The sequence below is a fragment of the Nomascus leucogenys genome, chromosome 6, assembly GCF_006542625.1.
Source record: "Nomascus leucogenys isolate Asia chromosome 6, Asia_NLE_v1, whole genome shotgun sequence".
NCBI classification, from domain to species: Eukaryota; Metazoa; Chordata; class Mammalia; order Primates; family Hylobatidae; genus Nomascus; species Nomascus leucogenys.
The window spans coordinates 55,680,500-55,752,588 of NC_044386.1; the positions used below are offsets into that span (position 1 = coordinate 55,680,500).

A 72,089-nucleotide genomic window follows, 5' to 3' on the forward strand; every position below is an offset into this window, starting at 1 on the left:
AGTGAGTGAATGCCCAAAGTTTCTAACATCATCGAGAGAACTCTAGGAAAACAGACTTGGCAATCTAGTAACACATAAAAGGGTTTGAACTCTAAACTTATAAAAATCTAAGGCATTGTGGTGGGGCGCGGTGGCTCAGGCCTGTAATCCCAGCACTTTGGGAGGCTAAGGCAGGTGGATCATGAAGTCAGGAGATCGAAACCATCCTGGGTAACACGGTGAAACCTCGTCCCTACTAAAAATACAAAAAATTAGCCGGGCATGGTGGTGGGCGCCTGTAGTCCCAGCTACTCGGGAGGCTGAGGCAGGAGAATGGCGTGAACCGGGGAGGCGGAGCTTGCAGTGAGCTGAGATCGCGCCACTGCACTCCAGCGTGGGGGACAGAGCGAGACTCCGTCTCAAAAAAAAAAATCTAAAGCATTGTATAAACTGCTATGCCTTTCCCTTCGGGGGAGTTTATAAATATGAAATGTTCACAGCTTTAAAATGCCAGATTGAACTGAAGCTGTGAACTTCTACAATAAACTAATAGAAAACAAATTATTTTTAAGCCACTGCTGAACTTCAAATAAACTGTAACTATTTCCTGCAATATCTCTAGTACAAACTCATTCAAAACCTTGTTGGCAAAATTGGGACTGAATCTAGCAAATGCTTGCTATACACATCAGGATTCCTCTAACCCCACTCTCACTGTGTGTAGGTTCCCTGAGAAACAGGTGCCTGGAGAGAACTAGGTTTGCAGGAGATTTAGTGGGGGAAATGGCTAGGAAGGATAAAGGAGACGGAACAGGAGAAGGCAAGGCGGGCCTTCACACCACCGTGCAAGATGGACACGTATGAAAACAGAGGGGGAAGGAAGGAGGACTGGATAGAAGAACCTCAGACGCAGCACAGTTCTAAGGAAGTTTTAGCCAGGTTGATGGGGGGTCCTGGAGCTAAAGTTGTCCAGTTAGAGAAGTCCCACATTCCAAGGAATGGGCCAGCACTGACGCTCCACCATGTTCAGTCTCTGGCTGGAAGAAAGTATGGCCTTAGCATAAACAGGGTGGTGGAACAAGAGGGGTGGCAGCTGGGCTCTTACTCCACTGTGCTCCCGCGGCAGGAGTTCTAAGCAGCACATGTTCAGGGCTACTGCACACTATGTTTGAAACAATATTGTCCCTGGAATGACCCTTTTCAGTGAATCCAAATAGGCTCTGTGAAATTATGCCAGCTGTCAGCTGAATACTCACAGTAGATAACACATAAGCTAGCCTACCATCACCATATTTTTTCTCCCAAGTGCTGGAACTTTTCATCCCTACCAGCCAAGATAAAATTTTCTCATAGAACACAATCAGTGACAAACTTTTATTCAGAAAATAAAAGTATTATTTCATTGTATTATTCCCAAAGAATCAAGCCTATCATGAGTAGCCCACATGGTTGCTGTTCAAAGGTACTGAAAAGGGAGGCATTTGGTCACCATTATCCATCAAGAAATTCTTTACAAGGATAGGTTCCAAGTCCTTCGTGCTGCTCTTGGTCATTCAGTGATTGCAGTTTTGGCCCAAAAGCCATCCAAGATGAGCAAGTGCTGAGCCATCCTTAACTCATACCTAGATGAAACAACTTGCGCAGAAACGCTGGTCCTCCCCAGTAACCCCTGTAAGAAATAACACAAAAAAATGTACCTGCAGCAACAGAGATGGGGCGACTTCAGTCAGGAGGATGCTGAAAGGGAAGCCAGGCTGCTCACAGAGCATGTTTATCAGCACATAAAGCAGGATTGTCTAGTGAGTTGGAAAGATCCCACGACTAGGAGGGGACAACCTACTTCCAGTCCTAAGCTTTGACACAGACTTGCTGTATGAGCCTGGATGTGCTGACTCAATTTGGCAAATGTGTCTAAAGCCTCTACTACATGCAAACTGCTACTCTTTCTGCTTTCATTAGCTCATAATTAACTGTAGGTCAGGATTTTGCAATCTTGGCCCTATTGATATTTTGGACCAGATAATTCTTTGCTGTTGGGGGCTGCCCTGGCATGATAGGATGTTTAGCAGTATCCCTGGCCTCTGCTCACTAAATGCAAGTAGCACCCCTCCAGTTGTAACAACCAAAAAGTGTCTCCAGAAATCATCAAATGTCCCTGGGGCAGCAAGGGGTACGAAGATCACTCTTGGTTCTGGACCACTGATGTAGACACCCTGATTTCTCTCTCATATGGGTTTGCAAAAGTCAAATGAAGTCATCAGCTTTTAGAATGAAGAAGAGTGGCTGGGTGCAGTGGCTCACACCTGTAATCCCAGCACTTTGGGAAGCTGAGGCAGGTGGATCATTTGAGGCCAGGAGTTTGAGACCAGCCTGGCCAACATGGCAAAACCCTGTCTCTACTAAAAATACGAAAATTAGCTGGGCATGGTGGCACATTCCTGTAATCCCAGCTACTTGGGAAGCTGAGGCAGGAGAATTGCTTGAACCCGGGAGGTGGAGGTTGCAGTGAGCTGAGATCGCACCACTGCACTCCAGCCTGGGTGGCAGGGCAAGACCTTGCCTCAAAAAAAAAAAAGAGGAAGAGGAATTGCTCGTTTTTATTACTCTATTTACTTATTGAATCCCTACTATGTACCTGCCTCTTTATGTGTTATCTCATTAACCTCCATCTTGTGAGGCAGGCAATGTTACTTTCATTTTGCAGATGAGAAATTTAAACACAGAGAGTGTTTAAATTAAATTAAACAGAACTTTTCCTGGGACACACAGCTATGTATGTCATGCTAATAGCATGACACTGCTAATGGCCATGATGACATTGCTAATGACTTCTGCCATGCTAATGGCAGAAGTATGACTCAAATGCAAGTCTGACTCCAAAGTCTGTGCTCTTACTCACTGTTTGGTTTTTCCCATAACATAATAAAAACAGAGGTAAGGGGCCAGGAGCGGTGGCTCACGCCTGTAATCCCAACACTTTGGGAGACCAAGGCGGGTGGATCACTTGAGGTCGGGAGTTTGAGACCAGCCTGGCCAACATTTAGTAGAGACCTGTCTCTACTAAAAATATAAAAATTAGCCAGGCGTGGTGGCAGGCAACTGTAATCCCAGCTACTCAGGAGGCCGGGGCAGGAAAATTGCATGAACCCAGGAAGTGGAGGTTGCAGTGAGCCAAGATCGTGCCACTGCACTCCAACCTGGGCAACAGAGCAAGACTCTGTCTCAAAAAAAAAAAAAAAAAGTAAGGTAGCAGATCATAGAAGTACTTGATATGTGAAAGTGATTTACTATTCTTATTTATCCAGCAGCAAAAGAGGGCCTAGAGCATGGAAGACAGAACACTTGGTCACCGCTAATAACGAAGAAAAGAGGCTACATCCCCTGTGGGTGGAGATGTGCTACAAATCCCTTTCCTCATCCAGGAACCAGGCAGTGCACTTACCTTAGCATCATATTCCAATACAGGAAAGGCATCAGGTCAGCTTTCATGAGATACATGGAAAGGCGCTCTTTGCTTTGATCAAAGGGGAAGGTTTCTAGCGGCTCCGCTTTGTAGTCAAACTCGGCAAGAATCACACGGTTGTAGCCAGTCACCAGTGGACAGGATGTGTAGCCATCATACTAAAATTGTAAATCAGACTGAGTTGGGAAGTAGATTTTTTTCATGGTGCTATATTAACATGATAGAATTTATTATTTGCTGTGAGTGGTTATATATTTTTCTCTTTTCTGTATATTCTAACTTTTTGTACTGTGAAAAATGTAAATTATATTACAAAAAAATAGTACTAATGGCAAAAATAGAAATGCCCATATTGGAGACACTAATTAAGAAAGTGCAAAACTGGGCCAGGCACGGTGGCTCACACCTGTAATCCCAGCACTTTGGGAGGCCAAGGCGGGCGGATCACCTGAGGTCAGGAGTTTGAGACCAGCCTGACCAACATGGAGAAACCCCGTCTCTACTAAAAATACAAAAAATTAGCCAGGCGTGGTGGCGCATGCCTGTAATTCCAGCTATTCAGGAGGCTGAGGCAGGAGAATTGCTTGAACCAGGAGGTGGTGGTTGCGGTGAGCCGAGATCGTGCCATCGCACTCCAGCCTGGGCAACAAGAGTGAAACTCCATCTCAAAAGAAAGAAAAGAAAGAAAGTGCAAAACTGTGGGAAAACACTACTTTTACACAGAATGGAAGATGATCATTGAGACAGTGATTCTTACAAGGCATACAAACCTTCTTTGTTGGTGTTTGATTCTTCATAATCACAGAAATTGTTCTATCAAGTATTCCTGACTGGGCAGCTGTAAGAGAAATGGGAAAGTCAGAAAAATATAAGCATCTAGGTTTTCCATGAAAACTAATTTGCAAATAACTTTAATGTAAACAAGTTAAGAAGATTCCATTTCCCATCCCTCGAGACTGTGACTAGAACATGACCTTCTTACTACTTGAAATTCTGACTACAGGAGGAGGTTCTTTAATTCATGAAAGGCCCGTGCATGTGTTTCCATGGGTTTGAAACTAAAGAGCTGACTCTCTCCAGTGCAGCTGTAAGGATGGACCTACCCCAAATCCACTGCCTCTCCTCCTGGGGTTGAGGCTGTCAACTTAGTCTGTGTGTCTACTTAGTCAGTGTTCCTGGCCATGCAGGTTATCCCTGTGTCCCTGTTCACAGGCAGTCTGGATTAGTAGCCCCAGGCATTTCCAATAAGACAAAGCACACCTTCCTCTCTACTGGACTGTCCTGGCTGAGGCAGTACCAGGTGGATATAGCTATAGCTATAGATATATAGATCTACCTGTATTTCCATCTCTGTCTCTCTTTCCTAGATAGATAGACAAGACAAACAGACACAGATAGATAGATACATACATCGGAATTTGTTTTTGTTTTTCTTTGGCAAGAGTTGGGAGACTGCCTTTTTTATTAGGAAAATGTTCAAACTCCATCGTTTTGTTTCATCCATCTCATCACACATGCTATTTTTTTTTCCTGCTGTATTTTTAGAGCAGATATCACATCAATTCCCTCATAAATCTTCCTGTCTGTATCTCTGATGGGGAATTTTCTTAACACAAACCCACAGTATTTTCACACCCCCAAACTATTAGTAATAGTTTCTTCATATAATCTAAACCCAGTTTGTGTCCAATTTTGAATAATTAAGACTGCCCAGATGGGCACGGTGGCTCATGCCTGTAATCCCAACACTTTGGGAGGCCGAGGAAAGTGGACGATTTGAGGTCAGGAGTTCAAGGCCAGCCTGGCCAATATGATGAAACCCCATCTCTACTAAAAATACAAAAATTAGTCAGGCATGGTGGTACATGCCTGTAATCCCAGCTACGCAGGAGGCTGAGGCAGGAGAATTGCGGAGGTTGCAGCAAGCCAAGATGGCACCACTGCACTCCACCCTTGGCGATAAAGTGAGACACCATCTCAGAAAAACAAAAAAAGACTACCCTTTTAAGGAGACAGCAGTTTGTGGCCGAGCATGGTGGCTTACGCCTGTAATCTCAGCACTTTAGGGGACCAAGGTGGGCAGATCACTTGAGGCCAGGAGTTTGAGACCAGCCTGGCCAACATGGTGAAACCTGTCTCTACTAAAAATACAAAAAATTAGCCAGGCGTGGTGTCGCTCCTGTAATTCCAGCTACTCAGGAGGCTGAGGCACAAGAATTGCTTGAATCCGGAGGCAGAGGTTGCAATGAGCTGAGATCACACCACTGCACTCCAGCCTGCATGACGGAATGAGACTGTCTCAAAAATAAAATAAAATGAAGATACAGTAGCTTGTGTCTCTAGAGGTAGAACATGGGATTCACTTTTGAGGAAAGATGGGTTACCTTTGTATTATAAAATGCTTATTAAAGTGGTTATTTTGTAATTTCCCAAATCAGGGGTTAGAAAACTTTTTCTGTAAAGAAAAATTGCAGGCCTCATGGGCCAACAGCAAATCAAAGATATTATATAATGAGAAAAAACAAAATTTCCACCATACAAAAACAGGCAGTGGACTGCATTGCCCCATAAGCTATGGTTTGCTGATGCCCAAATCAAAGAAGCAATGATTTTTTTTCTAGAATGGGTGGGGGTCAAAAAAATGAAGAGTAAACAACTCTGCTTAAAAATATTAAATGAGGCTGGGTGTGGTGGCTCACGCCTGTAATCCCAGCACTTTGGGAGGCTGAGGTGGGTGGATCACTTGAGTTCAGGAGTTCAAGAACAGCCTGGCCAACATGGTAAAACCCCGTCTATACTAAAAATAGAAAAATTAGCCAGGCATGGTGGCAGGTGCCTATAATCCCAGCTACTCAGGAGGCTAAGACAAGAGAATTGCTTGAACCCAGGAGGCAGAGGTTGCAGTGAACCAAGATCGTGCCACTGCACTCCAGCCTAGGCAACAGAGCAAGACTCCATCTAAAAATATACACATATTAAATGAGGCCAAGCACAGTGGCTAATGCCTATAATCCCAACATTTTGGGAAGCCAAAGCAGGAGGATTGCTTGAGCCCAGGAGTTTGAGACCTGGGCAACACAGGGAGACCCTATCTCTACAGATAACTTAAAAATTAGCTAGGTATGGTGACACGTGCCTACAGTTCCAGCTACTTGGGAGAGGGGGGTTGAAGTGGAAGGATCACTTGAGCCCAAGAGGTCAAGGCTGCAGCAAGCTGTGATCACTCTACTACACTCCACCCTGGGCAACAGAGCGAGACCTTGTCTCTAAAAAACAGAAAAAAAAATTAAATGGCTATATTCACTGTGGGCAAAGCAACATCTCTAAAGATCATATTTCCCTTTTTGAAAACCGTGTTCCTCCTTGAGGGCCATAAAGAGTTTAGAATCTGGACTGGGAACACTTGAGGAGGCCACAGCAGCAGGACATCAAGGCCAATGGAAAAGGAGTGGAGACATCCAGTGGGTGCCACCACAGAGAGGTGAGGCCTGTGCAGCCAGGAAGCAGTCACTCAACGTCCAGGCTTAAAGTGAGCGTGGGTGCAGGCGTGCAGGAGTTGGGTTTTTGCCCTGTATTACAATCCCCTTCTATCATGTCCATGCCTTCAGTTAACTTTTGTTAAATGCCACATCCTGATCTTAGCTGTGCTGGGAGTAATTAAAGGAGCATCCTGGGGCAGAGAGAAGCAGAGAAGGGGACATGAGCTCCGGAAAGCCAGATTCAACATGGCAAGATGGGTCTTGCTCACAGTCGCATAAAGGTCTGGACAGAGGCTTGGTGGCAAGTCAACCCAAGGACAGATTTGTGGAAAAAGTGTAGCATTGCCTTGGGATACTCAGAGGATTTGGGGAAGGGAATCTAAGAAGAAATGAAGATATGCTTGGGAAAAGCTAGTACTAGTGTAATTTGGACATTGAAGAGAAGAGTAAATAGACTTTCACACAGGTAAAATATTAGGTTGGTGCAAAAGTAATTGCAGTTTTTGCCATTACTCTTAATGGCAAAAATTTAGAGAGACTACTCTTAATGGCAAAAACCGCAATTACTTTTGCACCAACCTAAATAGCAGGTAAAGGGTACTCATTACGGTACTGTTTGAATAAAAATGGGTTGGAAACAACCCAGATATAATTAAGAGTGGACTCATTAAATAAGCTCTAGAGCAACAGTAGAATAGGTTGCAGATTGTAAGACACAAATGTAAAAACAATGGGGATGCTCCCTCTGTGGTTGGGGGACGGTGGAAGCCACGCAGATGCACTGCAGGACTGGGAACAAGACTTTCCACTTAGAATATTTTTGTTCAGTCATATTCAGTCTTATCTATCTGGAACATCGAATTAAATATTTGTTTGAAGAAGGCTAAAAGCTGGGTAATCTGGGCCTCACATCACAGGTAGTTTCACCACATAAATTCTGCAGGCTTACATCAAATGAGTGTCATTTCAAAGTATCACCCAACAGACTACCTACAAATTACAAAGAGAGAGAGAGTACTTTTACAATGAAAAAGAAAAGAGAGAGAGAGAGAGAGAACACCCCTTAACCCAGTGAGGAAGTCTAGCTTCCCTAAAGACAAGACAAACTAACGTGACAGGCTCCTGAGGTGCCACGGAGGGAGGTACACAGCCTCAGGTATGGAGATTTTTGCCAAAACATATAACCTGAATCTAACCATAAGAAAGCAACTAGACAATTCTAAATTTTGGGGTGTTCTACAAGGTAACTGGCCTGGAATCTTCAAAAATGTCGATGCCATGAAAGTAAAGATGTCAGAAGGCCTGCTCTATATTAAAGGGAACCAAAGAGGCATGACGCCCAATGCAGTGTGTGATCCTCGACTGGCTGGTGGATTTAAGGAGGGGCTGGGACAAAAAAGGACATTTTTAGGAAAATATACATAAATACGGGCTGGGCGTGGTGGCTCATGCCTATAATCCTAGCACTTTGGGAGGCCAAGGTGGGCAGATCACCAGCCAGGAGTTCGAGACCAGCCTGGCCAACATGGTGAAACCCCATCTCTACTAAAAATACAAAAACTAGCCAGGTGTGGTGGTGGGTGCCTGTAATCCCAGCTACTTGGGAGGCTGAGGAAGGAGAATCGCTTGAACCTGGGAGACAGAGGTTGCAGTGAGCTGAGAGTGTGCCACTGCACTCCAGCCCAGGCAACAAGAGTGAAATTCTGTCCCCCCACCAAAAAAAAAAAATATATATATATATATACACACACACATATATATACACATATATATCTACACATATATATACACACACATATATATACACACACACATAATATATACATACATAATATACATAAATACGATGAAGCAAATGTCACAAAATATTAATAATTGGTTAATATCTGAAGGGTATATGAGTATTATAATTTATTTCAAATTTGTATAGGTTTGAGATTTTTTTTAAATAAAAAGTTGAAAGGAAATTAATATTAATAATGAAAAAGACATTCAGTGAGTTTCCTAGATAGTCTACCCTGAGGTTGAAATAGTCAGCAAAAGTAACACAATCTGTTCCACAGGTGTCTAATTCACACAAAACACTACCATACTGAAGGTTTTGTGTTTTATAGCATCCAGAGAAGACAGTTCCTGTCAGTAGAGGACAGAATCTAAAAGGCAGTTCTCCCCATCACTGCTGGTGCAGAACATCGAGGTGAAGAATTTAGTTTTCCAGGCTGAGGCCTTAATCATGTACCACTCAGGGCATGCTCCACTGTATTTGTCTTAACAGGACTATTTTCTGGTCTGCAAGCTTTCATTGACTTGCATGTGTTTTCTGGGAAAACAAATGCTTCTCGAGCTTTATGGTGTTTCAGACAGAAGAAAAATAGCCAACCTGCCTGGTGTCAGAGGCAAAGAATACCAGGGATGCCAGTATGGCAGTATGAGAAGTAACAGAATTCAAGAGAGCTGGAAAAGTGATGCACTCTCTCTAAGGCCCCTTCTTCTGACAACCACCCCTCTGACCTAGAAGAGGTAGATAAGATCATGCTACTCCGGGGCAAAGCACTCAAAAGGTACTTTTTGCTTTATATGACACTGGGTTCATTGACAACTTGCTTCTGTCTTAGGAAAGCCTTTTTTTTTTTTTTTTTTTTTTTTTTTGAGATGAAGCCTTGCTCTGTCACCCAGGCTGGAATGCAGTGGTGCGATTTTGGCTCACTGCAACCTCCACCTCCTGGGTTCAAGCAATTCTTCTGCCTCAGCCTCCTGAGTAGCTGGGATTACAGGCGCCCGCCACATGCCTGACTAATTTTTGTATTTTTAGTAGAAATGGGGTTTCACCATGTTGGCCAGGCTGGTCTCAAACTCCTGGCTTCAAATGACCTGCCTGCCTGAGTCTCCCAAAGTGCTGGGATTACAGGCAGGAACCACCGTCTCTGGCCGATGCCAAGCTTTTGTTTTTGCTACAATCATGCCTTGAGGTGACATATTTTTGAGAAAGGGAGAAATAGAGCTGGTTATCTTACCTACTGCAGCAGCGGTCTTTGACGTAGGAAGGTTGGTGCAGTCCCCAATCCCAAACACATTTGGGTACCTCTTGTGTTGCAGAGTTTCTTTATCCACATCCACCCAACCAGCAGCATCAGCCACAGGACTGGTCTTGAGGACATCTGGTGGGCCCATTGGTGGTGTGACATGAAGCATTTCATACTACACGCAAAGAGAGAATCCACATTTTCATTTATTCAATATTTCTACAGCTCCACAAGCTCTCCCCCCACTTTCCTTACTCCATACACTGTGCTATGGCTGCATGGAGCATTATACAATCAGCACTTGTACCAGTCCATGCCCTCTCCAAGATCTTATGTGTTCTCCTGGGGGATGGTGATAAGCTAAATAACCATTCTCTCAGTTGACATGATCTCCCCACACAGAGACCAAGAGATCCCTGTGGCCACACACATACGGGTACATGAGATATTGGAGTAAAGCTCACTAATATTCTGAAAGAATCCATTGATGTTTTTATTAGTACTAAAATAAGGGGGTGGTATATTTCAGTTGCAGTCTCCCTGACCCTCAGCTGTCAACTTGTAAAATTTAGCACCTCAGTGTTATTCTGTAAGGTGATGCTCAGTATCCCTTAAACTTGTAAAGGACGTGTTAGGAGCTGGTAAGAAAGCATCATTCCCAAATATGTGTCAACTTCGAAACACATAAAGGAAACTGTCAGAACACCAATTAATGATGAAAAGGGGTGGTAAAAATATTAGCTAGCACTTTGGAAAAGGATCAAGGGGTCTGATTCAGTACTGGATTTACTTTTCAGTGCAGAAGGCAGGGGTGAATTTTTTTTCCAAAACACCGTATCAAGGTTACCCTTGGTAGTGGTGCACTGACCCATCCTAATCACTTTTGAGGGCTCATTTAATTTTTTTGTTTATGTAATATTCTTTCACATTTTGTAGTTGGTTCTTATTATTCTTTTTACTTATTTTTAACAAACTCCTTCTAGCAACTTCATCAATTTGCTACTGGGTCCAGTTAAGGACACACTGATTGAAATGTTCATGACATGTCATTAGGGTAAAAACTTACGCATTTGAAGACAATTCCAACCTTTTGAGATAGTCAATAGCCCTTCATTTCCATAAGAAGTCCAATGGCCCCATGCCCTCCGAGAGGCTCAGCAGTCACTGATGGCAATGGGAATTAGGAAGATGACTTGTACTTATTACAACTCTCAGACAAATATAAGCTTAATTAACCTCAGGGAAGGAGCACTGCAAATGGCTGCTGCTCATCTGCAGGATAATCTTGGCTAGAGGGTGGCTCTTGGGGACATGGGTCCTTGCGGTCAGGTCTGTTAATGAACATTGAAACTGAATGCATGTTTGCAGGATAATGGATGAAATGGTCAACAACTATCATCTACTAAATTATTAATCTCCTGTCTGTATTTCCGCAGTCAACTAGAACTACTTTTGAGACAGTGTTTCACTCTGTTGCCAGACTGGAGGGCAGTGGCTTGATCATAGCTCAGTATAGCCTCGAACCCCTGGGCTCAAGCAATCCTCCTGCCTCAGCCTCCCGAATACCTGGGACTACAGGCATGCACCACCACACCCAGCTAGTTTGTTGTTGTTGTTGTTTCTTTTAGTAGAGACTCGGTCTTGCTCTGTTGCCCAGGCTGGTCTCGAACTCCTGGGCTTAAGCAACCCACCTGTCTCAGCCTCCCAAAGTGCTGGGATTATAGGTGCAAGCTACCATACCTGACCTAGAACTACGTTTTTGAACTGAGGTCTAAACCTTACTAGAGTCATCTTGGTGGAGTTAATGTGTTTGAATTTCACAAGTACACGTAAATTCCACACCTCTTTTCTAAAAGAAAAGCTAAATACTTTCATATAATCATCATAAAGGTATGGAGTTTTACCTGAGCTAACATCCTACAAAAGGGTCTGCTTTATGGGTTTATTAGAAATTAATGGCCAGGTGCAGTGGCTCACGCCTGTAATCCCAACACTTTGGGAGGCCAAGGTGGGCAGATCGCTTGAGCTCAGGAGTTTGAGACCAGCCTGGGTAACGTAGTGAAACCCCTCTCTACCAAAAATACAAAAAATTAGCTAGACGTAGTAGCACGTGCCTGTTGTCCCAGCTCCTCAGGAGATTGAGGTAGGAGGATGGCTTGCTTGAGGCCGGGAGGTGAGGGTTGCAATGAGCCAAGATGGCACCACTGCACTCCAGCCTGGGTGACAGAGCAAGATCCTGCCTCCAAAAGAAAAAAAGAAAGAAAAGGAAATTAACATTGGGCCAGGTGTGGTGGCTTACACCTATAATCCCAACACTTTGGGAGGCCAAGGTGGGCAGATTACTTGAGCCCAGGAGTTTGAGACCAGCCTGAGCAACATAGTAAAACCCAGTCTTTACAAAACATACAAAAATTACCTGGGCATGGTGGTGCATGCCTATAGACCCAGCTACTCAGGAGGCTGAGGTAGGAGGATTGCCTGAGCCTGGGAAGTAGAGGATGCAGTGAGCCGTGAGCCATGGTTGTACCACTGCACTCCAACCTGGGTGACAGAGTGAGACCCTGTCTACAAAAAAAAAAAAAAAAAAGAAAGAAAGAAAACAAGCAAACATTGGCACTTAGTTGTAGCTTGTTCATTATCCATCATTTATTTCTATAACTGTATAGGATAAATAACTTGGTTCTCCTTTATTAACATACATAGTCCATTCAATGTGGTGGTTTTCAAACTTTAATGTTTATTAGCAGCACTGGGGAGACTTGTGGAAAATACAGGTTCCCAGGCTGTACCATGCCAAGATCCCAATCTAGTGGATCTGGGTAAAGCACAGGAATCTGCACTTTAACAAAATCTGCTAGTGATTCTGACACGTAAAATCTGTGGATCACATGCTTACAATCTCTGGCTTGAAGGAACAGGTTCATTTACAAAGAAAAATAGAATGCTATTACTTAGACAAGTCACTTCATCTCTTTGGTCTTGAATTTGCTTATCCATAAAGAAATGCACTAGACTAGACAATCTCCAAAGTGTCTTCTAGTTCCTCCGCCTCCCGGGTTCAAGCAATTCTCTGCCTCAGCCTCCCGAGTAGCTGGGATTACAGGCTCCCGCCACCACGCCTGGCTAATTTTTGTATTTTCAGTAGAGACAAGGTTTCACCATCTTGGCCAGGCTGGTCTTAAACTCCTGACCTCATGATCCACCCACCTCGGCCTCCCAAAGTGCTGGGATTACAGATGTGAGCCACCACGCCCGGCCCAATTCTTTACACCAGTTGTTCTCAATCCTGGTTGAACATTAAAGTCATTAGGGGTATTTTTGAAACTCCCCATCCTCAATCTGCACCCCAAACCAATTAATTAAAACCTCTTGTAAGGAGACCAGGCATCAGCACATTTTAAAAGCTCCCTAATATGTAGCCAGGGTTAAGTGCCACAGCTTTACATCCTCTGGTGGATTCTTTGAAATTCAGATTTTAAGAGTGGAACTAAATATCTGACCTGAAATCCTATAATTCAAAGGGGACACAAGTATCTCCTTTAATTACAAACCCTTTAGAAGAATAATAATCATTCACTTATCCACACCCCTACCTACAACCTCAGCTATCCAGAGGACAGCTGAGAACCAAAGTACTAACAAAGTTAAGTTCGTGCACTCAAGTTCATACACTTTGCTCATAAAAGTATGCTTTGGGCTCTTACTCATAGCCCATTTTAGTGAAAGCCCAACTTGGGCTCACTCAAACGGACTCTCTCAAACGGGCTCTTTTGTAAAGTAAAAATGAGTTCACTCATATGAGCTCTCACTCATAGCCCATTTGAGTGAGCCCACTTGAGGAGCAGCAATTTAAAAGAGCTAAAGCTGGAGGGACCTCCCAAAGTCACTTACAACTGCCTGACAGCCAGGAAAAAGGAAAACTACAAAAAGGACACCCATAAAAACAAAGAGCAGTAATTTGAGACCCTTTTGTAAAGTGATAACTGGCTCCAAACATTCCAGTAGCCTCTGTGTGCATAACTACACAGGAGCTATTCAAAATGATGACCCTGAGCTGCTGCAGATAGATACGAGATGAGCCTGGTACAACCTGTGACACCAGAAATTAAAGGAAGTGCTCAAACACATGATGGGGCATGTCACAGGGACACCAGAGCCAGCTGGAAGGGGAACCTACTGACCAAATCCAGAACAATTTGAGCACCAAAATAATTAAAAACAATAATGAATGATAACACCATTGGAAAAAATATAGGAACTCATGAGTTCATACCAATAGTTACTTAACTAAGAGAGAAGCAAAGACTCTCGCTGAAAGAATGCCAAGAGCTTACTGGTAAATGTGCAGGAAATGTTACAGTTAGAAAATCATCATTTTGCAATCACCATAGTAAAGATTTGATTAGGCAAGGATCATCAATGGATGCTAACTTTAGTGGGGAGATTTGAATGAGTAGACTATTTGCATGGTTTTAAAGTGTCTTCCCACAGACTTCTTATTAGTAGCAAGGGAGAAAACAAATTTTAATTATTCCATGGAAAAACTGGACCACATCTTGACTGCTGATCAAAATTAACGTCACCAATGAAGGGCAGATGAACACTGTATGCTTGCAAATGTGATACCTTAGAAGGGCACAATGCTTACGCAATGTTCCCATCTAAAAAACAGAGCCTGAGGCCAGGTGCAATGGCTCATGCCTGTAATCCCAGCACTTCAGGAGGCCGAGCAGGCGGATGGCTTGAGGTCAGGAGTTCGAGACCAGCCTGGCCAACATGGTGAAACCTCGTCGCTACTAAAAATAAAAAATAAAAAAAATTAGCCGGGCATGGTGGTGCACACCTGTAGTCCCAGCTACTCATGAAGCTGAGGCAAGAGAATCGCTTGAACCTGGGAAGCAGAGGCTGCAGTGAGCTGAGTTTGCACCACTGCACTCCAGCCTGGGTAACACAGAAAGACTTCGTCTCAAAAATAAATAAATAAATAAATAAATAAATAAATAAATAGCAGAGCCTGAAACTAATCACAAGAAAATACTGACAAACTCAAAATGAGGAACATTCTACTGAAAGAAAAGTGGTGGGGAAGAGGGCTGTATTATTTCAAAATATCAGTGTCGTAGAAGACAAAGAAAAGCTATAGAAACGTCACAGATTAAAGGAGGTTAAATAGACCTCACAATTGAATGTAATACCTGACTGTAACCTGAGTCCTGCACTGGAGGAAAAAATGCTATAAGCACAGTTGGGCCAATCAACTAAACTGGAATACAAATAGTAAGTTAAAAAATTGTATCTGTGCTAAATTTACTGAGTTGATAATGGTACTGTGGTTATGTAAGAGAACACTTCTATTTTAGAAAATTAACACTAAAGTATTTGGGGCTAAAGAGAGCTGATGCATGATATATGTAAATTTCCTTTGGAAAAACTAGATATGGATGGATGGATAGATAGACAAAGGCAGATAGAAGAAAGAGAAAGAAAGGAAGGAAGGAAGGAATCAAATGATAAAGCTAAAGTAAATGGGGTAAAATTCTACAAGTGAATCTAGGTAAAAGCTACATACAATTTTCTTTGTACTATTTTTATTTTGTAACTTCTCTAAGTTTGAGATTATTTCTTTTTTTTTTTTAGACGGAGTCTCACTCTGTCACCCAGGCTGGAGTGCAGTGGTACAATCTCGGCTCACTGCAGCCTCTGCCTCCTGGGTTCCAGCGATTCTCCTGCCTCAGCCTCCCAGGTAGCTGGGATTACAGGGATGTGCCACCACGCCCAGCTAATTTTTGTATTTTTAGTAGAGATGGGGCTTCACCATGTTGGCCAGGCTGGTCTCGAACCCCTGACCACAGGTGATCCGCCTGCCTCAGCCTCCCAAAGTGCTAGAATTATAAGCAAGAGCCACAGTGCCAGGCCTGAGATTATTTCCAAATAAAAGTTTTTAAAATTATGACCCTGAATCATCAGTAACATTTCAAGTGATATTTAGTGCACTATTTTAAAAAGGAAAGATGTATGCAATAAATTTTAGAAAGAGCTGAGCTAAAAAGCTTAAAATTTGAAGTTTGAAGTTCAGAAGTCTAGTCTTTGGTTCACTTCAAAATTCCTTTTTATGGAACACTTCATTTCTTGAAAAATTCTGAATGAATAAAATCTGACTCTGTAACATTTTCTCATTGCCAACAGCTTTTGCCAAAATGATGTAAACAAATATTCTTCCATGCATGCTTCTCCAGATACTTTTACATCTTGTTCTTAACCTCATAACACCTCCAGAAAGTACTATTCCCACTTCACAGAAGAAGAAACTCAGACACCAAGGCCAACCTCATACAACAAAGGCCAAATCTTTCCAAGAAGTACAGTGGCTCTGCCAGATCCTTCAAGGGGAAATATTTTTAAAGATAGCCTCTTCCACAGGTGAAAGACATCCCTGTTGTTCTTTTTTCTTTTGAAACAGAGTCTCACTCTGCTGCCCAGGCTGGAGTGCAGTAGCGTGATCTCGGCTCCCTGTAACCTCCACCTCCTGGCTTCAAGTGATTCTCTTGCCTCAGCCTCCCCAGTAGCTGGGACTACAGGCACCCACCACCACGCCCAGCTAATTTTCGTATTTTTAGTAGAGACAGGGTTTCACCATGTTGGCCAGCCTGGTCTTGAACTCCTGACCTCAAGTGATCCACCTGCCTTGGCCTTCCAAAGTGCTGGGATTACAGGTGTGAGCCACCATGCCCAGCTAATCCCTGTTTTCTTGAACTACCCACAGGGTTACTTCCTGCTCACAAGCAGGACTGTTTCTCACATGCCACCAATTGAGACAATCACCAGATCTTGCATGCGAGGATGCCCTCCCTTACCCCTACACAGTAACCAAAGTTGTAGAACATTTTTGGCTACTTCAAGTGACTCGATGCCAGGAAAAGTTGAGTCAAAGGAATAGGACAAAAATTCACTTGGCACCAGCTAACAACGCCTTCTCACCTCCCACTGACACAGCCTCTTATATATTTCTCTTCCCCACCCATTTTGGCCTACCTTCTTGCCCTATCACTTCCCTAAGATGCTCGTTTCACCCAGTCTTCCCCAGCACACAGTGATGGCAGATAGGGTGGTGCAAGTCCCCATGTATCTATGGCGCGTTTCAGCAGACAACGCTTCAGACTGACAGCTTAGCCTCACCACTCACTGAAATCACTTGGGTCTCTCCCGGTTTATCCAGGTTCTCAAATACAGCCTCTTGTTTATCGGCTCGGACTTCAATGAGGTTTTTCTTGTAGTTAACAGTGAGGTTCCGCTCCCGGATGATCTCCTGCAGGGCATCTGCATACTTCTTAACCCCGAAAATGGCTCCAAGAGAAGTGTTGAAAATGATATTGGCCTTGGATCGCTTCCCTGTCTGAGAAAAATAAGAAAACCATTAACACCAAAGCATGACTGCAGCTGCCTTTCTTTTTTTTTAATCCAGACAAGAATTAAAACCCTCAGCAGGGACCTTGCTAGCTTTTGCCACCATTATGTCCTGGCAGGGCAACGGGCAGACCAATCCACTGCCTCCTCCTTATGTTCTGCCCATGACATACAACTAAGTACACACTTGAGTTGGGGGCTGAGGTAGGCACTGTTCAGCTGAAGGCCAGAGGTGAAGGTTAGGTCCAGGTCAAGACAGAATAGAGTAGAACGGAATGTTCATTCATATATTCATGTATTCATTCACCCAATAAATATTTAACAAAGTTCTAGAGTTGGCCAGATACCGTCCTAGGTGCTGAGGGAACAGCAGTGAGCAAAACTGAGTTCCAGCCAGGCGCAGTACCTCACACCTGTAATCCTAGCACTCTGAGAGGCCGAGGCAGGCAGATCACCTGAGGTCAGGAGTTCCAGACCAGCCTGGCCAACATGGTTTGAGACAAGCCTGTCTCTACCAAAAATAGAAAAATTAGCTGGGCGTGGTGGCAGGCACCTGTAATCCCAGCTACTCAGGAGGCTGAGGCAGGAGAATGGCTTGAACCCAGGAAGCGGAGTTTGCAGCGAGCTGAGATTGCACCATTGCACTCCAGCCTGGGTGACAGAGCAAAATTCTGTCTCAAAAAAAAAACAAAAAACTAAACTAAAAAACAATAACAACAAAACCCTCAGTTCCTACCTTCTTGATACTGTTCAGAGAGGCCAATATTCTCCCAAATGCCTAAGATCAGAGAGGCCAATATTCTCCCAAATGCCTAAGATCTTATGGTACTCGAACCTTCCTCGTAGGCCATCCAAGACTTGGGAGAAAAGAGTTATACAAAGGAAGTTTCCAGGACGGAAGAAACAGCTGGTTTCTTCTTCTTTCCTTTGCTCGGCTCCTTTCAGGATTTGCTCACCCGGATCTCACCATGTGAAGAAGTCAGGTGGGTAAGTGCCTCAAAAGTGCCAACCTTTATGACCCAGAATGAACTTTCTTGGAGTCAGAAATGATTACTGGAACTGTCTTTAATTCCCTGCCTCGCAGGGTTGTTGCAGTTTACAGAGCTCAGGGGAAGGTCTTGCTCAGTCCCAGCCTCCATGGACACATTCAACCACTCCCCAGCCCGTTCTTCCCCACCCTTCTTCCCATCTGTCCCCGTACATGACTATGGGCTGCTAGAAATCCTGCCACTGTCTCAAGCCAAACCACACTTTGGTAAACTAAATGTCACACCCCAGGCAAGAGCACGGAGGGCAAGAACAGCTTCCCTCACAAGCTTAAGCCAGGTGTACTTGAGCTGCAGACACCTGCTCTTACACAGAGAACATTTGGAGAATGCTGAGAAAGTCTCCTCCTGCCCAAATATCTCTTTCCATGAAGGTTTAAAGTTCTATGAGAACATTTTTTTGCTTTTTAAATTGGCATTTTGCCTATCATATTTTTTAATGTATACCCAAGGGACAGAAAATATTCATGATCTTAAACTTGAGTGGAAGTAGTGGATAGCATTATGGATAAAAATGAACAATCTGCAACTAATTGTCTAACTATATGGAACTATTTAAACAGTCTCTAACACATCTCTCCAGTAGACTTTATTTATTTATTTATTTTTTAAGACAGAGTTTCGCTCTTGTTGCCCAGGCTGGAGTGCAATGGTGCAATCTTGGCTCACCACAACCTCTGCCTCCCAGGTTCAAGCAATTCTCCTGTCTCAGCCTCCCCAGTAGCTGGAATTACAGGCATGCACCACCACAGCCAGCTAATTTTTTTTGTATTTTTAGTAGAGACGGGATTTCTCCATGTTGGTCAGGCTGGTCTTGAACTCCTAACCTCAGGTGATCTGCCCACCTCGGCCTCCCAAAGTGCTGGGATTACAGGTGAGAGCCACCACACCCAGCATCCAGTAGACTTTTACACACATATTTAAAAAGTATGTAACAAAGACTATTTAATATTATATGATACAGCTAAATTTTTCATGTACACTATGACTGTAACCATATTTAAGTATACAGAAAAAAAGCTGGAAAGCCATGTCAAGTTGAAAACTGCAGCTTTATTAAAGCAATTGGATCATGAGTGATTCTCTCCTCTTTTGTATTTTATAAACTTCCAGTTATCTAATTTTGTACACATGTAATAAAAATTCAGAGATAAAAAAGGGATTACAATAGAGATAAAATGGAATTATTGCAATCAGTGAATTAGCACTGTCTGCCCTGCTCATCTCTGTCCCCGGAAAGGAAGCATACCTTCCTGAAGTAGGCTTCTGATAAGTACATGATCTTCTGAGGGGCTCCAGCACACTTCACTGGAGTATTTGGGAAGGTGAAGATGGCATTGCCCTCCTTGAAGTCCTGCAGAGCTTTCCATGTCTTCTCTACAGTCTTAACTGAATAATTCGACCCTATTTTGGGATGAGCGAAACCTTCGGGTAGGCCTTTAATCTGCAACAAAGTACACAAAAATTATTTTAAACAAAAGTGCAAATGTCTTTAGAGTCCTTGTTCTTTGCCATTTCTACAACCTTTCAAATATTTCAGTACTATCATTACCCTCCGATACCCACATGCCTAGAGCAGGCAGGTGGGTGAGGGTTCTAAGACCAGAGCTGTGGCACCTGTAGTCACCTGTCAAACTGCAGAATGGGCTCAGCTCAGAGGAACCCTCCAACTCCCTGGCCTGGAGAATACAATTTGAATACAACTTTTCCCACCATCAGAGTGAGGACAAGATGCCAGCCAGCCTTCCTTTTAGGAGAACCAGTTGCCTTACTGGAAAGAACAACTGGCAGGACCAAGAGCCATTTATATCATCAAGAATAGCAAACTTAAATCACTCTTTATCAGGTTGTACCAGACCAAACTCTAGGTAAAGGTACTAAAGCCAGGTACCTAAAAACATGGACTTTAGGATCCCACATACCAGTTTGAGTCCTGGCTCTTCCACTTACTAGCATTGTGACCCTGCGTAAATTACCTAATACTTCTAAGCCAGTAGGTCTCCAAGTGTGGTGCTCAGATCAGCAGCACAAGCACCACCTGGGAGCTTGCTAGAAACGCAGATTATCAGGCCCCATCCTAGACCCACTGAATCAGAAATTCTGGGAGCAGGCCCAGCAATCTGTGTTTTAACAAGCCCTCCAGGTGATTCAGATGCACACTCAGGTTTGAGAATCTTAACGTTCACCATCTGTGAAATGGGGATAAGGTATCTGCTTCACAGGGTTGTAGGCAGAAGCAAATAAGGCCATGCATGTAAAGGACACACGCACATGGCAAATGTCCTGTAAATGTTAGCTGATTATTGCCAATAAGATCAACTGGACACCTACTATAAATGTTAGAAGGCACACAGAGTGCAACGAAGATGTCACAGACTGAGTTAAAGAGACTTAAGCCTCAGTTCTCAGCAAGAGCAGGTTCAACTTCAACCATCAAGAAACAGTCATCAAGATGGGCTGGTCCTTCAGAACCTCCCCAGCTCATTCTCTGGGCCGCCTCCAAAGTCACTCCAGACACTTATCCCTGAGGTCTCAAGGAAACTGAGTGCTCTCATCTCCTCAGTGGCCTGAGTTCATTACTTATCACACTCAATGTTAAAAGCAACTATTTGTTACTGTTCACCCCTGTTACAGTTAGATAGTAGTAACATTGGCAGTCTCAATAATAATATCATTATTATTATAAAATCACCTTGCATTTTAACGTTTTCAGTTTCACATCAATGCTAACAACGGATATTCACTATGTACCTCTGAGGGAGGCAGGGGAATATTATTAGCCCCTAGACTGGATGGAGCCCTGCCCAGAATCTTAAACAACCAGACACAAAGGCCTCTGCCCACCTGCCTGGGGGTCTTTGCACAGGACCACCATACCTTCTAGTTCCCAAAGCAAATCTCACTACCCAAAAGGTAAACAAGCAGAAACAAGCAGTTGATGTCTTATCACCTTCATTATTTTTCTCTAGTTTTAAGAAGCTGTCGTCGACGGAAAAGGTGCCATAAAGTGGTAACCAAGCTCCTTTCAGGAAAACCTGTGTCAAAAAGGGTGGTTTTGACCCCTCATCTAGTCAGAGTTGCTTCCCTGGGAATTCTGAAGCAGAGAGGGCTAGAGAGGAGAGGAGAGAAGGAAAGGGAGAGTCAGGGAAAGAGATGTAACTCCTCCTTTGGCTTCCAGCAACAGGCTGTGCACTGGGGAGCTGTGGACTATCCTATCACACAGAGTAGACCAGCAGGCAGGACGGCCTGCTGCAGAGACCCTGTGAAGCTGGCCTGAGAAAGAGGCTAAGAGAGATGGACAAAGAGAGGCTGCCTGAGTCCAACAGAACCCAAAGTGGAGATCCAGCCCTGCCAGAGGCCCAGCTACATTCTTGCCCTATAGTGTTCTAGAAACATCTCAGTATTTTCATCAATGATCTCCACTTTTTATTTACACCAACCTGAGTAGTTTCCTTGAAATTGCAATCAAAGAGTCCCAAGTAGCACAGTGACCATGGTTAAGTTATTACATTCCCTTAGCCTCAGTTTCCTCATCTATTAAGTGAAGATAAAAATGCCTCCCTTACAAGTAGTTGTAAAGAATCAATTTTGGATTCCTGGCTGGGCACAGTGGCTCATGCCTGTAATCCCAGCACTTTGAGAGGCTGAGGTGGGTGGATCACTTGAGGCCAGGAGTTTGAGACCAGCCTGACCAACACAGTGAAACCCCGTCTCTACTAAAAAAATATATAAAAATTAGCCGGGCGTGGTAGTGAGCACCTGTAATCCCAGCTACTCTGGAGGATGAGGCAGGAGATTGCTTTAACCTGGGAAATGGAAATTGCAAGTGAGCTGAGATCACACCACTGCACTCCAGCCTGGGTGACAAGACTCCTTCTCAAAATAAAAAAGAAACAATATTTGATTCCTAGCATGGTTCCTGGTATGTAATAGAGATTCCATAATAATGGCTACTTTTAAATATCTCTGTGACTTGGTTTGCTACAAGAGGCTGCATGAACTCTGAGCATTGGCCTCTGCAGTCCTTCTCACGTGACACTGGGGCTTTGGGAAAACAGTACCATGGAGATGCATTGCCTTTGCTAGGTCAACGCTGTGGGGGCTTTTTTGGAAGGTATGGCCCTCTTGAAAGTAGTTGTAATAAACACCTTTCTCCATATCGTCTACTTCATAGCTTGTCTGTCATTCTAACAGACTCATGACCCACGGCACCATGACTCAAAACCATCTTACAGCATTCACAACAACTTGTAGCTTCTCTGAACTTTCTCACAACACATCCCAAGACATTTTTCACCACCCTTCCCCTGGACATGGCACAATTCAGGTTTCTTTACATAGAAGCACTCTTCAAAGACGCTTACTGGGCCAACTCTGATGAGGCCCTTGCCCGGGTCACATTCCTGAAGCTTGTTACCCGGTTAGCACAGGTGTTTCCTGTACTCCAACTATTTACCCGTAGTCCCCAACAAGCTTCTGGAAATGATAATATTTACCGATTTACTCCACTGTGTTTTAGAAAAATAAACTTGAATCTCACAGCTTTCAGATGGCATCTGGCTCCCTAGCTCACTGAAAAGGGAGATCTGAGGAACTTCTGGGTGGCATTTCCATTGCATCGGTTACTTCACACTAAAAACCCAGCATCTACACAACAAAACCCAGATGTCCCTCCAGCAACTGATGAGGTAATTGCTGGCATTCCACCCCTTAAAGTCTGCTTTAAAATTTAATCTAAACCCTACTTCCAAAGCAGAATTTAATCTTCAATACAGCCAACTCAGTCCCACATAGCAAGACAGGTTTCTTACAAATATGGAAAGAAAACTGCTGTTTTGCAAGAATTATCATTAAGGCATGAGCATGCTGAACTCTGATTAAAGCTTAAAGCTAGAACATACTGTTATTATTGACAGAATCTTAGAGAAGACTTCCTTAAAACTATAAAAGGACTGCCAAGAAATAAAACCAGAAGATATTTTCTTAGAACCCCTTTCTTGTCAAAATGAATATAATAAAGCAACTAAATGCAGCATTTGCTCTTGGCATAGATAAGCCGGCATAACACAGAAACAGTTTCACACACTACCTTCTCATAGTCCAGCTGGATTCCGAGAGCAATAATAAGATATCGGTAGGAGATCTGCAACACAAAAAGACATTATTTTAGACCAGGACCCAAGAAGCAGCAAATCAAGGATTGACTCAGGCCCCAGATGTGGTTCCATGTGGTCTGAGGGAGGCAGGGAAATATTATTAGCCCACAGAACAGATGAGAAAATCGAAGCAGAACAAGGTTGGGAGTCCTGCCCAGGTTCCCATTTTTTAATCTGGGGGCTGGGGGAGGCGGGCAGACAGGCAGGGAGGGATGCACGTCCACTCCCATCGTGCCCTCTGTTGTCTATGCCTCACACCTCACTGCTTCACAAATATTTTGTAAGCTGCCTGGCCCCAGAAAACTTGAGACAGCTATGTGTTTACACAGTGAGAGGCCACAATTGTTTGTACAGTGCTTGTATTAACACTTTTTCATATTGAGAGGTAAGAGAAGGGCTTCCTAATCTTAAAAGACAATCCATTGTCTAAAATCTACGGGGTAGGCCAGGCGCAGTGGCTCACACCTGTAATCCCAGCACCTTGGGAGGCCGAGGCAGGTGGATCACTTGAGCTCAGGAGTTGGAGACCAGCCTGGGCAACATGGCAAAACCCTGTCCCTGCAAAAAATACAAAAATTACCCAGGTGTAGTGGCATGCACCTGTAGCTCCCAGGGGCACTGAAGTGGGAGAATCGCTTAAGCCTGGGAGGTGGAGGTTGCAGTGAGCAGAGATCACACCACTGCACTCCAGCCTTGGTGATAGAGTGAGACCATGTCTCAAAAATATATATATATATATTATATATATAACATATATATAATATATTATATATATAACATATATATAATATATATTAGTATATTGTATATTAAAAATAAAAAACTAAAATCTATTGAGTGATATGTGAGTCCCAAGCAAGTCTGACCTGTCATGTGAATTGGACCAATATCGTAATTGGGAGATTGCTCTTTTGAGCAATCTCAAGGTCACTGAAACGCTATGACATAGTGCACCTGATCTCATTTAATGACCTGTATGGGATGAAAAAAGTCCCTTCTTCAAATATGGGTATTGTATCCACAAGTAGCATGATGGAAATGTGGGTTTAGGACAAAGAGGAAGACAAGTTTAGGCCAAAAAGTGTAAACAAAGTAGCCGTAAAGTACAAGAACTTGCCTAGAAAACTGGAGTTGGAGAATGATTGCAACGAGACTCAGGAGCCCAGAACGAAGAAACAGGTGGTGATTACCATGATCCTGTACTAAATGGCGGAGCAGAGCAAGCAACTTGAGAGAATCGCAGTTGGAGAGAGAGGACTCCAAGACCTGAGAGTGCTTGGCTCTGGCTGAGGAGCCAAGGGAAGCAACGTGCAGAAGAGGTCCTGCCCTGGCATCCGGGAGCTTCGGCCCCAAAGGCACCTCCGCAGCAGGCTTTCCCATTATGACACAATCACCCTCACCACTGGCCCCTCCCAGGAGCTCCCCAGCACAGTGTGCATGAGGCTTCCTAGCACTTGTTCTCCCCAGCACATTGACCACTCCTAGAGGATAAAAGTTACGTCTTATTCTTTATATTCCTAGAATCTAGCACAGTCACTAAAGTGAGGAACTCTGTAATGTTTGTTGGGTGAATGGATAGATGAATGATTTCAGTTGCTTGTGAAAAATACAACTTCTCTAAGTGGATAGATAATATAAGCATTTTCATCTGTTTGTTTTGCCTATCCATAGAAAGATGATGTCTCGGCCAGGCGCAGTGGCTCATGCCTGTAGTCCCAGCACTTTGGGAGGCCGATGCGGGTGGATAACAAGGTCAGGAGTACGAGACTAGCCTGGCCCACATAGTGAAACCCCGTCTCTACTAAAAATACAAAAAATTAGCTGGGCATGGTGGCGGGTGCCTGTAGTCCCAGCTACTCAGGAGGCTGAGGCAGAAGAATCGCTTGAATCCAGGAAGTGGAGGTTGCAGTGAGCCAAGATCACACTATTGCACTCCAGCATGGGCGACAGTGCGAGACTCTATCTCAAAGAAAGAAAAGAAAAGAAAAGAAAAGAAAAGGAAAGGAAAGAAAAGGAAAGAAAGAGAAAGAGAGAAAGAGAGAGAGAGAAAGAAGGAAGGAAGGAAGGAAGGAAGGAAGGAAGGAAGGAAGGAAGGAAGGAAGGAAGAAAGATGATGTCTTGCAATTCCATCTTCTGCAGGAAAGGGCACCGGGCCCATTAAATGGCCGGCCAAACCATGTTGAGCCATCCAGGCATGTTAGGTAAGAGCTAGCATGGGGTCTGGTAGTGATGATCTGCAGGTGAAACATATGACCACTGCCAACAAGAGGAGCTTTTGGTTTGTGCAGGCCACCACCAAGGATAATGCAACATAATATTGATTATGCTCTGTTTTATTAGAGCATAATATTGATTATAATCTATTTTATTAGAGCATAATATTCATTACGTCTAAGGACTAAAAACACGCCAGCCTAAGATTATGGGGAAAAAGTCATTAAGAGAGAATAAACCCTCCATAGCAAGAGAGCAAGAAGAAAACCTCAAGCCTTTTGAATGAGTTCAAGTTTTCAGGTCAAATGACCTAAACCCTCAGGAATGGCAAAAGCTTATAGACAAGACTTTTGAGCAGTTACGCACAACAGTGTAGACCTTGCCAGAAAGCTGAATAGCTGCAAGTATTCTCATATTACACAGGGGTCAGAAGAGGTAAATTCTGACACCAACACCTTAGTAAATAGGCTATTAATCCTTTGCAAAAGTCTAGACTCAACTACTAAATAGACATTTCATAGTAATTTTTTAAAAGATTAGCTGGGCATGGTAGTGTGTGCCTGTAGTCCCAGCTACTCAGGAGGCTGAGGCAGATCGGCTCAAAACTCTTGAGCCCAAGAGTTCAAGGAGCAGTGAGCTGTGATCTCACCACTGCACTCTAGCCTGGGCAACAGAGCAAGGCTGAAGGGAGAGGAGGGGAGGGGAGGGGAGGGAGGAGGGAGACAAAGAGAGGAAGGGAGGAAGGGAGGAAGGAAGCGAGGGAGGGAGGGAAGGAAGGGAGGGAGGGAGGGAAGGAGGGAGGGGGAAGGAGAAGGAAGAAAGAGAGGGGAGGGGAGGAGAGAAAGGAGAGGGGAGGGGAAAGGAGGAGAAGGGAGGGGAGGGGAGGGAAGGGGAGAGGAGAGGAAAACTAGCACCAACATAGGTTCACAGATGATAAGCCTGCTGCTTTCAATCAGCAATCAAGAACTTCTGGCATATAGTAGATACTCAAAAAATATATCCTTTTCCTTTTTATGTATTCTTTTAAAAATGACAGCAACATTTATTGAGCATTTGCTCTGTGCAAGGTGCTGTTCTAAGTGCTTCATATGGTTTCATTCATTTAACACAACAACTTCATAAGGTATCTAGGTACTATTATTATTATTACGATTTTACAAATGAAGAAACAGACACAATTTGCTCACAAATATTTACTGAGCACCTTCTATGTGCCAGATATTGTGCGAGGTCCTGGGCATAAAACAATGGACAAGAAAGATACACTCCCTGCCCTTCAGGAACTCCATCTAGTTAGTGAGATAGGCATTACCAGATAATGACACAAATAATTACTAAATCACAGAATGCTGTGATAGCACATCAAGGGGTAACCTGACCTAGTCTGGGAAGTCAAGGAAGGCTTGCCTAAAGGAGTCATATAGAAGCTAAAGATGAGTAGGAGTTAGCTAGGGATAGAGGTGGAAGCAGCATGTGCAAATGTCCTGGGGTAAGAAAAAGGCTGAGGCATTTAAGGAAATAAGAGGCCAATATGGCAAGAGCAGAAACAAGGTAAGAATAGAACCAGGTTAAGCCTGGAGAAGGAGCAAGGACCAGTCTACGCAGGGCCTTGAGATGTGTTTCAGACAAACACACCCCTGGATCAGGGAAGAGTCAGAGACACACTGAGTCTGGGTTTTAACAGTGCCTTCAGCTCAGTCTTTCACCAATAAGGTAGGAAAGCGTAAACTAAGAATGGAATGGGCCGGGCATGGTGGCTCACGCCTGTAATCTCAACACTTTGGGAGGCCGAGGTGGGCAGATCATCTGAGGTCTGGAGTTCGAGACCAGCCTGGGCAATGTGGCAAAACCCTGCCTCCACTAAAAACACAAAAATTAGCTGGGCATGGTGGCACACGCTTGTAATCCCAGCTATCGGGAGGCTGAGGCAGGAGAATCACTTGAACCCAGGAGGCAGAGGTTGCAGTGAGCCAAGATCGCACCACTGCACTCCAGCCTGGGCAACAGAGTAAGACTCGTCTCAAAAAAAAAAAAAAGACAGAATGGAATGATTTGGTCAATTGAATAATATTTGCTAAAGAATGTTGACTAATTTTGTGCAATCTAAAAAAGCTCTCTAGTGACATGTTACAGAATTAAAACCTTGAACTTATATGAAACCACCTGTGAACAAGATAGGAAAAATAGCTAATGGAGTGACAGAGCCATAAATCCAAAAGACCCAGATAGATTGGGAGGATGAATTAAAACCAGCAGGATGATTTCTCACATGAGATGTCATGTGTATTTCTGCTATCTGGCTATGAAGTCGTTTTGCTTCATAAAATCTTGGAAGAAAGTCTCACTACATTGCACCAACTTCTCTAGCCCAAAACAAGACTCTACAGCTTTCCTAAGTGTCTAGCCTTAGGAGTAATAGGTAGGACTCAGCAGTGAGAACACCTACTAGTGCCTGTCATTCCCAAGAGATGAGTAAAGTATATGGTCCTTGAGATGAGCATGAACCCAACGACAGAGGGCTCTAAAGCTCTTCCTGTAGCTTGAAGAGGTCCGAACAATGAGGCAGGCCCTGCTGTACCAAAGAGATGCTGTGTGTGGTATGAGAGACGTCTCCTGGCCCTGTATGCAGGAGCCTGGCAAGGTAAAAGAGCCACCAAGCTCAACCTTGTGAATTGAGAACAATCTTGAGTGTAATTCAGTCCAGTCTCCCAGAGACATTGAGAAAAATAAGAAAGTTCTGAACTACTAACAGGGCAAAAGCCATATATAAAAATTTTAATTAAATAAATATATATGCATATAGGTATTTGCTTATATATATATTCATTCCTGCCTTTACGTAAAATCAATAACAACTACACTTTTTCAGGATAGGGGAAGCCTGACTTGATTGTGGGTCATGTGAAAAGGGCCCAGCGATTTGCACCGACCTCAAGCCCAGCATGAATCAGCACCATGGTAACTGTCACGAAAAAGGCAAATGCTAACTTAGGCAGCATGAGATCATGGGAGAGAATGGCTCCACGCTATTCTGGGCTGTTCTGTAAAGTTGCCTTCTCTTCTAGGCACCTCTTTCATGGGGCACTAACAAGCCAGATGGTGTTTAAAGCAGAATAAAGAGGGGGTTGGGGGTACTGGAAACCATGAAATGTGAGGAAGAATTGAGGGACATGAGGACAGAGGGGACACATCTACCTAGAGAAAATTTACATAAAACATAAGAGCCATCTTCAAATAGCTGAAGGGTTTCTCCACAGAAAAGAGAGAGGACATTCTTCTCTCATACACAACAGGACAAAACAAGGAATAAAAGTATTAAGAAAGGTATTAAATGTATTAAAAACAGAAACATCCTGGATGTCCAAGAAAGAATACAAAAAAGGTTACAGGAAGGTGGATTCTGGCTCAGTAAAGACAGAACTTTCATATAACCCACCTGTCTAAAAAAATGAAGAGTTAACTTATCAGAGAACTCCTTGGCCACGGACTATGTAAATACCAACCTACTTTAAATTCAATCCCCCACCTCCATGTGCCCCAATACCAATTAGCTCCAAATCAGCTCTATTTTTTTCATGAATAACCATCATATTCTAACATACTATATAATTTACTTATGTCTATTGTTGATTGTATGTTTTCCCTGACTAGAATATAATATCCTGTTCAGTAAGAATTTGTGTCTGTTTTTGTTCACTCATGTATCCTTAATGCCTAAAACTGTACCTGGCTTATAGTAGATGCTTAATAAATATTTGTAGAATGAATGAATGAATGGAGGCCAGAAAGCCAAGGATCATAAATGCTATATGGCAGGTACTCTTTTGTTTTTGTTTTTGTTTTTTTCTGGAGACAGCTCTGTCACCCAAGATGGAGTGCAGTGGCGTGATCATGGCTCACCACAGCCTTGAACTCCTGGGCTCAAGTGATCCTCCCACCTCAGCCTCCCAACTAGCTGGAAACACAGGCACACACCACCACACCTAGCTAATTTCTTAATTTTTCTGTAGAGACAGGGTCTCACTATGTTACCCAAGCTGGCCTCGACCTCCTGGGCCCAAGTGATCCTTCTACCTCAGCTTCCCAATGTGTTGGGATTACAAGTGTGAACCACCATGCTCAGCCAAAGCAGGTACTCTTGATCAGGGTCCAGGGAAAAGCTACAGGAAATCTCTGAACTCCCTAAAAGCAAATGCAAAATCTGGTACATGGGTGCATTTTTCTAGAGAGGGCTTTCGTCTGGTACCCAGAAAGATCCATGACCCAAATAAAAGCTTAAGAATGCCTCAGCAGACCAGGCGCGATGGCTCACCCCTACAATCCCAACACTTTGGGAGGCTGAGGCAGGTGGATCACTTGAGGTCAGGAGTTCGAGCCAGCCTGGCCAACATGGTAAAACCCCATCTCTACCAAAAAATACAAAAATTATCCAGGCATGGTGATGCGCCCCTGTAGTCCCAGCTACTGGGGAGGCTGAGGTGGGAGAATCGCTTGAACCCAGGAGGTGGAGGTTGCAATGAGCCAAGATTGCACCACTGCACTCCAGCCTGGGTGACAAAGTGAGACCCTGTCTCAAAAAAAATAATGTCTCCACAGATGAATCTCTGTTGGAGGAAGGGTTGGACTTGAAAACGTTTTAGGATCCTCACCCAACTCTGATTCTACAATTCCATAAAAATGCCAGAGTCCCCAGTTGAAGGGGGAAGGGGCAGAGGATTAAGACCAATAACACCCTGGGAGCCCAAAAACCACAGGAGCCTGGAACAGGTCAGAGCATGGTGGCTGCACTGCCTGCCCCTGCCCTGGGCTCAGCAGCAGGTGAAGGAAAAGAAAGCTGCAGATGGCTTCTGAGCAGGCCTTCCACCATCCTGCTCTTAACACCTCAATCAAACATGGGGCAGCCACTGCTGAAAAGCTTTGACCCCTGAGTGGTGAGGGTGGGAGACTTCTAAAAGGTGCCGAGCAGTTGTGAGCCTCAAGCTCCAGCAACAATTCTCCTTAACGCTGGCGTGAGCCTCAGTCACAGGATTCCCCTACAGTTCTGGCAGAGCGCCCCCTAGGGTGGCTTGATGGATATTTTCCAGCATCCTATTGCTCTGGGAGGCTAAGCGTCAGGTAGAAAACCTGATTGCTTCAGAATAAGAGAAGGAGGAAGTTGCTTGCTATTTTAACATGTAGCAACATATAAACAAATGGTTTGATAAACATTCAGGTGCAAGATACTATACTAAGCAATAGGGTGCACAGTGGGTGTTCAACAAATACTTATCTTAGTTGTTTATTAACTCAATATCACTCAGTCCTTCCATCTATCCCCTACTTACCACACACCCTGCCATCTTGTGCAGTATTCAACACACATACATTCATGCACACACATGCATATATACCGCTCTTTCAACACAAGGCTATCCAGTTTAAGATGGCTGCATATTAATATAAGCCGTCAGATTAACAAAAAATCCAAAGGCCCCAGTGGTTACCTTCTCGTCGTTGTCTGTGTGAATGCAGTTCTTGTCTGGGTTCAACTCAGTCACTCTAGCTTTGATCCATTCTACACCAGATGGAATCACACTTGCTGTGGGACGACCAGATGAGGACAATTGTTTGGCACCAGCACCCACCAGTGTCCAGATTGGCTGGTAGAAATGTCTCTGAGAAATAAAGTATTTGAAGATTTATTGCAATTTGACACTGATCAAAAGGGGCCATAGCTAACAGTATGAGCTAGATTCTCTCAATCACTCCCTCCTGACCTTTAGAGCATCGTATGGAAAAGTCTCCACAAAGCTAGCTCCGTCTATTAGGCATCTCCTATTATGGTAAGCTCTGAAGGACAGTCATTCCACACAAGAATTCTTCCAAGATCATCAGAAAAGCTATAAACTATCTTTAGTGACCACTGCATTCTGTATTGCTGAAAGTTGATTTGGTGTTTAATACGTACAGTTATATACACGTGCATATCTACACACATATTATGGATACTTCATGTGAACAAATATTTTAAAAATTAAGCCCAGCAGCCTAGATATGCTTCCTCAGGAGCATGTGGAGACAGTGGTAAGTCTGGAAAGTCTACAGCCCCTTCCAGGGGTCCTCTAAACTTCATTAACTTCCAACTGTGTTTCTCAAGCCCAGTGAGGGCTGTGTTTCCTGATCAGCCCTTCTTCTACTTTCTCAGAGACTCAGAGATTTTACACTCAAAGACAATAAGTACCAGATCTTACTCCACAGTGCAATGCATACCCAAACTTTCACTATCTTCTGGAGTTTTCTTGCTTCAGATGGTCCTGTTTTTTTTTTTTTTTTTTTTTTTTAGACAGAGTCTCGCCCAATCACCCAGGCTGGAGTGCAGTGGCGCGATCTCGGCTCACTGCAACCTCCACCTCCCAGGTTCAGGTGATTCTTCTGCCTCAGCCTCCTAAGTAGCTGGGACTACAGGCATGTGCCACCACGCCTGGCTAATTTTTGCATTTTTAGTAGAGATGGCATTTCACCATGTTGCCTAGGTTGGTCTTGAACTCCTGACCTCAGGTGATTTGCCTTCCTCAGCCTCTCAAAGTGCTGGGATTACAGCCCTGAGCCACTGTGCCTGGCAACAGTCCATTCTTGATCTAAGTTACTTGTGAAAGTTCTGGACATAGGGGCAAAGGGCAGATTTGTTTAATGGCCTCTAAGAATTCCAATCCACTTAGAGCAGACTGGGGACCAAGAGCTCTCAATATTGTCGAAATGCCTCAAAGTGGCTGGCCAGCACTGCCAACACCCACAGAGAGGTGAAGAGGACACCAGGAATGACTTTGCATTCTCCCTACAACCAATAATGTGATCCAAGAGGAGGAAGACAGAGGTCTCCATTTATGAGAGCTCATCAATGGCCAGTCCATCTTGAACAGTAAGAGGAGCAAAAATACAAGCTCAAATTTTATTTTTAGACTACGAACATCAGCTCCAGCTATCACTAAACCAGACTCAGCAGGGAAAGTACCAAGCCTGGGGCTCTGGCAGCTCCTTCCAGAAATTCCTGTCCTGCACTTCCTCACAGGGCAGGACAAATTTGATTCTGGCCACCTGAATTGTGCCCAGGTCCCAGAAGAGCCAGTCTCCTTACAAAGAGAAGCCCGACTGGGAGACCTGCCCATGCATTAGCTAAAATACAACATATACCAGAAACAGTGGCCACCTGACACAGCTCTCAGACCACTGTCATTTAAAGTGAGGTTCCTGAATTGAACAGATGCCACTTTAAAAAGGAAAATGATAGAGACTGCCCCCTAGTTTCCTCTCAAATCATGGCCCTGGTTAACATCATTCCCCACTGGGGACAAATCTTGAAAAGGAGTATGTCTTCCTTGTCCTGACCTCCCCCTGAAACAGACACCTGATCCATTTTGCTTTTTCCTCCCAAGGATACACCTCCCAACCGGTACATGCCTAGTTCCCAGGAAACATTAGGCACACCACCAAAAATCTTGAATATTTTTCTGAAGCTTTTGGACAATCTTAACATGTTTTTTGTGAGACAGTGCCTTGCTCAGTCTTCCCTCCTAGTGTCAGCTACCTTTTCTCCCTTATAATCTGCCCTTGCATTTAAATTTCTAAGCCCACTGACAGCTTTCCAGAGGCCTCCCTGCTCCCCAACTCATCATCCCTTCTCCAGACAGGAGCAGATAGGCAAGTGCAGTGGCCACTGATTTTCCTCTGGGCAAGAGGTTGGCATTGGGAGAGTGTTGTGGGTTGAATTGTGTCTCTCTCAAAGAAGGATGTTGACTTTCTAACCCCAGTAGCTGGGAATGTAACCTTATTTGGAAATAGGGTCTTTGCAAATGTAATCAAATTAAGATGAGGTCATTCTTGAATAGAGTGTGCCATAAGTCCAATGAATGGTGGCTTTATAAGAGGGTCATGTGAAGACACAGGGACACAGAGACACACAGAGAACATTCTGTGAAGATGGAGGCAGAGAAAGGAGTGGCACAGCTGCAAGCCAGGGAGTGGCAAGGATTTCAGGGTAACCACCAGAAGCTGGGAGAGAGGCATGAGACAAAGCCGCCTGCCCATCCCTCTCACCCAGGCTGCAGAGGGAGTGTGGCCTTGCCCATAGCTTGGTTTTGGGCATCTAGCCTCCAGAACTGTGAGGGAATAAATGTCTGTTGTTTTAAGCCACCCAATTTGTAGCTAAGAAACTAATACAGAGGAGAACACTAAAAGCCAAGAGATCTGTCCTCCCTCTCTCTTTCCCTCCACTTCCTCCCAGTCCTTCTAGATAGGCTGCTTTCTGTGCCCAGGAGAAGCCCTAACCTGGACACATGAAGACCCATTGCTTGATAGTCATACCCAACCCCAGCTCACACACACACACACACACACACACACACACACACACACCCCTAGGCCCTCAAAAGGGGAGGCTTACCTCACTGGGCTCAACAATGGCCACATTGTCTGCACCCACTTTCCTCTTCATGCGGGCGGCCATGGTGATTCCACCACTGCCCCCACCCAGCACCAGCACCTCATAATGGTTCCTGGCCGCATGGCTGGCCCCAGTGTGCAGCTGAAGGGGGCCGACCTGCTGAGTGCCCAGCCTGAGCAGGCAGGCAAAGAGCTGGGCACGGGGCCCCGATACCACGGCCACCAGTGGCACCATCTTCAGGCAGGATCAGGCTGGAAGGGAAGAGACAGGGCTGTGAGTGCCAAGGTAGAAACCATCATGGGACTAAAGCGTTTTCTTTCCAGGAGGAAGGGAGGCCGGCATCTGGCCCGCTCCAGCTGGTCCCCATCATCTCTCAAGACCACTTTCCCCACCAGCTATGGTCCCAAGGTCTCCTGAGAGCACCAAATTGGTAGCTATCAATTGACTACACTTTCCATTTCTCCCCTTCCTCCTACATTCAGGCTATCGAGGACTTTGTTTGAATCAGGTTCCCCAACTCTTTAAGTTCTTCCTAATAACCTGTCTGTACCCATCCTTGTCCATGACTAAGATCTAGGGCACCATCTGGTTGTATCCAGCTGTTGGCCCATTCTCCACTGAGGCACACTCCCCAGTGCTTTCTTTGGGTTTTCAGTCCATTAAAACTGATATACGAGTCCACAAATAGAGACCTACAACATTCCTTGTAGTAAAAGGCACCTGAGACCTTGTTGAAACAGAAAGCGTCTAGCAAGAAACCTACCTTCTGCAACTCAGAGTACCCACCAAGGCAATCAAGGCCTCAGCCCCCATCCAGAGGCCTCCTGGCTCTGCTTGCCCAGGGAAATACAATGTAATCAAATCACTGGCTACAGACACACAAGTGAAGGCCCTCCACACCTCTAGCAATTTCAACCAGATGATTTTGGAAAGCCATAAAAGGAGCCCTGCCTGGTATCATAAAGTTATATTTTATGGGAGAAATCTGCACATGCTGCTGACCAGTCTTTTATTACATCCAATTCAGTAAACAATTTCTCCTTAATAGTTCCTCTGAGAGACTCACTTTACCTTTAAGAAAACCTGTTTCTACTCTGAGCAGTTAGTGCTTTGGCAGAGAGGAAATTAAGGCTTCTCAGAGACTGACCTTTGCTTCACCCCATGCACAAAGCTGGCCTGACATCCAGGACCCCATCCACTCGTAAACCCTGAGTGGCCCCGGCTCATGATATCTCCCTCCCTGGGTATGACAGTGCCCCAAATCCTACCGCCAAGTCCAGTTCTTAGGGTTCAACACTGCTCCAAGAACGCTTTATTAAAATGCAAGTGTCCAGCTGGGGATTAACACTTCTAGCTGCTAAAGTTACTAACTTCTTAATGAAATGACTTAATTACATCATTTCCCCCCTCCCGACTGGAGAAGAGGAAGCCTGCACAAGGGGATTAGAGAAAGCAGAGAGGGCAAAGGGGCTATAAAAAGAAAGGCAGGCCTTGGAGTGGGGGGGAAATAATAGGGAATGGGAAAGAGGAGCCAAGGGGCTGTTAAGATTAACTTTATTCCAGAGTTTTGGTGCCCCGACAAGTTCTTCAATATTTCAGATCTGAGAAGCAACCTAGAGCTGTAGGAAGGGGATTTGGAGGCCCACGGTAAGTAGGACAGGCTCATACAGTGTTTCCAGGAGTCTGGAGTCAATACAACCCTTCTGGAAACCTACCCTTTGATCCTGCATTTCCATTTCTAGGAATCTAATCCAAGGAAATAACCTCTAATACTGAAGGAGAAAAACCACTACGCAGATGTTTTTCCCAAATGTATTCATAATCTGATCACCCCTCTGTTAACTGGTTTGTGGATTAGGGCTAATTATGTCCTGGGGACAGAAAAACAAAAAACTGCAGGCTCCACACAGGCCAGGGAAGGCTCAGGTCACCACTTTAATATGGGGACAGACAGCAATGCAAATATCAAAACACTGGGGAAAGGTTAACTAAAATATGGAACACAAGATGATTTCTGTAGTCTTTTAAAATTATGTTAATAAAGAATATATAGGCCAGGCGTGGTGGTTCACACCTGTAATCCCAGCCCTTTGGGAGGCCAAGGCAGGTGGATCACCTGAGGTCAGCAGTGCAAGACCACCCTGGCCAATATGGTGAAACCCTGTCTCTACTAAAAATACAAAACTTTTTAGCCAAGCGTGGTGGTGTGCGCCTGTAATCCCAGCTACTAGGAAGGCTGAGCCATGAGAATTACTTGAACCCAGGAGGCAGAGGTTGCAATGAGCTGAGATCGTGCCACTGCACTCCCACCTGGGTGACAGAGTGAGACTCTGTCTCAAAAAAAAAAAAAAAAAAAAAAAATATATATATATATATATATATATATATAAATAAAATGTTTACATCATGATCAGGATACAAATTAGAAATGCAATATTCTCTCAACTATGTAAGAGAAAATGTTTTAGAAAAAGCAAAGCCAAAATCTTAACACTGGTAAGCGGTTTTCTCTGGGTTTTAGAATAATGAGTGATTTTGATTTCTTTGGCTTTTACGTATTTTATAAAAGTCTCTACTATACACATACATTAATATTGGCTGGGCATGGTGGCTCACACCTGTAATCCCAGCACTTTAGGAGGCTGAGAAGGGGGGATCACCTGAGCCCAGGAGTTTGAGACCAGCATGGAAAACATGGGGAAACCCCATCTCTATTAAAAAAAAAAAAAAAAAAAGAAAATTCACCAGGCATGGTGGTACACCCAGCTACTAGAGAGGCTGAAGTGGAAGGATCACTCAAGCCCAGGAGGTCAAGGCTGCAGTGATCTGTGATTTCACCACTGTACTCCAGCCTGGGGACAGAGGGAGACCCTGTCTCAAAATAAATAAATAAAATTAATATTAATAAAATGTTCCTTTAGATGATAATTAACATTTACTAAGTCCTTTACATAAGCATTTAACTTGTGAGTTGGCTACCACTATCATTCCCATTTAACAGATGGTAAAACTAAGGCAGATACCAGTTAAGTGACTCTCAAGGTTATACAGCCCATGGGTGGACTGTGATTTGTACCCAGGTATTTTGGTGTCAGAGCCTCTGCCTTTAACCACTACACCATACTATCTCTATGATCTTTAGAACAATACGTCTCAACAGCAACAAAACAATGCTTGTGTGATAATGTTAAACGGGGAAAAAAAAAACAAACGGCCGGGCATGGTGGCTCACGCCTGTAATCCTAGCACTTTGGGAGGTCGAGGCGGGCGGATCACAAAGTCAGGAGATCGAGACCATCCTGGCCAACATGGTGAAACCCCGTCTCTACTAAAACACACAAAAAAAATTAGCTGGGCATGGTGGCGTGCACCTGTAGTCCCAGCTACTGGGGAGGCTGACGCAGGGGAATCACTTGAACCCAGGAGGCAAAGGTTGCAGTGAGCCAAGACTGCACCACTGCAATCCAGCCTGGGCAACAGAGCAAGACTCTGTCTCAAAAAAAAAAAAAAAAAAAAGAGAAGTTATACTTTCTACAACTTCCCAGAAAAGGGAAACCATTTTTCATGGTACTGATACCTAAATATTAGCAATGATTTTAATGTGATTATAATTATTTTTCCTCTTCTTTGTGTGTACTTTTCTCAAATTTTCTTTAATACACTGTACATTTTAAATTTTAAAAATTACTCAAATAGATTTTTTTTAGATTGAAGAGAAGAAGAAATCACCAAGTAAGATATTGATGTTTCATACGGAAGGAAGAAGATATTTTATGGTGTGCACCCAGTCATCACATCCTGCCTTTCTTTCTAAATGTCCACAGAATGATAGAATCACAGCAAAACTTCTCACTTTCCCGAAAAGAAAAATCATGTTTTCATGGTCCTGACACTATATCTATCCCCATGGAAAAAGCCCCATAGAAGGAGCCCCATGGGGCATGGGCAGGAGGAGCAATCTAGGAGGAGGCCTGGCTAAGTTTCTGGTTTCCAGCCACCCTGTCTGAGGTTATTTGGCCTCCAAGTGATACAAGAGTTAAGAAAAATTTACTTAGGCAGATAGTGAGGGTATAGAAGTCCTCAGTAAGGTTTTCCTTTTAATGAAAAGCAGCCCCAAATCATTTTCCTGTCTAACAAAGAGCAGCCTGTAAAATCGGGCTGCAGACATAGATGCTGGCAATCATGTTCAAGATGGCGGCTCCATTTTCCCTTTGCTTTGTCAGCCATGTGTACAGTAAGGAGCAGACAAGATGGTCCCGACTGAGGGGAAAGTTCATTTGCATAACAAAATGAGGGTGGGGAGGCCAGCCTTCCTGATGCACTATGTAAACATCATACCTGATCAAACCAATCTGTGAGCCCTATGTAAATCAGACACCACCTCCACCAACCTGACTATGAAATCTGACATATCCACCACCAGCCACATCTTTCCACTCAGAAGACCCCTCTCTCTCAATAGAGAGAGTTGTTTTTCTTTCTCTTTTCTTCTGCCTATTAAACCTCCACTCCAAAACTCATTGTGTGTGTCCATGTCCTAAATTTTCCTGGCGCAAGACGATAAACCATGGGTATACACGCCAGTCAACGTAGCCACTTCACTAGCTCCCTTCCAGTCTAATACTTCATGGTTCCTCTCTTGAAAATTTACACAAATATTTCCCTCACTCAGCCAAGAAGGCTACTTCTGCTTTATTTCATTAATTATCCATAGCCTATTCCTGGATTCCGTATTTATAAACAAAAAGTCCTCTGAACCAGATTTATCGACATCATTAACAGCCACGAAGCAGAATGTCCTGGCCTTTGCAGTCAAATTTCACTTTCCAACTTAAGAAACAACTTCAAAAACACAAAAGAATGTGTTAGAGGAAATGTCCAAGTTTCAAAATGCCCAAAAATCTCAATTACTTTCTAATTCTAACAATGTAACATCACCTAAACATACAAATCAGAAAACTCAGAACCATAATCCAACCCTGCCTATGGAGAAGGTGGAGCATGATGCAATGTGAAAGACCAGAAACAAACCAGGGCAATAATGCAGAATCATAATTTTTTAATGCCACTTTTTTTTTTTTTTTTTTTTTTTTGAGTCTTGCTCTGTCACCCAGGCTGGAGTACAGTGGGGAGATCTCGGCTCACTGCAACTTCCACTTCCTGAGTTCAAGCGATTTCCCCATTTCAGCCTCCTGAGTAGCTGGGATTACAGGCACATGCCACCATGCCTGGCTAATTTTTGTATTTTTAGTAGACACAGGGTTTCACCATGTTAGCCAGGCTGGCCTCATGTAATCTGCCTGCCTTGCTGTCCAAAGTGCTAGGATTACAGGCATAAACCACCCCACCCAGCCTAAATGCCACTTTTAAACCATGGTGTAATATAAAACATATTCTGTCTTTGTTCCTGGTTCCTAGCTCCAAGTTCCTAAAACCCTTGGGATAACCTGAGTAATGGAAGTGTCATTTGTTTTTCATAATGAGTCCCTGAGTTTATGCTAGTAAGGTGACTCAAGGTGGGATCCCTAGATGGCTTCAGGAGGGGGCTGGTCACCAGAAAAACCAAACATGTGACTACGATTAGAGGGTTGGAACTCTCAGCCCCACCTCCAACCTTGGGAGGGAGAATGGGGCTGGAAATTGAGCTAGACAACAAGACAAGAGCTTCCGGGTTGGTGAACTCACTGATGTGCTGGATGGTGGTGTGACCAGAGGGGGCCTGGAAGCTCTGCACCACCCTGCTACCTTGCCCTGTATGTCTCTTCCGTATGGCCATTCCTGAGCTGTATCCCTTATACTAAACCAGTAAACTGAGGTACAGTGTTCCCCTAAGTTCTTTGAGTAGTTCTAGCTGATTATAGAACCTGAAGAGGATGGATCATGGGAGCCTTGGAATTTGTAGTCAGCCAGACACAGGTGTGGGTCCCCTTGGGGCCAGCAGCAGATGCCCTGCCTGGCTGGCATCTGAAGTGAGGGCAGTCTTGTGGGACTGAGCTTTAAACTATGGGGCCTCCACTAACTCCAGGAGCTAATGCCACAACTGAATTGAATTATTGGGCACCTAGTTGGTATTGATTGGTATTGAAAAAGAGAACATATATTTGATGTTAGAAGTGGCATCAGAAAACATCACTTAGGAACCAACAGGAATTTCTGACATTGACCTAAACCAAGTTTATAGCAACAAGCAGAGAAAGATACAACTGAAGGAAGCAACAGCCACACAATCTTTTTTTCTTTTTTCTTTTTTTTTTTGAGGCGGAATCTTGCTCTGTCGCCCAGGCTGGATCTCGGCTCACTGCAACCTCCACCTCCCAGGTTCAAGCAATTCTCCTGCCTCTGGCCTCCACGAGTAGCTGGGACTACAGGTGACCGCCACCACACCTAGCTAAGTTTGTATTATTAGTAGAGATGGGGTTTCACCATGTTGGCCAGGCTGGTCTTGAACTCCTGACCTCAAGTGATCCACCCGCCTCAGCCTCCCACAATTCTGGGATTACAGGTGTGAGCCACCATGCCCGGCCAGCCACACAATCTTAACGAGAAGGCAAAAAAAAAAAAAAAGGAGGCTCATGCCTGTAATCCCAAAACTTTAGGGAGGCTGAGGTGGGCGGGTCACTTACTTAAGATCAGGAGTTTCAGAACAGCCTGGCCAACGTGGTGAAACCTCGTCTCTACAAAAACTAGAAAAAATTAGCTGGACCTGTGGGGCATGGTATCCCGTGCCTGTAATCCCAGCTACTCTGAAAGCCAAGGGACAAGAATTGCTTGAACCTAAGAGGTGGAGGTGGCTGTGAGCTGAGATCACACCCCTGCACTCCAGCCTGGGCAACAGAGTGGGGCCCTATCTCAATCAATCAATCAATCAATCAATCAATGGAAGACCAAACTGGACCCTAAAGTCAGCAGAGAAGAAATAGAAAACTGAAAACTTCTGTCAACAAGGAGCACAAATCTGATATGATTTCTTAGTCTCCTCAGAAGATAGCCTGAAACATACAGCTTTTTTAAGAAATAAGAATTAACTACTGGTAGGACATGGTGGCTCACGCCTGTAATCCCAGCACCTCGGGAGGCCAAGGTGGGCAGATCACTTGAGGTCAGGAATTTGAGACTAGCCTGGCCAACATATCAAAACCCTCTCTCTACTAAAAATACAAAAATTAGCCAGGCATGGTGGCACATGCTTAGGAGGCTGAGGCACAAGAATTGCTTGAACCCAGGAGGCCGGGGTTGCAGTGAGCTGAGATCATGCCACTGCACTACAGCCTGGGCAACAGAGTGAGAGTCTGTTTTTAAAAAAAAGACAGAAGAAGAAGGAGAAGGAAGAGGAGGAGAAGGAGAAGAAGAATTAGAATTAACTACCAATGATACAGGAGAAAGCAGCCACTTCATCTCTACATTCTTACAAGATGAAATACACTTAAAAATCAAGGCCAGGTACAGTGGCTCATGCCTGTAATCCTAGCACTTTGGGAGGCCCAGGTGGGAGGACTGCTTGAAGCCAGGAGTTTGAGACCAGCCATAGCCAAGATGCCAAAACCCCATCTCTACCAAAAATTCAAAAAAAAGAAATTAGACGGGTGTGGTGGCACATGCCTGTAGTTCCTGCTACCTCGGAGGCTGAGGTAGTGAGAGGTGACAGCGTGCTGGCAGCCCTCGCAGCCCTCACTCACTCTCAGCGCCTCCTCAGACTCAGCATCCGCTCTGGCCATGCTCAAGGAGCCCTTCAGGCCGCCACTGCGCTGTGGGGGCCCCTCTCCAGGCTGGCCCAGGCTGGAGCCAGCTCCCTCTGCTTGCTGGGAGGTGTGGAGGGAGAGGCACGGGCGGAACCGGGGCTGCCAGCAACACTCGCGGGCCAACACGAGTTTCGGGTGGGCGTGGTGAGGCTCAGCAGGCCCCACACTCAGAGCAGCAGGCCGGCGCCGCAGGCCTGGGTAGTGAGGGGCTTAGCATGGGCCAGCAGCTGCGGAGGGTGCACCAGGTCCCCCAGCAGTGCCGGCCCACCGGCGCTGCGCTCAAATTCTCGCCAGGACTCAGCTGCCTCCCCACAGGGCAAGGCTTGGGACCTGCAGCGCGCCATGCCCCAGCACCCCCCCGCGGTGGGCTGACGCACGAGCAGAGCCTCCCTGACAGGCGCCGCCCCCAGCTCCACGGTGCCCTGTCCCATTGACTGCCCAAGGGCTGAGGAGTGCAGGCACGTGGTGCGGGACTGGCAGGCAGCTCCTCCCGCGGCTCTGGCACGGGACCCACTAAGCAAAGCCAGCTGGGCTCCTGAGTCAGGTGGGGACTTGGAGAACTTTCATGTCTAGCTGAAGGTTTGTAAATGCACCAATCAGCAATCTGTGTCTAGCTCGTTCGTAAATAAACCAATCAGCACTCTGTGTCTAGCTCAAGGTTTGTAAACACACCAATCAGCACTCTGCATCTAGCTAACCCGGTGGGGACTTGGCGAACCTTTATGTCTAGCGAAGGGATTGTAAATACACCAATCAGCACTCTGTGTCTAGCTCAAGGTTTGTAAACACACCAATCAGCACCCTGTCAAAACGGACCAATCAGCGCTCTATAAAACAGACCAATCAGCTCTCTGTAAAATGGACCAATTAGCAGGATGTGGGTGGGGCCACATAAGGGAATAAAAGAAGGCTGCCCAACCAGCAGTGGCAGCCGTTTCCGGTCCTCTTTCACATTGTGGACGCTTTCTTCTTTTGTTCTTTGGCATATATCTTGCTGCTGCTGGCTCTTTGGGTCTGCACTGCCCTTATGAGCTGTAACACTCACCGTGAAGGTCTGCAGCTTCACTCCTGAGCCAGCCAGACCATGAACCCACCACAAGCAAGAAACTCCAAACACATTCGAACGTTAGAAGGAACAAACTTCGGATACGCCACCTTTAAGAACTGTAACACTCACCACGAGGTCCGCGGCTTCATTCTTGAAGTCAGTGAGACCAAGAACCCACCAATTCTGGACACAGTAGGAGGATGGTTTCAGCCCAGGAAGTGGAGGTGGCAATGAGCCAAGATCATGCCATTGCACTCCAGTCTGGGCGACAGAGCCAGACCACACTGCAAAGGTTTAAAAAAAAAAAAAGTCAGGCACAGTGGCTCATGCCTATAATCCCAGCACTTTGGGAGGCCAAGGTGGGTGGATCACTTGGGGTCAGGAGTTAAAGACCAGCCTGGCAAACATGGTAAAACTCCATCTCTACTAAAAATACAAAAATTAGCCGGGTGTGATGGCACACACCTGTAATCCCAGCTACTTGGGAGCCTGAGGCAGGAAAATCACTTGAACCCGGGAGGTAGAGGCTGCAGTGGGCTGAGGTCACGCCAGCCTGGGTGACAGCAAGACTGTCTCAAAAACACACACACACACACACACACATAAAAATTGCCCATGTCCCACCTTCTCATTCCCCCTTACCCCAGCAATTCTAAAAAGCGAGGCCAGGTGCAGTGGCTCACGCCTGTAATCCCAGCACTTTGGGAGGCCAAGTCAGGTAGATCACCTCAGGCCAGGAGTTCGAGACTAGCCTGGACAACATGGTGAAATCCTGTCTCTACCAAAAATACAAAAAAAATTAGCTGGGCATGGAGGCAGGTGCCTGTAATCCCAGCTACTCAGGAGGCTGAGGCAGGAGAATCAATTGCTTGAGCCAGGGAGGTGGAGGTTGCAGTGAGCCAAGATTGTGCCACTGCACTCCAGCCTGGGCAACAGAAAAAGACTCTGTCTCAAAAAAAAAAAAAAGAAAGAAAGAAAAAGAAAAACATCAATAAATAAGGTAAATTTAACTTTCATTTACCAAATGTCACGTGCAATATATTTTATAATCAAATAGTATTATGCTTTTAAGTTAGATTAAAATTTCTCTATTCTAAATTGATTGTGTCCCTACTTCAAAGGATGGGAATGAATGCTTTGATACGACTGCAGTCTAACTGGAGAAGTAAAGTCCCTGTTGACTGAAAGATAAGACAGCTGACTGGGCATCCCCTACTTCCATCACTGGCCCCTGGTTCCAGACCTGGTCTGGACAAGTCTTTAGGACTTCATACCTTTCCACTACAGCCCTTCCTGAACAAGCAATACAGACTGCCTGTGTCAAAAGCTTCCTAAATCTTATGTCACATGACATGGTTTGTGAGCAGCCAGGGCACTTGGCAGAGTTCAGAGCTGCTGGCTAAGCAAGAATTACTCAGAGCATTCTTAATGAAAGATCCACCAAGCCAAGGATTGTCATCGACCCTTCAGCTATTTTTGCTTTTGAGGACACAGTGGTCTTTGACTTACAATTGTTTCCTCTCAAGCCTAGGCCAGGCTGGGCCCACTCTGCTTTGGGTTTCAATAACCACAGGGTCAACCTTTAACAGATCACCTTTGTCGAACACTTCCAAAATCAAAGAGGAAAACAGTCAACAAACAGTCTCCAGCTCTTGTCGCCTACCCTGTTCTTCCCACCAGACCCGGCCCAAGCTTACTGTGAGCTGTTGGTCTGGATCTCTGTAGCTTCCAGTCTCAGGGCATGAGTGAGCACTGTGTACACAGCACATGTCAGGCTTACACCTGGTGCCCAGGTAGAGGGACTGTTGGAAAACTCCTCCTCCTCCTCAACTAAACCCTCCCACTTGGGCTTTCTGGGCATATTTAATTAATTAAGTCAGCCCTAATGCTATTATCAGTTATTTACACCTCTTAACCAAGTATTTTCTTATTTCAAATCCAGAAGACAGGGTTTGGTAGGAAAACAATCTATTCTGGCTGGGTATGGTGGCACACGCCTGTAATCCCAGCACTTTGGGAGGCCAAGGTGGGCAGATCATGAGGTCAGGAGATGGAGACCATCCTGGCCAATATGGTGAAACCCCATCTCTCCTAAAAATACAAAAATTAGCTGGGTGTGGTGGCACCTGCCTATTATCCCAGCTACTGGGAAGGCTGAAGCATGAGAATCGCTTGAACCCAGAAGGCGGAGGTTGCAGTGAGCAAAGATCGTGCCACTGCACTCTAGTCTGGTGACGGTGCAAGATTCCGTCTCAAAAAAAAAAAAAAAAAATACTATATCGAAATAATAACATTTATTTTTTATCAGTTATACTTGTGCTGTCTCAAAGACTCCTCATAACCTTATAATACAATCCCCATTTTACAGATGATAAAATTGAGGGTTTGAGTAGAGATAGAGAACTTGCCTAAGGTCACATGACTAAGCAACAGAACTTAATTCAAACTATCTAATAATTCAAGAAAAATGCCTATTGGCTGAAATTATTTTATTTTATTTTGTTTTTGAGACAGCCTCGCTCCGTTGCCCAGGCTGGAGTGTAGCAGCGTGATCTCAACTCACTGCAGCCTCCGCCTCCTGGGCTTAAGCGATTCTCTTGCTTCAGGTCTCCCGAGTAGCTGGGATTACAGGCACCCACAACCACGCCCAGCTAATTTTTCTACTTTTAGTAGAGGCGGCATTTCGCCATGTTGGCCAGGCTGGTCTCAAACTCCTGGCCTCAAGAGATCCACCCGCCTCGGCCTTCCAAAGTGCTTCGATTTATGGGCCTGAGCCACCGGGCCTGGCCCAACCCACTTTAAATTTGAATGAAAATAAAATAATCCCAGCACTTTGGGAGGCCAAGGTGGGTGCATCACTTGAGCTCAGGAGTTCAAGACCAGTCTGGACAACAGCGTGAAACCCCATCTCTACTAAAAATACAAAAAGTAGCCAGACGTGGTGGTGTGCTCCTATAATCCCAGCTACTAGGGAGGTTGAGGCAGGAGAATCACTTGAACCCAGGAAGAGGAGGTTGCAGTGAGTGGAGATTGTCTCACTGCACTCCAGTCTGGGCCACAGACCAAGACCCTGTCTCAAAAAAAAAAAAGTTAAAGTAGCTTGGTTGAATCCCATGGAGTGAGATGGGAGATGAGAGTGAATATATGTTTTGTTTTGTTCTGACAGAGTTTCACTCTGTTGCCCAGGCTGGAGTGCAGTGGCATGATCTCGGCTCACTGCAACCTCTTCCTCCCAGATTAAAGTGATTCTCCTGTCTCAGCCTCCTGGGTAGCTGGGATTATAGGTGCCCACCAAAACACCAGCTAATTTTTATATTTTTAATAGAGACGGAGTTTCTACTCCTGACCTCAGGTGATCCACCCGCCTCGGCCTCCCTGTTATTAAATTTTAGCTTACTAAATAAACTGAAAAGAAGGAAATTAAGTTTTTTTGGCAGAGAAGTGCAAAGTACAATAATAGTACTAATTTAATTTTTTAAGAGTCTTTATCTTTTAGAAATATACACTGAGATTCTTATAGTTGAAATGACTCAGAATTTGCTTGAAAATGTTTTAGGAGGTGTAAGTGGGTAGGGGTGTGGATGAAACAAAATGGGCCATGAGTTGGCAATAATTTGAAATCAGTGGATGGATATATATGGATGTTCCTTGTGGCAGTCTATTTTTGTACATGTTTGATGAAAGTTTACACAATAAAAACTTAAAACGAGTGAATGAATGAAAAATCAAAAGAACAGTATGTCAGAGTGAACACTGGTTTTGTTCTTTAGTCACTGAAATGTTAAGGTTTGGGCATATTTCAATAATAGCAAGATACTAGCAATACAAGTAATAGCAACACAACTTATAATCATACATCCTCCCGTGTGCATAGAGCTTTACAATTCACAGGGCCCAAACCTGAGCCCACACTGGAAGTATTGATATCACTTTACAAATGGGGAAACTGAGGTTCCAAGAGGCGAGGTCACTCAAGGGTTTCACACAATGCATCAGCAGCAGGGCCAGAGCTAGCATGAATTCTTTTTCTGACGAGCATCTTTTTCTGAATATCCTTTGCAGCAGCAATGCAGGCATTAGCAGGAGCTAGCAATTCAGAGAAGGAGCAATTCCCAGTCTGCACCTTCCAGCTCCAGGGATGGCCTCTCTGCTGCGATAGGGCAGAATAGAAGAGTCCTGTATCCCTGGGTGGCCCCACATGCTGTCTCCTAGAGGGGCAGGCCTCTAAGCAGGGGCAGATCTGGGTTTTATGGGCATTGAAGCCTATACAGTTTGGGGCTTCAAATTTGGGGTTTCATAACCCAAAATTACAAATACAAAATTAGATACAATATCTGATATGTATTTTGAGTGAGAAAGTAAATCACAACAAATACCTGGATCCTTGGTGAGTCAGGACCCTCTGTTCTGAGATCTCTTTTAGAAAATGTATCAGAAATACAAACATAGCAATGCTTGCTAGTTACAACCTGGCTACCTCCTGGAACATGCGAAAACTCCCTGCACCCACAGACAATAAAGGGTCAAAACAAGATTTAACTGGAGGAGGTGAAAGGAATGAGGGAGGCGACCAAAGCAAACATCATCATTTCCCTATTACATGAAGGACATTCCTGGAAACTGGCTCACAAGATTATAGAAGCTAACTCCCAAATCTGTAGTCAGCAAGCTGAAGACCCGGGAGAGCCTATGGTACAGTTTCAGTCTCAAGGCCAGCTCAAGACACAGGACAAGCCCTGTTTCAGTTGAGTCTCAACACTGGAGAATATCCGATGTCCCACCAACAAGACACTCGGGCAGGGAGGGCTGATTGTCTCTCATTCATGGGAGTGTTAGCCTTTTTGTTCTATTGAGGCTTTCAGCTGATTGTGTAAGGCCAACCCATATTGGGGAAGACAATCTGCTTTGCTCAATCTACCCATTCAAATGTTACTCTCATCCGGAAACACCCTCACAGGCACACCCAGAATACCGTTTGACCAAATTTCTCTGCACCCCATAGCCCAGTCAAACTGGAACATAAAATTAACCATCACACCCTCTGACTTAAACTCTAAGAAGGCAGGTCTAAATCTAAAAATATCTCAGAAAGGAAACTGTTACTGTCACCTGACTAGCACGACTTTGGGTGCCAAGAAAATGCCAAACATTAGCCCATAAATGAGATCCTTAGCATGATCTCCTCTTAATCTGAAATACATGCAAGTAATGTGTCCAATAATATTTACAGCACATATCAATGGCACTGCATTAAATGCTTCATGAAACCAGGAAGGCAACTGACTGTTTCCCCTTCCTGTCAATATTCTGAGTTCTGCTGTATTAATTCTGTTTTTAATTGTCTGTATTTTTTTACGGTTTGACATTTTGGGGCCTTGCTAATCCCAGAGAGACTGCCCCTCCCAGGACTAGCTAACTCTGAGAGATGGTAAATGGCTTGCCTGACTTGCCTATGACCACACCTTTGATATGTAAACCAATCAATCCAGAGCCATATTCTGAACTACCTCCTCTATCTGGCTTTTACACTCCAAGAGGCAATTTTCCTCTGCCCTGATTATTCCAGGGTCAGGAATCAGACAACTACGACTACAGGCAGCTCATGCACCCTGGAGCACTCTAAAATTATTCAAACTAGCCAATCCCAAACCTGGCCAGCCCTTTCCCCTGCCTCACAATACAGTCTTTTGCCTGTTCTTTCCCCTCACTTTTTCTGCCCCCTGACCTACACAGGTGCTTTCCCATACGGCCCCATGTGGGGTGTTATGCCTCCTGTTTCTAGGGAAATGTAAGAGCTTATTCCTTCATGGCAGTCACCTCCTGATCTGTTGGCCTCACCATACTTGATTAAAACAAATCCCAGATACATTGTAATACATCTAGATTAAAATGCATGTGCCAACTATTCAGTCAGATGGAAGTTTTTACATGTTTAACAAATTTTTGCTCGGCTTCTTCTCCTCACATATCCACTAAACTGTCAGGCGGCATTTAAAAAGCCAGGTGCGGTGGCTCGCGCCTGTAATCCCAGCACTTTAGGAGGCCGAGGCAGGTGGATCACTTGAGGTCAGGAGTTCAAGACCAGCCTGGCCAACATGGTGAAACCCTGTCTCTAAAAAATACAAAAATTAGCCAGGCATGATGGCAGGTGCCTGTAATCTCAGCTACTCAGGAGGCTGAGGCAGGAGAAACGCTTGAACCTGGGAGGCGGAGGTTGCAGTGAGCTGAGATCGCGCCACTGCACTCCAGCCTGGGCACAACAGAGCAAGACTCCGTCTCAAAAATGAAAAAAAAAAAAAAAGACGCCGTCTCTAAAATGCAATTTAATTACATATTACCGAAGAATGTTACAATTATGTGGGTGATTGAGCTAAATTTTTGCAACTAACATAGCTACAGTTTGAGTTTTTAATGCAGTAACCGCTCTAGAAGAAGCAGCACGTGGCCTTCCTTTCCTTTGTCATATACTATTCTCCATTCTATTGAAACTTAAGGTATCTTCTCCACCAAGAAAAATCTTCACATCTATTTTATCCATTTAACCTTGATAAAGGACAGCATCAGCCAGAAGTGCTCAGAAAAGAAGGTGAGAAACAAGTTTTCTGCAGCATATAAGTCTATGTGCAAATTCAGTTTTATGCCTACACTGAATTTGTCTCAATCACACAGGGGCTAAGTTTGCAGAACTGAAAATCGGGAAACATAATCTAAGCTGAATTTTTATTAGGAGAATTTTAACCTGCACAAATGATACACGATTAAATTACTTAAAATTTAGCTATGCTAAATATGTAAGAGTATCTTTATGAAATAGACTTACATGAAATCTGCATGGTCACAATTCTGCTGCTGTTTAAGAATGTTTCCAGGCCAGGCATGGTGGCTCACGCCTGTAATCCCAACACTTTGGGAGGCTGAGGCAGGCGGATCATGAGGTCAGGAGATTGAGACCATCCTGGCTAACGTGGTGAAACCCTGTCTCTATTAAAAATACAAAAAATTAGCCGGGCGTGGTGGCGTGCACCTGTAGTCCCAGCTACTTGGGAGACTGACGCAGAAGAATTGCTTGAACCTGGGAGGCGGAGGTTGCAGTGAGCCGAGATCACACTACTACACTCCAGCCTGGGCGACAAAGCAAGACTCCACCTCAAAAAGAAAAAAGAATGTTTCCACGAGTACTCATTGAGCGCCTACTATATATAAGGATGCATGCTGAGAGACAGTAATTTCTCCAGGCCTGGCCCCCTCCCACTCTTTTAGCTAGGGCATTGAGGCTTTACATGGGAAAACAAAGTTCTGGAAAGTGATCGCACAAAGGGGCAGCTTTGAGTAGGAGAATCTTCTGGTGTTGGAACAAATTAACCCTCCTGTTGGAGGAGAAACAAAACCAGTTTCACATGGGCTGATTTTGACAAATCAGTTAGGAGACTATTGGAGTGGTCCAGGTGTGAGCAATAAGCTCCTGAATTAGGTGTTAGCATTAGAAATGCAAACAAAGATTCAGATAAGATAGAGGCTGGGAAGAGAGAATAATTTCGGGAGATGTGGGAAAGACTTCTGGAAGAAAAAAAAAAAGTCAAAGTTGACATCTAGGCAGCTGAAGAAAAAGGAATTATGTGAGCAGAAAAAGGGAAGTTATGGCAGGGACCTGTTTGGGCTACTTTTGGACAGTTGGGTTCAAGATTTTGAAAGTAGAATCACTTGCAATGAGAATCTCCTAACTGTGGATATAAAGGAGGGCAGTCTAGCGCACTGGGAAGAGGGAGAAATGAGATTGGATAGGCATGTGTTACTAAAGTTTAGGTCTGAGAGCTTAATCCTAGACAATGGCAATTTGATCTAGGGGTCACAAAGCAGCAACCTGCAGGCCAAGCGCAGGCCAGAGCTGGCTTGGCTCACAGCGCTTTTCTTGAATTTTGAATTAGCCATCAACATTAAAAAATTTGGAGATCTCGACAAAAAATATTCCAGATTCTTGGCCTCTAACACTAAGCCCACATTCTCACATGGAAACTCTTGGCTGGAGCTGAGCAGTCACTGGTCTTCTCCACCATGCACAAGGTTTCAGTTCACTCCAGCCCCACTCAGCCTATGTTGTTCATTTGTTACCTGCTCAGCCCTGGTGTGCATTTCAGCCTGTGGTTACTGCTAATGGCACTGAGAGCCCTTGGAAGGTCTTAATAAAACTGGATTTAGAAAGAGTCCCCAGGGGAAGTTGAGAGGCTGAATTGGAGCAATTCAGTTGAGTTCAGCATTTTTGAGTGTTTACTAGATGCCAGGCATTGTGCTAGGCACTGCACAGCCAGTGATGGGTAAGAACAGTCTGTCTGTTATAACAGGAAAGACCAGGAATATGAAGATCCATTAAGTGGCTGTTTCAGAAATTCAGGCACAGTGAGGGCGGGGTCTGGGCAATGGGAACAGAGATGAAGGGTGTGAATGTGAGACACACATTGACAGTTTTGCGACAATCAGCTAGAGGGGATAAAGAAGAAGGAAGAATGTGAACGATGACATTATATCCACTTGTTCAGGTGAATATAATGAAGACAGGATGTAAGTAAGCAATACTAGAATTACTCAAAGTGGATTAAAGGTCCAAGGCACTGTGAGGGAGAAGGAAAGCACCCCCCTTGAAAACTGAATGAGTGTTGTTCCGAGAAAGGATAGCGGCTGTGCTCTTCCTCTTGGCACACCTCCTCTTGAGTTATGGCAGTGCTACTCTTGCCTGTGTGTTCAGGAACTGGATTACTATATTGTTAACAAATAAAGAAAATGGAGCAATCTTCACTTAGGCCTGCAGGGCAATGTTGAAACTCTCCCTCTGGAGCTGTTATAAATCCAAACATTTGTTTAAATATTAAGCTGTGAAGCAAGTACACCAGTAGTGGGCCAGGACTGAGTCATCGGGGAAACAGGAACAATCTATATAGCTCTCTGATGATTCAAGGACTGGGAATTGCACTGGGGTTCTTTAGTTCCCTCACTCTTCAGGGGCAAAACTGTCGGAATTTTCTTTGCAGAGTTACTGATTAAGAGTTGCTAATGAGGACTTTACAATGAAACAGTGGCTCCCTTTGCTCCTGAGAAATTTCCTACAAATTACCCTGGCCTATGCTTATTTTACAATCAGAGAACGCCTTACAACAAGAGAACTGACAATTTCACCAAACCAATAAAATTGCTAAGCAGAAAACAAAAATTATATTTACATAAGGAAAATGCTTGCATTCAGATTCCAGGAAAGAAAAAATATGTCAGTCAATTGGATTATTTCAACTGAAAGTTAACAGTTTTGACTGAATTATATAGGGAAAAAGAAAACAAAAGAACACCTTGTTTTTCTGCTTGCTGTAGCCAGTGGGAGCCTGACTTCTCACGTTCTAGTACATAAATAAGCACAACTTAACTCCCCTTCAACCCCACCACTCATAGTTGGCCTCTGGTCAGGTAATTTTCAGGTTTCCTTTCTAGTCTGTACATGCCTGTGTGTGCCCATCTGCAGACTGTAGGACATGACTCACTGGAAAAAGAAGCCTGATGTGGAATCAATGTACTCCCAGTCACACAACAGGGATGAACTTGTTTTCCTGAGTTTGTTAAATAACCACATTAAAATTACTCATCAGCCTCAGGAGCACTGGGATTTCCACTCAGAGTCTCAAATGCAAGGAGTTCACTGTAAACCGGACTGGCCATTTCACTCAAGTATATCATTCCTTGGAATCCAGTGTGTGAGGTCTTACCATAATGAGAAAACACTCTTTAATTACAAGGTATACATTTGCTATTTGGACATAGTTGGAGAGACTCTAAACTCAATCCTTTAATAGTTGAAACAGAATGAGGTGTAGACAGCTCACGTCTCCCCTGTGTCCAGCTACATGACACTGACCCATTCCTGGTGAAGCTTTGTCTGAGGGCATATCAAGAGTCAAGAGACCCAGGACCACAGTCCAGGGAGTGCTAGGTACAGCTCATCCTGACCCATTTCGGGCCATGCTTTCTTCATCAATGGAATAAAGGATCAGGTTGGGTGGCATCAAAGGTCCCCTGCTTCTCTAAAACTTTGCTATCCTCTAAATGAGAAAAGGAAAATGGAAGTTCACAAGCAGGCTTTCAAACGGGGACACTTGTTCTAATAACTCCTTAGATCGATGAGAGATGTGAATTTTTGTGGCAAAGAATAACAAGGCTTTAATAAGCAGGTCTGGAACATAATTAGAATGGAGACCACCCCTCTCAATCTCTCCCCGCAAGTCCCCAAACCATTTGTGGAAGTCTTGATATGTGACAGGCATTGTGCTATGCACTTTACATAATTACTCACAAAAACCAGAGAGGTGGGAATTATTATCCCCATTTTATAAGTGAGGAAATAGAGATTGTGAGACCATGAGATAGTCATTTAGCCATTTTGAGTCCATTTCCCTGAGTGTAAAATAAGTGGATGTGTCTAGTTGCCACTAAAGACCTTTCTTACTCAATGATTCAAAACAAGCTTGGATTTGACCACCTAGACCTTGAAAGGCCCATGATCTTCCTCCAAACTCAGATGGCCCCTCATCCATCTCAAGCATCATTTACGCGCTCACAGAAACACAAAACCACATTTACTAGACCCAGCACTGTCTTGAAGAGCTCTCACAATCTATACTCCAAACATGGTGGTTATTAAAACACATCATTTTCCTATGGAGTCATCATGGGCTACCTGAGAACAAATAGCCAAAGATATAAGAAAGTTATCATAGAGTGAAATCACCACAATCCCCACTTCCAGAAGCAGCCCTCCCTCCCAAGAGTCAGGAATTGGTACCAGCATAAAGACATAGCATTTTCTCTCCATTCATGTAGCTAGGGCCAGAGCTGCTGGTTCCCAGCTAGGCGGAATGAAAGTTCCCAGAGGGCTGGGCTAGGGCCAAAACGTGGAGATTCATTATGATCAAAAGGGAGTCACCCCATGGTATTTAAGGATGATCATCAACAGCATCACCCATCACCCACCATGCATTTATAAAGTACTTACTATGTACATGGCACAACAGCTAACCTAGGTCACTTGCTGAAGAGGCCAAGTTTTTCTTTTCCTAAGAGTCAAAATCATGAAGCTGAATATGGCTTTAACAACTTCAGGCAGGATCCTACGGACCACACATGGTGTCTGTAGAAGAAAAGTACATGGGAGACTCTTCTGCATAGGTTGGGTAAGAGATCCTAAGAGCAAGTGATGGACATGTCGGGATCATGACTTAAAAGAGATGGTGCCTAGTTGTAGCCATTTTTTTAAACCAATTGTCCATTTGGTAGAACCAGTTGTATTAATTTTCTAGGGCTGCCATAACAAAACACTGTAGACTAGATGAAGTCTAGAACAGAAATTTATTTTCTCAAAGAACAGAAATTTATTTTCTCAAAGTTCTGGAGATTGAAAGTCCAAGACCTCGGTGCTGACGACACTGGTTTCTCCTGGGATCTCTCTCCCTGGTTTGCAGATGGCCACCTTCTCACCGTGCCTTTGCGTGGCCTTTTCTCTGTGCACGTGTGCTCCTGACGAGTCTTCTTCTTATGAGGATACTATTCATATTGGATTAGGGCTCCATCCTAATGACCTAACTTAATTATCCTTTTTTTTTTTTTTTGAGACAGAGTCTTTCTCTGTTGCCCAGGCTAGAATGCAGTGGCATGATGATCTTGGCTCAATGCAACCTCCTCCTCTCAGGTTCAAGCGATTCTCATGCCTCAGCCCCCTGAGTAGTTAGAATTACAGGTGCACACTACCCCACCCAGCTAATATTTTGAATTTTTAGTAGAGACAGGGTTCCTCTATGTTGGCCAGGCTGGTCTCAAACTCCCAGCCTCAAGCGATCTGCTCACCTCGGCCTCCCAAAATGCTGGGATTACAGGCGTGAGCCACCATGCCTGGCTAATTATTCTTTTATTGAGACAAGGTCTTGCTATGTTGCCCAGGCTAGCCTCGAACTTCTGAGCTCAAGCAGTTCTCCCACCTCGGCCTCCCAAGCAGCTGGGGCTACAGGTGCTCACCACCACTTCTAACTAAGGCACTATCTCCTAATACAGTCACATTCTAAGATACTGGGGGTTAGGGTTTCAATATATGAATTTGGTGAGTCCATAACACCAGTATTTGCCCTTCCCAAAGTTATAGACATAGATAGTCCCGGTGTGTTCTAAATTTCCAAGGGTTTTTTTGTTCTGTTTTGTTTTTTTCCACAAAGTTCTCTACCTCCTGTCCCAATTTAGCACTTTCTCAATGTAAATCACAGGGATGGTTGGCTAGATCTACTTTTCTTTGTTGTTATTACCATCTACATCTGGGGTTACAAAGATTTTTAAGGCTGGGATTAAGAAGAACTAGTTGGCTTCCAGCCAGGTCTGGGCAGCTTTTCATAAGCTATCCAAACTGCTCCTATTTACCAAGTCTTCAGAGTCAAAGAGGAGTTATATAGTAGATAGTGGAGCAGGGAAAGGTGAAAAGAGAAGAAAAAAGTACATCTATGCCCAGAAATGCCTTGTCATGGGTCTGTCTTCATTCTTTATAAGACATTTCCTGTGTTACAACACATTGGATTAACAAATCTAGACACAGGCAACATGGAGGAGAAACTGTTCTGCAAAGGAATCCGGTTTCCTTTCAACACTCAGTTTCATTTTCACTGGCAGAACACCAGCCACACAGACACGCACACACAGACCCTGGGCCCTGACTGACATTTCAAGCATTCCCATTCCAGATGTGTTTATATATTTGTCCAGCCAGAAAAAAAAAAAAAAAAAAAAAGACCCAAATTTAAACAAAGTCATTTCCCAAACCACCAGCTGTCTCCTTAACGAATTTTGTTTTTTGGACTTAGTCACAAGCAACCCTTTCTAACCCACTTATTCATTCAATAAATATTGAGTACCTCCCCAGGCTTGGGGATATAAGGCCATAAGCTTGGGAGGGATACAGATAAGTTCTGATAAATGGTACCTACTTCAGCCCTCTACACCAAGTGCAGTGCTGGGTGCCTTAAATACTTGGGAAGGTGTTATTATCTCCACTGTACAATGAAGAAGCCGAGGCTCAATGAAATTCAAAAGCCAAGGTTAGGCTGGGCGTGGTGGCTGCTTTGGGAAGCAGAGAAGGGCAGATCACTTGAGGTCGGCAGTTCAAGACCAGCCTAGCCAACATGGTGAAACCCTGTCTCTACCAAAAAATACAAAAATTAGCCAGGTGTAGTGGTGGGCGGCTGGTGTAATCCCAGCTACTAGGGATGCTGAGGCAGGCGAATTGCTCGAACCTGCGAGGAGGTTGCAGTGAACGGAGATCACCTCACTGCACTCCAGCTTAGGCGACAGAGCAAGACCACGTCTCAAAAAAAAAAAAAAAAAAAAAAAAAAAGCCAAGGTTACAATGGGCCTTGGAAATGTCAATGGAAGTGTCAAGCCCGGAAGCCAAGTCATCTGGTCAGCGCCCTTTCTACTATCAGAGGATCTTAACCCGGACCCAAGAACTTAGATGGAAAAATATTTTACATCTTTATTTTTACGGATATTTAATATTTACATCTTTTATTTCTCTAGTATCTAACTGAAATTTAACATTTACTTCAATTATGTATGTAGCCAACAAACCACAGCAGTACTGGCAGTACTAAGACTTTGTCACCAATAGAAATCACAGATATTGGCCGTGCGCAGTGGCTCATGCCAGTAATCCCAGAACTTTGGGAGTCCAAGGTGGGCGTATCACAAGGTCAAGAGATCGAGACCATCCTGGCCAATATGGTGAAATCCTGTCTCTACTAAAAATACAAAAATTAGCTGGGCGTGGTGGTACGCACCTGTAGTCCCATCTACTCGGGAGGCTGAGGCAGGAGAATCACTTGAACCCGGCAGGCAGAGGTTGTGGTGAGCCGAGATCGCGCCACTGCACTCCAGCCTGGTGACAGAGCGAGACTCCATCTCAAAAAAAAGAAAGAAATTACAGATATTTTCTTACAAGTGTTACCTATATCTTGAAATAATTGTTTATGTTCTTTACTACTTCAAAATTATGGTAACTATTTAATCCACTGCTAGATCTTGTTATTTAATAACCTTGTTATTAAATAATGCATTCGTTTTTTAAAGACATATATATTACCATATCATAAATTCTTTTAATGTTTTGACAAGTGTTTTGCAATTGGTTTCCTTTATAATACTCTTCCTTTTGTTTTATACCTTTAAAAAAGCATTGTTCTGGGTCCAGCGCGGTGGCTCACTCTTGTAATCCCAGCACTTTGGGAGGCCAAAGTGTGCGCATCATTTGAGGCCGGGAGTTCGAGACCAGCTGGGCAACATGGTGAAACCCGCCTCTACTAAAAATACCAAAATTAGCCAGGTGTGCTGCGCCTGTAATCCCGGCTACTCGGCAGGCTGAGGCAGGAGAATCGCTTGAACCCGGGAGGGAGGTTGCAGTGAGCCGAGATCGCGCCACTGCACTCCAGCCTGGGCGACAGAGCAAGACTCTGTCTCAAAAAAAAAGTATTGTTCTGAGAGAGAGTCTTTAGCCTTCCCAGAAATGCCAAAGGGGTGCACACCACAAAAATGGAACAGAGCCCTGCATTACAGCAATGGGCAGCGCAGGCAAAGCCAGGGGTTCTGCTCGGTGTCTTTGAGCAAAAAGCCAGTTTGGAATTTTGATAAATAAAAGAGAGATGAAGAGGAAAGGAAACGAGCCCAGATTCCACCAGAAGGCCCTTTCTCCCTGTCCACCAATTCCTGTTAAGCAGGTGCCCTAAATCCTCTCCCCTTCAGGTTTCAGCTGCAGCCGACCCCTCGAGCGCCCCCTCTGTCCCACGCGCAGTGTCGGTGGATGACTGTGTCACTCCCTGGCCCCCGGACGCCGAGCACCCACTCCCGTTCCAGGACGGTGCCGAGTGACAGTCAACAGGTGGAAGGCGCCAGAAACGTCCGCACACCAAGACCACGGATACTTCGGTTTTTAAGAACCCCTCGCGGGTTGGCCTCTCCGCGGCCCTGAGGCCCTGACACTCCGAGAAGGAAGCAAGCGTCCCAAGACCCGGGTTCCAGACAAGGGCAGCAAAAGCTGCGGGTGTCCGGAGTTGAGGAAGCAAAGCTTGGGGCGCGGCGCACCGGGTCTGCGGAGTCCCAGCTGCGGAAACCGAGTTAAGCTAACAGCCTCAGTGGTGGTCGCTGTCCCCGCCCAGTCTCCCTCCGCTGGCCCAGGGCCAAAGATCGGCCGCGGATGCCTCTTACCCAGGCGTGAGCGGAGCCTTCGGACACTGCGTTGGCGCAGCAAAAACCACCGCTCCCTTCTGGGTCTCAAGGCCTGGACTGGGGCCCCGCCTGCCTGCCCTCCCGGCCCTCCGGGCGGAGGCTGGAGGCGGGGAAAGCGAGGCTCCCCCCAGGAAAGGTCCCGAAAAGTTCCGCCGTGCCCCGCCCGGCGCCGCAGCCCAGGCACCATGGTCAGTGCACACATCAGGGCTTTGAGCGCTCACGGGGCACAGAACCAGGAGCAAGCGTCCATCTGGCCTGGGGCACTGCCAGCTGGGCAGACTCGCCCCTTGCGCGCCCTGAAGGGCGGCCCCGCAGGCTGGGGGCTGGGGCGCACTGGCGGAGGACACTGAAGCCACCTGACGCTTCCGCCCCTGGGTGCCAACAGCGTTTTGTCATCAGGGCAGGCAAAAGCGGAGGCGGGGCGCTGTGCAGAGAGGCTCGGGCTGTTCCCACTGGGTCCTCCTATGTGCCCTGGGCTTCTCACCAGGTTCCCACAGCTGCCCAGAAACACAGGTATTCCCGCGCTCCTTTCACAGAGAAAGTGACCGAGGTTCAGCTTTGGTGTGCGCTGGAGCCCTTCCTTCAAAACGCGCAGGCAGGGGTAAGCTGGCTTCCAGCCACTGGCCTCCACAGTGTCCCATCCCATATTCGTGACTGGACATTTTCATTTGGCGGCTCTTTCTAGGTGGATGTAAAATCTCAGTGAGTGGTTCTCCACCATACCGGATTCAGTAACCCTTTTTGCAATAAATACAAGGTGTCCCAAAAGTCTCATAACCTGAGAATTGCAAGTGCTAGAAGCTTTCAAAAAAACAAACAAACAAAAACAAAAAACCCTTGCAAGTTTGAGTTTCTTTTACACTTATTTGGTTTTATGAATTTAAAATATATATATATATAGAAACAGAGTCTCACTGTGTTGCCCAAGCTGGAGTGCAGTGAGTAGAGCAATCTCGGCTCACTGCAACATCTGCCTCATGGGTTCAACCAATTCTCGTGCGTCAGCCTCCTGAGTAGCTGGGACTACAGGTGTGCACCACCATGCCCGGCTAATTTTTGTATGTTTCAGTAGAGATGAGGTTTCACCATGTTGGCCAAGCTGGTCTCAAACTCCTGGCCTCAAGCGATCTGCCCTCCTGGACCTCCCAAAGTGCTGGGATTACAGACGTGAGCCACCATGCCCAGCCTTGAATAATTATTTTTTTTAAATGTTTTCAACTGATACTTTCTATCTTTAATCAAAGGAACTGACTGTATCTACGGCAAAATCATCATGAACAATATAATACAAACGCAGACTGTAGACTTTTATTGGTAACTCAATTCCATCTGCAGCATTGCTTCTGTGACATGATTTTCTTCTTCTATTTTTTTTTTTGAGACGAAGTCTCGCTCTGTTGCCCAGGCTGGAGTGGAGTGGCATGATCTCAGCTCACTGCAACCTCCACCTCCCAGATTCAAGTGATTCTCCTGCCTCAGCCTCCCGAGTAGCTGGGACTACAGGCATCCACCACCACCCATGGCTAATTTTTGTATTTTTAGTAAAGACCAGGTTTCACCACGTTAGCCAGGCCGGTCTTGAACTCCTGACCAAGTGATTCACCCACCTTGGCCTCCCAAAGTGCTGGGATTACAGGCGTGAGCCATCGCACCCAGCCAACATGATTTTTTGAAATGGCAAATAACTCTGGTAAAGAAGCTCTGAACAAAACAAAGTATACTCTTTTCTTCCTTTATTCCAATAGAACCATTCCTGGAAATTTTAGTATGAAAACCATGCAAAATGCTTAATGTTTATAATTATCTGAACTAGAACCTAAATAACTTTACCAAAAAAAATGGTTTTTTGCATACTTGAATGTTGGTGCAAGGCACAGGACACCAGAAATTGTGCAGGACTCTGGACAGTTAATTGGGTTTTTGGTTTTTTGGGTTTTTTTTTTTTTGTAATTGAGACAGGGTCTCACTCTGCTACCCAGGTTTGAGTGCAATGGTGCCATAACAGCTTCCTGCAGCCTCGACCTCTGGAGCTTAAACAGTCCTCCTACCTCAGCCTCCCAAGTAACTGAGACCACAGGCATGTGCCACCATGCCCAACTAATTTTTTTCTAAATTTATTTATTTTTTTGTAGAGATGGAGATCTCACTACGTTGCCCAGGCTGGTCTTGAACTCCTGGGCTCAAGCCATCCTCCCGCCTCAGCCTCTCAAGGTGCTGGGATTAGAGGAGTGGGCCACCGTGTCCGGCCAGGACAGTTGATTGTTGTATGGCACTGTTTACATAGCAGGGGAGGTTGGCTTCCTTGGTTCCCACTCTTTAAATGCCAATAGACTCTGTCCCAAATTTATGACAAAAAGTCCCCTCCTATATTTCCAAAATGCTTCACCCCACCTCCCAGTCCCATTGCCCTCCACATCCAAGCCAAGAAACCCTGGTTTAAATGGGAAGGATGCAGGCAGGAAGGAGCCACAGGAGATGTGCTGCCTGCTGAGTGGTTTGAGATTGATGGCTGTGGAATCAGATTCAGAGTTAAGAAACATGTCCTGGGCCAGGTGCAGTGGCTCATGCCTGTAATCCTAGCACTTTGGGAGGCTGTGGTGGGCGGATCACGAGGTCAGGAGTTTGAGACCAGCCTGGCCAGCATGGTGAAACCCCGTCTCTACTAAAAATACAAAAAAATTAGCCAGGCATTGTGGCACATGCCTGTAGTCCCAACTACTCGAGAGGCTGAGGAAGGAGAATTGCTTGAACCTGGCAGGCGGAGGTTGCAGTGAGCCCAGATCGTGCCACTGCACTCCAGCTGGGGCAACAGAGCGAGACTCCACCAAAAAAGGAAGGAAGGAAGGAGGGAGGGAGGGAGGGAGGAGGGGAGGGGAGGGGAGGGGAGATGTCCTGACCATATCCCACATGCTGAGAACCTCCAGTGTATGTATTCTACTATCTCACTCAAGAGCCCTCCTTCCAATGCAGAAGAGAACACTTCAAAGGAGAACAGAAGTTGTAACTTGCCCATCAGACAAGGAAGGGGACTGAGAGTTGACTCACTTACTCATGCAGTCATTCTTTCATCTGATGGATATTCTCTGAGTCCTTGCCTTCTGTGTCCAGCAAGCCCTGTGCCTGCTGCCTAGGCATACACTGTTGAAAAAAATCACACTTGATTCCTACCCATGTGAAGTTTGCAGAGGAATGAAAGTGCACTTGGGGATGTGGGAAACTGAAAGAAGAATCATTAAAGGGTGGGAAGGGGAAGTGATAGGATGAGCTAGCACTAAGAGGAACACACCCCAATTCAAGAACATCCGGGAGAAGGAAAACAAATCCAAATCAGGGCTCTGGGAAGATTTGCAGCCACATGGGCAGGAAGGGCTGGCAACAGGAATAGAGAATGGAACAGTGAAAGGGATCCTTATCACAAGAAAGGGAAGGCTTAGGAGGAAGATCAGAGCAAAGAGGCTGATCCTGTACTGTCTTTCCTGCCTGATCAGCAAGCCCCACCCTCATCCCTTCCCTGCCGCAAATGCTTCCTGGGTGAGTAGCTAGAGAAACAACTCATCCCCTAGCCTCCCCAGCAAACCCTCCCTAGCTGGGACAGTAACCCAGCCAAGGCTTCACAGCTAAGCAATGAGACTTGTGGGAGAGCTGGGAATGAGTTCCTGCTATGCATCAGGGAGCAAGCATCACATGCTGTTTCATCCTGCCAAACCACAAGGCAGTCTCAAAACCAGATAGGCAGATGAACAGGGTGTATTAGTTTGTTTTCACACTGCTGATAAAGACATACCCAAGACTGGGAAGAAAAAGAGGTTTAATTGGACTTACAGCTCCATGTGGCTGGGGAGGCCTCAGAATCATGGAGGGAGGTGAAAGGCACTTCTTACATGGCAGCAGCAAGAAAAAATGAAGAAGAAGCAAAAGCAGAAACCCCTAATAAACCATCAGATCTCGTGAGACTAACTCACTATCATGAGAATAGCACTTGAGAGACCAGCACCCATGATTCAATTACCTCACCCTGAGTCCCTCCCACAACCGGTGGGAATTCTGGGAGATACAATTCAAGTTGATATTTGGGTGGGGACACAGCCAAACCATATTACAGGGCAATACTTGTGTTTTATGCTTTGCTTTTAAAAGACGGCCCCAACACCTCCCAAACATGCTGTTTTCCTCACAGCTAATCTGCTTATCAAATAATAACTAAAACTACATCAGTCTACAGGGTAGCTGGAGTATCCTCATCTGTGTCATTGAAGGTCAAGTTGTTGTTGTTGTTGTTGTTGTTGTTTTCAGACAAAAAGCACTAATGTATATGGAGGTTCTATCTGAATCAGCATTCTTGGTTGCAAGAAAGAAACCAGCTCTGGATGCCTTAAGCAGAAAAGGGACATTAGGCTGGGCACAGTGGCTCACGCCTGTAAGCCCAGCACTTTGGGAGGCCAAGGCAGGTGGATCACGAGGTCAGGAGATCACCACCAGCCTGGCCAAGATGGTGAAACCCCGTCTCTACTAAAAATACAAAAATTAACCTGGCATGGTGACAGGTGCCTGTAATCCCAGCTGCTCGGGAGGCTGAAGCAGAGAATTGCTTGAACCCGGAGGTGGAGGTTGCAGCGAGCTGAAATTGCGCCACTGCACTCCAGCCTGGGTGACAGAGCGAGATTCCGTCTCAAAAAAAAAAAAAAAAGAAAGAAAGAAAAGGGACATTAAAAGGCTCTCAAGGATTCACAGAACCATCAAAATGGTGGGTAATGATGGGAGGAGAAGTGCACAGGAATGAGGACAGCTCTGGAGAATCAAAAAGCAGAATGTACACCTTCTTTTAGCAGCCTGGCTACCCCCAGGATGCTCCCATGTCATCACAAATTACTCTAGAATGAATGACACAAATATAAAGAGAGTGAGAGTGAAAGTTCTCAATGGGAGTTTCCAATTGACCAACTGTATGTCAAAGGCCAGCATTGTAGCTGTCAGAACAGGGAGAGAATATACTTGGCCCCCTTACTTCTGCCAGAACTATTATGACGGGTATTCCTTAAAAAAATGGAAAGGGGGATTGAATACTGGCAGCAGCGGATGGGGAAAGAAAGATGTCTACTGCAGGCTCCACAAATATAAGATCTTCTTATCATATACTGTTTTCTACATATATAAACAAAGTGGTATAATAGTGAAAATTGGCCAGACACAGTGGTTCATGCCTGTAATCCCAGCATTTGGGGAGGCCAAGGTAGGCAGATCACTTGAGGCCAGGAGTTCAAGACCAGCCTGAGCAACATGGTGAAACCCTGCCTCTACTAAAAATACAAAAAAAAAAAAAAAATTGCCAGGTGTGGTGTCACATGCCTGTAATCCCAGCTACTCAGGAGGCTGAGGCATGAGAATTGCTTGAACCTGGGAGGCATAGGTTGCAGTAAGCCGAGGTCGTGCCACTGCACTCCAGCCTGGGCAACAGAGCCAGACTTTGTCTCAATAATAATAATAATAATAATAACAATAATACTCAGTCCTAGAGCCACAAAAGGTTCTGCTAAATAAATGTATACTAGAGTGCTGGAGGGCAGGGAGGGGTGTGGCTCAGGCAGGCTTAGACTCCACCCAGAAAGGTCTCCTAGGACATAAGAAAAGTACTGGATCTAAAATCAAGTCTTTCTCAGAAATCTAGTCTCAAATCGGGTTTGGGGCAATTCTTAACACCTGAATTTTGTCATCATTAAAATGGAGTTCAGGCCAAGTGTGGTGGCTCATGCCTGTAATCCCAGTACTTTGTGAGGCCAAGGCTGGTGTATCACTTGAGCTCAGGAGTTTGAGACCAGCCTGGGCAACAAAATGAGACCCTGTCTCTACAAAAAATGCAAAAATTAGCCAGGTATAGTGGCATGTGCCTGTGGTTCCAGCTACTTGCGAGGCTGAGATGGGAAGCTGGCTTAAGTCCAGGAGGCAGAGGTTGCAGTGAGCTGAGATCACACCACTGCACTCTGGCCTGGGCTATAAACCAGACCCTGTCTCAAAAAAAAAAAAAGGAGATAAAATATTTTCTCCTACTTCAAGAACTACCTCAAAGATATGCTAAAAGAATAAACTGTGTCTCTTGGGCCGTAGAATACCTCAGAGCATGTGGGACTGTGGAGACCAAAAGTTATCTTTGTGTTTGCACATCATCTCTCTAAAAGAGAATATATTAATTTGTCTCAGTTACCTGCAGTAATAAAGTACATATTTTGACTGGGCACAGTAGCCCATGCCAGTAATCCTAGCAGTTTGGGAGGCCGAGGCAGGAGGATCACTTAAGCCCAGGAGTTCAGGATTTTCAAGCTTACCCTGGGCAACATGGCAAGACCTCATCTCTACAAAAATTATAAAAATTATTTTTAAAAATATTAGCCAAGGCTGGATGCAGTAGCTCACACTTGTAATCCCAGCACTTGGGAGGCCACGGCAGGCAGATCACCTGAGATCAAGAGTTTGAGGCCAGCCTGGCCAACATGGAGAAACCCCATCTCTACTAAAAATACAAAAATTAGTCGAGCATAGTGGCACATGCCTATAGTCCCAGCTGTTCAGGAGGCTGAGGCAGGAGCATCACTAGAACCCAGGAGGTGGAGGCTGCAATGAGCCAAGACTGCACCACTCCACTCCAGCCTGGGCAACAGAGTGAGACTCTGTCTCCAATAAATAAATAAATGAATAAAAGTAGCCAGGTTTGGTGGCGCATGCCTATGGTCCCAGCTACTTTAGAGGCTGAGGTGGGAGGGGTGCTTGAGCCCAGGTGGTCATGGCTACAGTGAGCCATGATGGCACCATTGCACTCCAACCCAGTTAACTAAGCAAGATCTTGTCTCAAAAAAATTGTGTGTTCCAGGAACAGCTTACATACAGCTTGTGGGAGCCAGGGTGGGCAAAAAGCACACTGTTACAATATTGAGGTTGTGTGCTGTGCTTGCTGATTGCAGCTTCTGATCATAAAGATGCAGACAAACAGGCAGGTGGCCATGTTGCTGCACCTGCCCCCCACTGTTGCAACCTCCTTTCCCTCAAGCTGAAGTGACTTTCAAGTGATTGAAAGATCCAGTACCCCTTCCTCCTAGACATTAAAGACTAAGACACTCAAAAGCAACTGTATATATGGGGAAAATTAGAAAGTGACTGTGTATTCCCAAAGAAATGCATAGATTTAGGAAAGATCTGAGAAGACCCTAAGCTGACACCTTAGCTGATCTTTGCACAGAGACAGCCCACAACAACTAATAAGAAAAAAAAACAATAATAATAAACAGCAAATTCTGGGAAAGGGGAAAAATATGATTTCCAGAGTTACTACATTATTAGATTTAAATGTCCAATTTTCAACAAAAATCACAAGGCATACAAAAAGAATAGAAAAGTATGGCCCATTCAAAGGAAAAACTAAATCAATATGAACTGTCCCTGAAAAAGACTTGATGGCAGACCTACTAGACAAACACTTTAAAACAATTATTATAAAGATGCTTAAAGAACAAAAGGAAGATGTGGAGAAAATCAAGAAATCAATGTATGAACAAAATGAAAATATCGAAAAACACATGTAAGATCTAAGCCAGGCACAGTGGTGAATGCCTGCAGTCCCAGCCACTCAGAAGGCAGGGGGGTCACTTGAGACCAGCCTGGGAAGCATAGCAAGATCCTGTTGAAAAAGAGAGAGAGAAAGAAAGAGAGGGAGAAGGCAAAAGAGAGAGACAGAGAGAAAGAAAAAGCAACCTTAAAAATAATCTAAAAAGAAATTTTGAAGATCAAAAGTACAATAACTGGACCAGGCACAGTGGCTCATGCCTGTAATCCCAGCACTTTGGGAGGCCAAGCCAGACGGATCACTCAAGGCCAGGAGTTCAAGACCAGCCTGGCCAACATGGTGAAACCCCAATTCTACTAAAAATACAAAAATTAGCCAGCTGTGGCGCCTGTAATCCCAGCTACTCAGGAGGCTGAGGCACGAGAATCACTTAAACCTAGGATGTGGAGGTTGCAGTGAGCTGAGATCATGCCACTGCACTCCAGCCTCCCACTACTGAGAGAGATTCTGTCTCAATTAAAAAAAAAAAAAAGTACAATAACTGAAATGAAAATTCACTAGAGGGATTCAAAGGCAGATTTGAGCAAGCAAAAGAATTGGTGAACTTGAAGATTAATAGAACTTGAAGACAATAGAAATTATTAAGTTTGAGGAACAGAAATAAAAATTACTGAAGGCAAGTGAACAGAGCCTAAGACATCTGTGGGACACCATCAAGCAGATCAACATATACATTGTGGGAGTTCCAGAGGAGAAGAGAAAGAGAAAGGAACAGAAATAATATATGAATACATAATGCCTGAAAACTTTCCAAATGTGATAAAATATATAAATACAAACATACAAAAAGCTCAACTCCAAGAAAGATGAACTCAAAGAGACCATACTAAACATATTATAACTAAAATTTTGAAAAACAAAGACCAAAAGAGAACCTTGAAAGCAGCAAGACAGAAGCAATTTGTCTCATACAAGGGATCCTTGATAAGATTATCAGATTTCTCATTAGGAACTTTGGAGGCCAGAGAGCAATGGGCCAATATATTTAAAGTGCTAAAACAGAAAAAAACTGTCAGCCAAGAATTGTATAACCAGCAGATCTGTCCTTTAAAAATGAGACAGGAATTAAGATATTTCCAGATAAACAAAAAAATAAGAGTTTGTAACCACTAGATCTCCCCTGTAAGAAATTCTGAGTTTTTCAGAGTGAAATTAAAGAACACTAGACAGTAACTCAAAGTTGTATGAAGAAATAAAGATCTCAATACAGGTAAATACATGGGCAATAATAAAGGCTAGTATTGTTTTAACAATCTTAATTCCACTATTTTTTTTCTACATGATTTAAGAGATGAACACATTTTTAAAATTATTAGCCTAAAAGATAGTGCTATAGTTTGGATGATTTTCCTCTCCAAATCTCATAATAAAAGTTGATCTCCACCAGGTGCAATGGCTTATGCCTGTAATCACAGCACTTTGGGAGGCCAAGGCAAGCAGATCAGCTGAGGTCAGAAGTTCAAGACCATCCTGGTCAACATGGAGAAACCCTATCTCTACTAAAATACAAAAATTGGCCAGTTGTGGTGGTGCACACATGTGGTCCCAACTACTCAGGAAGCTGAGGCAGGAGGATTGCTTGGATCAAGGAGGCAGAGGTTGCAGTGAGCCAAGATCATACCACTGCACTCCAGCCAGAGCAATTGAGTAAGACTCCATCTCAAAAAAAAAAAAAGTTAATCTCCAATGTTGGAGGCAGAGCCTGGGGCCTAATGGGAGGTGACTGAGTCATGGGGCAGAACCCCTCATGAATAGATTAATGTCCCTCTTAGCCTTCTTTGTTTCCTCTCAACTACCCTTTACTTTTCTCCCTCTTTTTTTTTTTTTTAATACTTTAAGTTCTAGGGTACATGTGCACAATGTGTAGGTTTGTTACATAGGTATACATGTGCCATGTTGGTTTGCTGCACCCATCAACTTGTCATGTACTTTAGGTATTTCTCCTAATGCTATCCCTCCCCCAGCCCCCCACTCCCTGACAGGCCCCTCTATGTGATATTCCCTGCCCTGTGTCCAAGTGTTCTCATTGTTCAATTTCCACCTATGAGTGAGAACATACGGTGTTTGGTTTTCTGTCCTTGTAATAGTTTGCTTAGAATGATGGTTTCTAGCTTCATCCATGTGCCTGCAAAGGACATGAACTCATCCTTTTTTATGACTGCATAGTATTCCATGGTATATATGTGCCACATTTTCTTTTTTTTTTTAAAGACAGAGTCTCACGCTGTCGCTCAGGCTGGAGTGCAGTGGCGCGATCTCAGCTCACTGCAAGCTCCGCCTCCCAGGTTCACACCATTCTCCTGCCTCAGCCTCCCAAGTAGCTGGGACTACAGAGACCCACCACCATGCCCGGCTAATTTTTTGTATTTTTAGTAGAGACAGAGTTTCACCATGTTAGCCAGGATGGTCTTGATCTACTGACCTTGTGATCCGCCCACCTCAGTCTCCCAAAGTGTATGTGCCACATTTTCTTAATCCAGCCTATCATTGATGGACATTTGGGTTGGTTCCAAGTCTTTGCTATTGTGAATAGTGCCACAATAAACATACGTGTGCATGTGTCTTTAGAGTAGCATGATTTATAATCCTTTGGGTATATACTCAGTAATGGGATTGCTGGGTCAGATGGTATTTCTAGTTCTAGATCCTTGAGGAATCGCCACACTGTCTTCCACAATGGTTGAACTAGTTTACAGTCCCACCAACAGTGTAAAAGTGTTCCTATTTCTCCACATCCTCTCCAGCATCTGTTGTTTCCTGACTTTTTAATGATCACCATTCTAACTGGTGTGAGATGGTATCTCATTGTGGTTTTGATTTGTATTTCTCTGATGACCAGTGATGATGAGCATTTTTTCATTTGTGTGTTGGCTGCATAAATGTCTTCTTTTGAGAAGAGTCTGTTCATATCCTTTGCCCACTTTTTGATGGAGTTGTTTGCTTTTTTCTTGTACATTTGTTAAAGTTCTTTGTAGATTCTGGATATTAGCCTTTTGTCAGATGGGTAGATCGCAAAAATTTTCTCCCATTCTGTAGGTTGCCTGTTCACTCTGATGGTAGTTTCTTTTGCCATGAAGAAGCTCTTTAGTTTAATTAGATCCCATTTGTCTATTTTGGCTTTCGTTGCCATTGCTTTTGGTGGTGTATTCATGAAGTCCTTGCCCATGTCTGTGTCCTGAATGGTATCGCCTAGATTTTCTTCTAGGGTTTTTATGGTTTTAGGTCTAACATTTAAGTCTTTAATACATCTTGAGTTAATTTTTGTATAAGGAGTAAGGAAGGGATCCAGTTTCAGCTTTCCACATGTGGCTAGCCAGGTTTCCCAGCACCATTTATTAAATAAGGAATCCTTTCCCCATTTCTTGTTTTTGTCAGATTTGTCAAAGATCAGACGGTTGTAGATGTGTGGTGTTATTTCTGAGGCCTCTGTCCTGTTCCATTGGTCTATATATCTGTTTTGGTACCAGTACCATGCTGTTTTGGTTACTGCAGCCTTGTAGTGTAGTTTGAAGTCAGGTAGAGTGATGCCTCTAGCTTTGTTCTTTTTGCTTAGGATTATCTTGGCAATGCGGGCTCTTTTTCGGTTTCATATGCACTTTAGTTTTTTCCAATTCTGTGAAGAAAGTCATTGGTAGCTTGATGGGGATGGCACTGAATCTATAAATTACCTTGGGCAGTATGGCCATTTTCACAATATTGATTCTTCCTATCCATGAGCATAGAATGTTCTTCCATTTGTTTGTGTCCTCCTTTATTTCATTGAGCAGTGGTTTGTAGTTCTCCTTGAAGAGGTCCTTCACATCCCTTGTAAGTTGGATTCCTAGCTATTTCTCTTTGTAGTAATTGTGAATGGGAGTTCACTCATGATTTGGCTCTCTGCTTGTCTGTTATTGGTGTAAGGGAACACTTGTGATTTTTGCACATTGATTTTGTATCCTGAGACTCTGCTGAAGTTGCTTATCAGCTTAAGGAGATTTTGGGCTGAGAAGATGGGGTTTTCTAAATATACAATCATGTCATCTGCAAACAGTGACAATTTGACTTCCTCTTTTCCCAAATGAATACCCTTTATTTCTTTCCCTTGCCTGATTGCCCTGGCCAGAACTTCCAACACTATGTTGAATACGAGTGGTGAGAGAGGGCATCCTTGTCTTGTGCCGGTTTTCAAAGGGAATGCTTCCAGTTTTTGCCCATTCAGTATGATATTGGCTGTGTATTTGTCATAAATAGCTCTTATTATTTTGAGATACATTCCATCAATACCTAGTTTATTGAGAGATTTTAGCAGGAGGGGCTGTTGAATTTTGTCGAAGGCTTTTCTGCATCTACTTTTCTCCCTCTTTCTTACTCCAATTCTCTTTTCTCTCAATTATTTCTCACCTTTTTCTTTTTTTTTTTTTTTTTTGAGATGAAGTCTTGCTCTGTCACCCAGGCTGGACTGCAGTGGCGCGATCTCGGCTCACTGCAAGCTCTGTCTCCCGGGTTCACGCCATTCTCCTGCCTCAACCCGCCTCCCCCCACCCCCCTGAGTAGCTGGGACTACAGGCACCCACCACCACACCCGGCTAATTTTTTTTTATTTTTAGTAGAGACGGGGTTTCACCATGTTAGCCAAAATGGTCTCAATCTCCTGACCTCATGATCCGCCCACCTCGGCCTCCCACGGTGCTGGGATTACAGGCGTGAGCCACCGCGCCCGGCCTTTTTTTTTTAAGATGGAGTTTCGCTCTTGTTGCCCAGGCCGGAGTGCAATGGCCTAATCTCAGCTCACCGCAACCTGCACCTCCCAAGTTCAAGTGATTCTCCTGCCTCAGCCTCCCAAGTAGCTGGGATTACATGCATGTGCCACTATGCCTGGCTGATTTTGTATTTTTAGTAGAGACGGGGATTCTCCATGTTGGTCAGGCTGGTCTCGAACTCCCATTGTGATACGTCTGCCTTAGCCTCCCAAAGTGCTGGGATTACAGGCATGAGCCATCGCGCGCAGCTGATTTCTCACCTTTTTCTTCCAAATGTCTCTTCCTCCCCCGGGAACCTCTACTGCAATCCCATGTCCAAAATACAATCAGCCTTGTCAGTCAGGGGAGAAGCTATGGTAAAAATGGGATACAAATTAAGTTTAATCTCTGTATGACCTGCACTGTACATTTGAAATCAAGTAATTTAGGAGTAAGCAGTATCCAGCTGGGATCCAGGAAATAAGAAGCCTAAATTGCTTTTATTGTTGGGAAAAAGAGATTTTATGTTGGAGGGTTTGTTACATACAAGTGTGATAAGATAGCAGAATTAAGGCTCTGTGTTAATCCATGTACTCTGAGAAGCAGGCATCAAGACAGAGCTAAACATGCAAGGATTTTTAAGGAAATTCTTGGGGGGAAAATGAGAGGGAGATGGTTGAGATATCCATCAGCCTACAATGCAAGTCTGACCTCAAAAGAAAAAGACAGGGACGAAAGGTTGAGTGGAAGTTTTGTATATAGCTATGTACTCTAAGGAAGGCTTAGCAAAACTGTCGGCCAGTCTTAGAGAAATCCCTTATTTTCCAGGCAGAATCAGCTTAATGAGCATGCGACCTGTACAGTCACACAGGGCCAATACTAGGCTTAATGCTCTGCTGCTGGCATCTCAAATTTTTTCATCATATTTGACAAGGGGCCTGCATTTTCATTTTGCACTAGGTCTTGCAAATTATGTAGCCATCTCTGTTCTGAGGAATGGGTCTGCCTAGTATCCTTGCTGAGCTGTCATTGGGCTAGGAGTAGCCCATGGGAAGCATCCTCAGTACAAACGTAGCAGTACACTTCAGAGCAAAGTAACTGGGGCCCAGAAAATGAGGTTCCCTGTAGCTGGAGGTCTGTGAGGCGTGTTCTAATGGCCACCACGGTCTACCCCTTGAGCCGTATAGATGTACCTCTCCACACAGGTGCAAGGAGCAGCTCCTCCGTAGTCCTCATGGGCCTTCCTTCCTAAGGGGCAACTGAGCAGAGGGGGTTGGTTGGATGAATTACAGTCCCAAGATCACCACGGTTGATCCCAGGACCACAATTAGTACTTACCTTCTCCCTCTTCCACTATTCATTCTAAATCCCCTTCACCCTCAGCTATCGCCTTGGCCGGTCTTGGTGGCTTACCTGGTGGTGTAACCCAAACCTTCATTCCTGAGGGGTCTGAGCTCATGATAATCATACTCTTCTAAGGCTGAGGTTGCCACATCTATCT

At 44.6% G+C, this 72,089-nt stretch overlaps 1 protein-coding gene across 2 annotated transcripts; it reads right to left on the reverse strand.

The window, feature by feature from the left end:
* Positions 1–1,338: 1,338 nt before the first annotated feature.
* Positions 1,339–58,458, reverse strand: SQOR (sulfide quinone oxidoreductase). 2 transcript variants are annotated; one of them, XM_030814136.1, is made up of 10 exons: positions 43,100–43,116; positions 34,184–34,434; positions 31,248–31,418; positions 23,484–23,537; positions 19,644–19,838; positions 17,128–17,337; positions 9,936–10,119; positions 4,213–4,280; positions 3,422–3,600; positions 1,339–1,648 (listed from the first exon to the last, which is right to left on the reverse strand). In XM_030814136.1, the coding sequence occupies exons 2-10, from the start codon at positions 34,415–34,417 to the stop codon at positions 1,591–1,593; spliced, it is 1,353 nt and encodes a 450-aa protein (XP_030669996.1). In that variant the 5' UTR covers positions 34,418–34,434; positions 43,100–43,116; the 3' UTR covers positions 1,339–1,590. The 2 variants fall into 2 exon arrangements, with proteins under 2 accessions (XP_030669996.1, XP_030669995.1); XM_030814135.1 differs by lacking the exon at positions 43,100–43,116 and adding an exon at positions 58,238–58,458 and having other exon boundaries at positions 1,340–1,648.
* Between the last annotated feature and the right edge of the window lie 13,631 nt (positions 58,459–72,089).

Coding starts and splice junctions, on each gene's coding strand:
- SQOR (XM_030814136.1), bottom strand. CDS start 34,417: ATGGTGCCACTGGTGGCCGTGGTATCGGGGCCCCGTGCCCAGCTCTTT. Junction 19,839..23,483: donor TCCAGCTGGACTATGAGAAG/GTAGTGTGTGAA, acceptor ACTTTGTTGCAG/ATTAAAGGCCTACCCGAAGG. Junction 3,601..4,212: donor ATCAAACACCAACAAAGAAG/GTTTGTATGCCT, acceptor TTACAATTTTAG/TATGATGGCTACACATCCTG.